The 69,505-nt window shown below is 59.5% G+C and overlaps 1 protein-coding gene and 1 long non-coding RNA gene across 3 annotated transcripts; one reads left to right on the top strand and one right to left on the bottom strand.

Moving 5' to 3' along the window:
- Positions 1–14,484: 14,484 nt before the first annotated feature.
- Positions 14,485–18,982, bottom strand: LOC112544361 (uncharacterized). Of its 2 annotated transcripts, none has more exons than XR_016349969.1 (3): positions 18,881–18,982; positions 17,843–18,400; positions 14,485–16,139 (listed from the first exon to the last, which is right to left on the bottom strand). It is a non-coding gene; the product is annotated as an uncharacterized LOC112544361 (long non-coding RNA). The 2 variants fall into 2 exon arrangements; XR_003087715.3 differs by lacking the exon at positions 18,881–18,982 and adding an exon at positions 18,684–18,822.
- Positions 18,983–44,478: 25,496 nt separating this feature from the next.
- On the top strand, positions 44,479–59,940 carry LOC142825945 (sialic acid-binding Ig-like lectin 15). The gene is made up of 4 exons (XM_089779546.1): positions 44,479–44,780; positions 58,416–58,835; positions 59,263–59,691; positions 59,915–59,940. Exons 1-4 carry the CDS (start codon positions 44,741–44,743, stop codon positions 59,938–59,940), a joined length of 915 nt encoding a protein of 304 aa, XP_089635672.1. The 5' UTR covers positions 44,479–44,740.
- Positions 59,941–69,505: the final 9,565 nt, after the last annotated feature.

Below are 69,505 nucleotides of genomic sequence, written 5' to 3'. Positions count from 1 at the left end.
GGGGGGCACAGGGAGCACTGGGGTGTATGAGGGGAGGCGGGGGATGGGTTATAACCTCTCCCCTGTGTGTGTGGGGGGGGGGGTTGGGGGGCACAGGGAGCACTGGGGTGTGTGAGGGGAGGTGGGGGATGGGTTATAACCTCTCCCCTGTGTAAGGGGGGTTGGGGGGCACAGGGAGCACTGGGGTGTGAGGGGAGGTGGGGGATGGGTTAGAACCTCTCCCCTGTGTAAGGGGGGCTGGGGGGGCACAGGGAGCACTGGGATGTCTGAGGGGAGGTGGGGGATGGGTTATAACCTCTCCCCTGTGTAAGGGGGGCTGGGGGGCACAGGGAGCACTGGGGTGTCTGAGGGGAGGTGGGGGATGGGTTATAACCTCTCCCCTGTGTAAGGGGGGCTGGGGAGGCACAGGGAGCACTGGGGTGTCTGAGGGGAGGTGGGGGATGGGTTATAACCTCTCCCCTGTGTGAGGGGGGCTGGGGGGCACAGGGAGCACTGGGGATGTCTGAGGGGAGGTGGGGGATGGGTTATAACCTCTCCCCTGTGTAAGGGGGGCTGGGGGGGGCACAGGGAGCACTGGGGTGTCTGAGAGGAGGTGGGGGATGGGTTATAACCTCTCCCCTGTGTGAGGGGGCTGGGGGGGCACAGGGAGCACTGGGGTGTCTGAGGGGAGGTGGGGGATGGGTTATAACCTCTCCCCTGTGTGAGGGGGCTGGGGGGCACAGGGAGCACTGAGGTGTCTGAGGGGAGGTGGGGGATGGGTTATAACCTCTCCCCTGTGTGAGGGGGCTGGGGGGCACAGGGAGCACTGGGGTGTCTGAGGGGAGGTGGGGGATGGGTTATAACCTCTCCCCTGTGTGAGGGGGCTGGGGGGCACAGGGGACACTGGGGTGTCCGAGGGGATTTGCTAGGAAGGCTCCTTGCCGGCCGGGGGGGGGGGGGGGCGCTGGGTGTGGCTGGTTCGGTGCCGTGCGGGGGGACCCAGGCTGGGGCTGTGAGCAGCCCTGGCTCTGAGCCCCTCGCCCTGGCCCGCTCCCCAGCGCTGCCCCAGATCGGCCTGGTTCACTGCAGCTCCCGCCACCCTTCTTCCTGATTCTCCTGCCCGCCGACGCGCGTCTGAACCGCCCGGGACGTGGGCCCAGCGAGGGCTCTTGCTCTCTCTGCAATCCCAGCCCGGCCCACGCTGCTGGGAGCCAGACCCAGGGGCTCCGTGGCCCCATTTGCCCCTTTCTGGCTTTCAGCTCTGCAGCAGGGCTCTGCGCCGCCCCTCCTGCCGTGGGACCCGGGCCGGGAGTGATGTGGATGGAAAAGTGATCCTGCCGGGGAGCAGCGCCAGGTGGCTCTGCAAGCATGGCCCGTGCCTCAGTGAATCGCCTGCCACGCACGTGGCCCTGCACACACACTCCCATCCCACTGGTGCACTCACACGCCCACGCACTCCCGTCCCACTGGTGCACTCACACGCCCACGCACTCCCGTCCCACTGGTGCACTCACACGCCCACGCACTCCCGTCCCACTCGTGCACTCACACGCCCATGCACTCCCGTCCCACTCGTGCACTCACACGCCCACGCACTCCCGTCCCACTGGTGCACTCACACGCCCACGCACTCCCGTCCCACTGGTGCACTCACACGCCCACACACTCCCATCCCACTGGTGCACTCACACGCCCACGCACTCCCGTCCCACTGGTGCACTCACACGCCCACGCACTCCCGTCCCACTCGTGGACTCACACGCCCACGCACTCCCGTCCCACTGGTGCACTCACACGCCCATGCACTCCAATCCCACTGGTGCACTCACACGCCCACGCACTCCCATCCCACTCGTGCACTTACATGCCCACGCACTCCCATCCCACTGGTGCACTCACACACCCACGCACTCCCATCCCACTCGTGCACTCACACGCCCCCGCACTCCCATCCCACTGGTGCACTCACACGCCCACGCACTCCCATCCCACTGGTGCACTCACACGCCCACGCACTCCCATCCCACTGGTGCACTCACATGCCCACGCACTCCCGTCCCACTGGTGCACTCACACGCCCACACACTCCCATCCCACTCGTGCACTCACACGCCCACGCACTCCATCCCACTGGTGCACTGACATGCCCACGCACTCCAATCCCACTGGTGCACTCACATGCCCACGCACTCCCATCCCACTGGTGCACTGACATGCCCACGCACTCCCATCCCACTGGTGCACTCACATGCCCACGCACTCCAATCCCACTGGTGCACTCACATGCCCACACACGCCCGTTCCACTCGTGCACTCACACCCATGCACACCCTTTCCACTCGTGCACAGGTGGCTATGGCCACGTGATCCCGCCAGGCATTGCTGGTGGCACTCATGCCACACACAGGCTGTGGGGCCACCCTGAGCAGGTGAGGGCTCTGACACCAGGTCCCAAACCGCTCACTGGGGTCTACCCCCCCCCCCCCGTCCCTGACCAGCTCCAGCCAAGCCCCAAGGGGAGCTGCTCCCCTGGGGCAAAGCGCCCCCCCCCCCCCCGCTTTAAATTCACCCCCTGGGTTCAACAGGTGTGACTGGCTGTGTCCTCGCCAGGAACAGGCTCCTTCCTGGGCGTGCGCCAGCTGCCCCTGGGCGTTAGCAGAGGAGCTGGGCCAGGCAAGCCAGGCAGCTCCCCTGTCCGGCCCGGGGCTGGTGAGAACGCCCCTGCCCAGTCCGGCTGCCCCAGAGCGACCCACGAGGTGGGCCCGCCGCAGGCCTGCGTCCTGCACTCTCGCTGCCGACGGCTCCGCCCGGGGACGCTGGGCTAGGCCGGGTGGCAGGGCGGAGCAGGGGGCCAGATCTGGCCCTCTCCGCCCAGGGTCTCCCTCCGTCCACCCCGGCGGGGCAGAGGGGCTGCCCCAGGCCGGCGGGCGCTGCCAGACGCGAGTCCCAGCCCTGCCCGGGGAGAAGAAGGGCCCTTTGATTGCTGAGTGCCGGGCGCCTGACGCAGGCTGTTATTCCAGGCGCTCTGCGGTGTGTGCAGAGGGGACGAGGCTGCGCGAGGGGCGCCAGCAAGGGGCCGGGGGCCTGCCCGAGCCCTCAGCCAGCCGGCACCCGGCCCGGGCCAGGGCAGCAGCCCCAGCCCAGGCTGGCCAGGGAGAGGGCTGGGGCCGGTCCCGGCGGGGGGGCGGGTGGTGCTGCCAGGCGGGGGGCTCCCGTGGACACGGCTCGTCTGCGTCCATCTGCCGAGCAGCTGCTGGGAAAAGAAACAAACAGCCCTGGAGTCTGGCTCCGCACACACCTCCCCCCGCACGGCTGCTGGCTCCGGCACCCCCCCCGCGCCCCCTCCCCCAACCGCTGCTGGCTCCGGCGTCGCACACAGCCCCCCCCCCGCGCTCCCTCCCCCAACCACTGCTGGCTCCGGCGTCACACACAGCCCCCCCCCCCGCGCTCCCTGCCCCAACCGCTGCTGGCTCCGGCATCGCACACAGCTCTCCCCCGTCCCCTGACAGCTGCTGGCGCCACTCACCCCCCTCCCAGATAGCGCTGGCTCCGGCTCTGCTCAGGGCTCCCTGTGAGAGCTCCAGTTCCACATGGAGCCCCCTTGTGACGGCTGTGGGGTCTGCACGAAGCCCCCCATGGGAGATGCCAGGTCTGACACTCCACACAGCACCCCCATGAGAGCTGCCGGCTCCAGTGCCCCACACAGCCCCCCTCTGGTGCCCCTCCAGTGCCCCACACGGCCCCCCTCTAGTGCCCCTCCAGTACCCCACACAGCCCCCCTCCAGTGCCCCACACAGCCCCCCTCCAGTGCCCCACACAGCCCCCCCTCTAGTGCCCCTCCAGTGCCCCACATGGTCCCCCTCTAGTGCCCCTCCAGTGCCCCACACGGTTCCCCTCCAGTGCCCCACACAGCCCCCCGCAGTGTCCCACAGCCCCCCATGGCACCCCCCATTACCCACCCGTGATGGTTCTGACGATGGCTTCACATGCCGCCTCCCCACCACGATGGCTGCTGGTTCCCGCTGGGCACGGTTACCCCTGCGGCCTGGCTCACGTTCCAATACAGCGCGTTGGTGCCCCCCCACATGGAAAGGAAGCCGAGGTGACTGGACCACGCTGTGAGGACATAGCATGGCCCATACTTGCTGTTTTCATAGAATCATAGAATCATAGGACTGGAAGGGACCTCGAGAGGTCATCGAGTCCAGCCCCCCGCCCTCAAGGCAGGACCAAGCTCCGTCTACACCATCCCTGACAGATGTCTATCTAACCTGTTCTTAAATATCTCCAGAGAGGGAGATTCCACCACCTCCCTTGGCAATTTATTCCAATATTTGACCACCCTGACAGTTAGGAATTTTTTCCTAATGTCCAATCTAAACCTCCCCTGCTGCACTTTAAGCCCATTACTCCTTGTCCTGTCCTCAGAAACCAAGAGGAACAAATTTTCGCCTTCCTCCTTGTGACACCCTTTTAGATATTTGAAAACCGCTATCATGTCCCCCCTTAATCTTCTTTTTTCCAAACTAAACAAGCCCAGTTCATGAAGCCTGGCTTCATAGGTCATGTTCTCTAGACCTTTAATCATTCTTGTCGCTCTTCTCTGTACCCTTTCCAATTTCTCCACATCTTTCCTGAAATGTGGCGCCCAGAACTGGACACAGTACTCCAGCTGAGGCCTAACTAGTGCAGAGTAGAGCGGCAGAATGACTTCACGAGTTTTGCTTACAACACACCTGTTGATACAACCTAGAATCATATTTGCTTTTTTTGCAACAGCATCACACTGTTGACTCATATTCAACTTGTGGTCCACTATGACCCCTAGATCCCTTTCCGCCATGCTCCTTCCTAGACAGTCGCTTCCCATCTTGTATGTATGGAACTGATTGTTCCTTCCTAAGTGGAGCACTTTGCATTTCTCTTTATTAAACCTCATCCTGTTTACCTCTGACCATTTCTCTAACTTGCTAAGGTCATTTTGAATTATGTCCCTATCCTCCAAAGAAGTCGCAACCCCACCCAGTTTGGTATCATCTGCAAACTTACTAAGCGTACTCTCTATCCCAATATCTACATCATTGATGAAGATATTGAACAGTACGGGCCCCAAAACAGACCCTTGAGGAACTCCACTTGTTATCCCTTTCCAGCAGGATGTAGAACCGTTAACAACAACTCTCTGACTACGGTTATCCAGCCAATTATGCACCCACCTTATCGTGGCCCTATCTAAGTTATATTTGCCTAGTTTATCAATAAGAATATCATGCGAGACCGTATCAAATGCCTTACTAAAGTCTAGGTATATGACATCCACCGCTTCTCCCTTATCCACAAGGCTCGTTATCCTATCAAAGAAAGCTATCAGATTAGTTTGGCATGACTTGTTCTTCACAAACCCATGCTGGCTATTCCCTATCACTTTATTACCTTCCAAGTGTTTGCATATGATTTCCTTAATTACCTGCTCCATTATCTTCCCTGGGACAGACGTTAAACTGACCGGTCTGTAGTTTCCTGGGTTGTTCTTATTCCCCTTTTTATAGATGGGCACAATATTTGCCCTTTTCCAGTCTCCTGGAATCTCCCCTGTCTGCCATGATTTTTCAAAGATCATAGCTAAAGGCTCAGATACCTCCTCTCTCAGCTCCTTGAGTATCCTGGGATGCATTACATCAGGACAGTAGCTCCTGCCTACGGGGTTGATGACCTCAGTCCTGTACCTACCCCACCAAGGACTGTCCCCGACGTCCCTGCACCTCGTCCCTCTGGGGAAGGCAATGCCCCGGGGAGCCACACTGCCCCACCCACGAGGCTCAGCCCTCCGGATTTGTGGCGTGGCGTGAAATCTGCATGGGCATTATGATTTCCTGTGGCGCGCTGGGCACGGCAGCACAGTTCTGGTGACGTCTTTCCTCATTGAGGTCGGCCCCTGTCTCCTCACCGTGGGAGCCGGCAGCACGAACGGGAACATGGCTCGTGGTTTTGGAAGGCCCAGAATCTGGAAGGCGTGATTGGTCCTTGCACATTTCCCAGGCCGTGACGTGCTGTGTTGGAGCGTAGAACTTCATCTCGTTCTGCACACCCGAGTGGAGAGCGGAGGGTGCATGCAGTGGGGCGCATCTTGCATTGCCGGGTCACTAAAACGGGCTCTTCTTTGGGTGCTGACACCAGTCCATGTACGAGACTGCCTGGCCGCCGTGGGAATAAACGTAGGCGAGGAAACTGACGGGCTCAGGTTGAACACTGTGGGCACCTTGGCCTGCTCTTGCTGTGTTTAGAAGCCCCCGATAAGCAGGGTCTTTGTGCTCTTGGAAAAGGGATTTGGGCCGATAACCCACACGCCCTTCTGTTATAGAGCCAGGCAGAGGGGGCTGGCACCCACCACGTGCACGGCAAGCGACACGACGGTTTTGCTTTCCTGTGGTTCCCTGAGGACAAGGTAACACCGTCCTGCACACAAGTCGGAGTGGAGCAGCACCAGGTCCATCTTCAGGTTGGGGGATGCTCTCCGCCTAGCTACCGCATCTTGCTGCATCGCTGTTTCCCTTTCCGACTGGAGCACGGTTCCTGCTCGAGGAATTCTCCGAACCTTGGGATCTTGGCCTTTGTCATCCCCGTGGTGGTGGGATCCATTGTCCATGGGTAACGGGGGGGCGTAACGGATCATTTAGCCTTTTCTCAGGGCTCATTTCTGGAGTGGAGACGACCTCTTCGTATTTGTCCTACTCCCCATTAAAGAATTCTTGTCGTTGGTCTTCCAAAGGTTTCAACCCTCTTCCGGCAGATTCTGAATAATCTTCTTCATAACTAAACTGGGGTAAATTCCAAACCAAAGTCTCATTCTTCTTAGCACAGAAAAAGTGTCTGTTTTCCCATCTCCACATTTCGGATTTCTTTTGGCCAACAGGCAACGCTCCTACTCGAGCTACAGCTACCCATGGTGCAACAGTCGGCATTCCTTCTCCTCGCTGGAAGAGACAAAGCAGACTCATTCGAATGCTTCTTGCTTACGTGGATTTGGCTGGGTCGCAGGGTCCCAGCCGGAGGACCCCGCTGCCACGTAGGATGTCGACCCGTTGGATCTGGTAGGAAGCGGCCAAGGGTGCAGACGCAGCCTCTCCTGCTCAGAGATCTTCGGTCAGATTCCCTGCCGGGAGAGTGGTGAGCCATCCTGCCACTCACAGGGCTCTGGGCCAACACCCAGTGGAGTAAGTGGGCCCCCGTCCCCCTACCGGGACACAGCCCCCGCCCCCTGTGACTTTGGTCATTAGTCCATCTAGGCCTGCCTTAAAGGGCCAGCCTTGGACTTCCACTCACTGGCCCTGGCTCTTGGGCCAGGTTTGACTTTAACTTACTGACCCGATGTGAAAGGGCCAGGCTCTGACTTTACCTTCGTAGGCCTTCCCTCCCTGCTTGAAAGGGCCACCCCTCGATTCTGGCCATGAGGCCGTCGGGCCCCGAGGAGAGGGGCCTGAACACAGGTGTTTTATCAGTCGTGCGGGGCAGGGACAGCCCAGGGACACGGGATCCTACCCCTGGGAGAGAGGAGGGGCCGCCCCATGCCTGGGAGCTGTGGAACCATTTCTGAACGTTTTTCTTGCTGTTTTTCAACTCAGTTTGCTCCACCGTGGGACTAGCTTCTTGAATGACTCGCATCGGCCCCACCCATTTTGGGCTTAAGACGTGATTCTTTTCCGAATGCTGTTTGAAAAGAACGCTGCCCCTCCATCCCACTCTTGAGAGCTCAGGTTTTCAGAGAGTCTCTGACCCATTTGACGTGTTTTGTTCTCCAGACGCTGGGGCAGAGCGATACTTTACAACATGGATTATGTTGAATTATCGATGGCAATTCTCCGGGAATATCCCTCAGGCAGCACCCCTCCGTGGATCCCCCAAGCCCCGGCGCGTTCATGGGCCGTCCAGACATGACCTCGGGTGTTGTATCACCGTGTGCTCCGGCGGTGGACCCGATAGCCATTAGAATCAAAGGCAGTTTATGAGCCCAGTCCTTCCCAGTCACAATGCAGTTTTAAAGTGCGATTTGTTGGTTCAGCGCTCTGGGGCGATTGGGGATGTCTGGCCACATGGGACTGTTGTTGAGACTTCAGTGCGATGCCTGGTTGACACGTAACTTCTGCCGTAAAGTAGCTTCCCTGGTATGAATCTATCGCCCTTGGCATCCCGAACCTGCTAACGTTTGCTCCAGAGGGAAACGTGCCGAAGTCAGGGCAGTGCAGTTCCGGGATGGGGAGGCCTCAACCCTCTTGGTAAATGGCGCCTGTCTGACCAAACGGTAAATCTTGCCATTCTTGCCCTATGTGATCTAGTTGTACTTGGTACCATGGTCCCTCTACTGGCTGATGCAATAGTGGCCCTTTCCGGGCCTTGGTATCGGGGTTGTTTCCTGTGCATTGTAGTTCTTGAGGTGGTGGTTCACATCCTTTTCCATGGTGGGCCACCATCCGACTGTCCGTATTCTCTGCAGTGTCTTCTCCGACCCATAATCCCTGGGTTGTGGGCTAGCTGCTCTCACTCACTTACTTCTGATGATTGTTGGAATTACTAACAGCGAAACAGACTCCTCTTTTGAGCCAGGATCTTCCTTTTCCGTCATGATTAAGCCAGATGGATGTTTATAAATCTTCCAAGGTAGGTATTGTTGTGATCCCACCAGCTGTTGAGTCTCAGGGTCATTATTCTGGAGAAACAAAATATCCTGAGTGTCCGGATCCTTTGATGCTACCTACACACTGATCTGTGAACTGACTATTCCAGACCGAAGTTGCTCTGCCAACCATCCACGCTGTTGTGGAGCACCGAGACCTCTGCCACGTCCTTTCTGTGCTCATGCACTTTTAACAGGCAAGTGGCTCCTTTTCTACCAAGCGTATGGAAGGTATCCCGCATGTGCAGCCGGCTTCCCATCAGCCGTGGTCATCCCTCGTTATAACCAAGGGACCATCCAGTCCCTTAGGGCTCTAGTGACCCAGTCAGAGTCTGTGCATGTTGATATATCGGCCTCTTGATCCGCATGCTCCAAAGCTACGATGGCCACCACCTCAGCAGCTTGAGCAGAGTGATGCGGGACAGGTCCCTGGTAGACCTTGCTCGTGGCTACAGGGAGCACAGCAGATCCACTTGCTGCTTTTCCACCCATAAAGAGACTGCTTCCGTCTACCACCCAGAAACTGCTTCCACAGAAGATCGTTCCGAATGAGAAGGGGAAACGTAGTCAGTCCTATCAGTGATTTCAGGAACTGGACACTCCTGGTCCTCAGCGGTGGCAGAATCAGGAACTGCAGGGCACAGCGCAAATGGCACCATGTTGAGTGGCTGGCTGTTCTTTACAGTGATCCTCTTCTTTGTTAGCGCAAGAGTCCAGCTGGCCAGCCTCGGATGGCTGACTCTCCCCGGGTTGGCTTTCCCCGCCAACGCATACTTCACAGGAGAATGCGATGTTTGCAGTGTACCGGGCCAGCCCTACGAACTCCCAAAGTGAGAGCGCCCACGCCCGTGCTAATGCTTCCTTTGTGCATTGGGTATGTTGCGCTTCCCCTGCTCTAGGAACCTTTGGCTCACGTGCAATGGGCTTGAGAGATGTTCCCGGCTGTTGCAGCGAAACCGCTCCCATTGCCGTCTCGGTGGGGGGAGTCGTAGACGGAATGGCTCGTTAGGTCTCGGGAAAGCCAGAGCTGGGGCAGTTCAGTAGCATTGCGTAACTGCACAAATGCCACGTGTTCCTCTGTGCCCCGCTGCCATTGCTGATCGTTGGGTAGCCGCTTGTATAAAGGCCTGGCTTTTTCACCCTACCCTGCTAGGACGTCGCGAGACACCAACCAGACCCAAACGTGACTGCAGGGTGCTCACGTCGGTGAGAGCCGGTAACCTGGATAGTAATTTGATTTGTTCAGCACCTGGCCTCCTGCCGTGTGGACCAAGCTGTGCTCCAGGTAAGTAAGCTCAGGCTGCACCCTCTGGGCTTTCGCAGGATTAATCAGGAATCCAGTGTGTGACGTAGTGGGGGTACCTTGCTGGCTGCTATGCTGGGCAGTGGGCTGTGAGTGACCTCCACTGGCTGCAGCACGGCCCAGCAGGGCAGGGGATGAGTCATTATGCGAGGGGGCTTCAAAACTCAGGTATCGCCCAGGGAGCGGAACAATGGGAAGAAGGGGAGTGGAGCCCTGGCTGGGGGCAGAGCTGGAAGTGAGTTGGTTAGTTTCTGTCAGGGAAGCAGGGGAGAAGGAGCTGGGGAGGGGGCTGGGATTGTAGGGCCCAGCCACCCCCCATCTCAAGGGGGGCACTGAGGCCTCCTAGCCCCAGTTCCTGTAACCAGATTCCATCTGTGCTGTGCTGTATCCTGGAGAGGCAATGAATTCCCTCTGTTCTACTGGCTGGTGGAGTCTGTTCGTGCCACTATGGGGGTGCAGGAGACGGGAAAACCCCAACTCCCGTGTCTTGCATTCTTTCTAATATTTCTGTTCTTGCTGACAAGTTTTCCTCCCGTGTCCGTGTTGCAGTTAAGATAGCACCCACGTTCCTTCCATGCTCCGTGTGATGACCAAGGCTGGTGCATTATGTAGTTCTCGGGTGCTCTGCTGGGCGTTAGCTGGCCCTCATCGAAGGTAAATGCCAGCGTGTGCTGACAAGCCAGGAGAATGGGAGGGGAAGAACACATCTGCCATGTCTAACTTGGTATCCTGCTGTGCTCCGGCGGTATCCCCTCCGGAAAGCTTGCGCCACTGGTGCCCAGCATGTGTCACGGTGTTTAGAGTCCTCTCGACGGAGGCTGGCTGCTGATTCCCGCCATAGGTAGCCACGGCGGTGACCCCAGGGGCTGACGGTGGACTCCCTTTTCCCACGCGCTGGGGGACTGCCGCCCATGCAGCTGGCTCTGCGTCCCCACCATCTTTTCCCTTACACATTGGCACCCATAGCTCAGCCTGGGACAGGAGAGATCCACCCTCATTCCCGTCTTCACAGGCGGCTCCGGGATCATTCCCCCCGCCTCCCCGCCCTTGAGCAGCTGTGACGGGTGATCAGCTGCTGACACACCCGCCGCCTTTCTGCCTTCGCCTCTGCATTTCGAGCCTCTTTGAGTGACTGCCCTACAGCCGCTTGCGATTCTCGGGCCCCCACGGCCTTCTCTCAGCTGCCTGCTCTGCTATTGCCACCCGCTGGGTGAGCTCTGGCAGCTGCACATCGAGCTGGGACACTTGCAGCCTCAGGGAGGTCACCGTTGCTTTTCTGCTCTCAGCTCAGCAGCTCGCTGTTCAATTGCCTTCCCCTTTTCCTTGTCGGACTCACACCCGGATCAGCCTGTCCCTGCAACAAGGACGCCCGGTGGTCCTGTTCTCGGCTGACAGGTGCCAAGGCGTAGAGCAAGGCGTCTTGCAGCTTTCCCAGGGATTGCTTTGCTGGAGTGGTACCTGTGACAGACCGGGCCGAGTCTGGGCACAGCTGAGGGCGTCCGCTCAGGGCGAATTGCTCAAATCCGGGGCTCCTTACAGCCCCAGACTGGTGACCTCTCCAAACAGGCCACAAACCAGTCCCACAGAGCGCTTCAGCTGCCTGCCTGAAGCCTCCCGAGCAAAACCCCTCCGACACCCCAGCAATATCCGTGCCCCAGATGGTCCCGGGCCTCATACACCGGTGGGGGGTCCTAGCACCCAATCCCACCTACCCCGAACAAGTTCTGTCCGGTTCCAAGAAACCAGCCACAGATCCCTGGTCAATTTACCCTCTGGACCTTACCCACAAATCACGCTGAGCCAATCCTTTAGAATCTAACATCTAAAGATTTATTATTACAATAAAAAAAAGCATGAGAGTGAGGTTGTTAAAAGATAGTACGTTACATGCACCGAATCTCCCAGTCCTCGATGCAGGCTCTAGCAGAGATGTTGCAGCTGCTGGTTTAAAAGTTCTTATTGCACATCCTACGATCAGGATGGGTTCACAGGTCTTCCGGGCTCTTCAATCCCTGCAGTGCTGCCTCTGGGATGAAGTGCTGAGCTGAGTCCTAAGATGGAGTCGACCACATGGCCTCTTTATCCCTCCTTCCTGGTCTCTTCTTGGCTGCAGCAGGTCACCTGGCCAGTGGCCTATCTCTGTGTTCCCTGCTGGCAGCCCTCTGGTGACAGCCCCCATTCTTTAGGTGTGTCCTTGGCCCATTGAGAGCCATTGTCCCAAAGGGGACCCAGCTGCTGACACCTACTCCTGGGCCCAGGCGCCCCCCGGCTGTCCGGTCTTGCCGGGGTGAGTGGTGGGGAGGACCCTCAGAGTCGGTTCAGTCCCTCCCTCGGGCTCGCGGGCCCACTGTCGCTAAACACAGCGGAACCCTAAGGACTCCGCCGCCGGGTTCGGGGCCTGACGCCGGAGGGGTCCTGCCGCGGTCGCCAGGAACTGTTACCCCAGGGGCCTGGGTGACGCTCAGACAGAGCCTGTGGGGGACGCCCCCCCGCAGGGTCTAGCACCTGTGAGTTGAGCGGGTAAAGACGAGACGCAAAATAAGGGTGAAAACAGAAGGCAACTGTCCTGGGGGTTTGCCCCGTGTCCGGGGGGCGACCCGACAGCAAATGGGGCTGTGAGAGTCAAACACCTGCGGGGCCCGGACCGCCCCAGCCGGACGTGCGAAAGCAAATGGCGAGTTGGACCCACTAGTGTGAGTGACCACGCGACTCCCGTGGGCCGGCGTGGCCAGAGGCGGTGCCCAGCACCTGCAGCCGTTGGGCTGGCTGAGCGCCCGCGGGTGTGTGGGGGGGGCCCTGGCGAGGACGCAGGCTCATGACACTGGTGCAGCGGGTGGGTGGTGGCGGGGGTGTCCCAGTGGTTCCCAAACGGTGGTCCATGGATCCCTGGTGGTCCACAGTGGTACTGCAGGGGCTCTGTGGAAAGTTTGAAGTTTTCTCTTTCTTTCCTCACTAGTCTTTTCCTGACTTTTTTCCTCCCCCGGGGCGGGGGGGGGGTGTCCCTGAAATGTTAGTAGATTGAAAAGGGGTCGATATGCTCGAAGAGGCTGGGAGCCACTGGGGTGTCCTCGTCTCTCCCTCGGACTGGCTTGTGGCTGTGGCGGATCGAGGGTTGCCAGGTGCCTGGTATTGACCCGGACAAGCCGCTATTTTTGCCTCCTGTCCAGTAAAAGAATTCAGAAAATACCGGACACCTGAAATGTCCTAAAATGTCTGGTGCTTTCTGATTTATTCCCGGCCAGGAGGCGACAATCCCGGGTGCTCACCGGGTCCCGCAGGGGAGCTGTCTGGCCGGAGCAGGAAGACGGGATGGTGGACGGCCGCTGGCAGAAAAAGCCTCTAACGCATTTCTTAAAGGGGCCAGGCTGGTTTTTTTAATGTTTTAATTTTTTTTGCTTAACAATTCTCGGGGTCCCTTTTTTTTTTGCTCAACAACTTTGGTCTCCCCCTTTTCTTTTCCTCAACAGAATTTTTTCCCAGGTGTTTCTTTTGGGGGTTGGGGGTGTTCGGTATTTTGGGTTAAACCATCTGGCAACCCCCGTCGGATCCCTCGGTGGGCTCAGGCGAGTGCTGACGACCGCGGGAACGCAGCCCCCGTATGGGCCGAGTCCCCACTTCTAAAGCCTCGGGGCGGGGAACCCCTCCCTGCCTGGGTCACTGGTACACGGCCTCCGTTTTGTTTTTCATGAGCAACCCAGAGATAGCGTTTACCGTTCTCAACTAGGCGCACAGTTCTTCTCGTTAACGCGTTTACGCGAGTGACGCCGATCACCGGGCCTTCCGCCCACGGTCGCTGGGCCCAGCGGCGCAGGGGTGGGGGTGCCAGTGCGTGTACACGCCGGCGTGTGGCGGGGTGCTGTGTGCACGGCACTGACCAGGGAGTGTGGGCGTCGGGCCCAGGGGCAGAGGCTGGGCTGGTGACGGGTGGGGGGAATGCCCGAGCGTGCAGGGCCCAGGGGCCGGGCCAGGGGCCGGGGGAGGGGAATGCCCAGGCTGGGGGCCGGGGGAAGGGCCGGGGGCTGGGGGAGGGGAATGCCCAGGCTGGGGGCCGAGGGAAGGGCCGGGGGCTGGGGGAGGGGAATGCCCAGGCTGGGGGCCGAGGGAAGGGCCAGGGGCCGGGGGAGGGGAATGCCCAGGCTGGGGGCCGGGGGAGGGGAATGCCCAGGCTGGGGGCCGAGGGAGGGGCCGGGGGCTGGGGGAGGGGAATGCCCAGGCTGGGGGCCGGGGGAGGGGCCGGGGGCAGGGGGAGGGGAATGCCCAGGCTGGGGGCCGAGGGAAGGGCCGGGGGCTGCGGGAGGGGAATGCCCAGGCTGGGGGCCGGGGGAGGGGAATGCCCAGGCTGGGGGCCGAGGGAGGGGCCGGGGGCTGGGGGAGGGGAATGCCCAGGCTGGGGGCCGGGGGAGGGGCCGGGGGCTGGGGGAGGGGAATGCCCAGGCTGGGGGCCGGGGGCCGAGGGAGGGGAATGCCCAGGCTGGGGGCCGGGGGAGGGGCCGGGGGCCGGGGGAGGGGAATGCCCAGGCTGGGGGCCGGGGAAGGGGCCGGGGGAGGGGGCGGGGGAGGGGCCGGCCCGGGCGTGCTGAGCAGGAACCGGCCTGATGCAAGCCCAGGCTGTGCCCTTGAGCCGGAGCCGGGGCAGGCCAAAAATAGCCCGTGGGCTGGGAGCCAAGCTGCTGCTGTGAGCCCTGGCGCCTCCCGCCCGCGCCAGGGAAGGGCGAGGGGGGCGGGACGGGGCAGCCCAGGGCCCCTCCTGCCTCCCTTGTGCCAGGGGCTTGGGGCAGCGCAGGGGCTGTGGCTGGTGCAGGGGGTGCAGTGGGGCGTGGGCCGGCGGGGCGCCTGGCCTGGTCCTGCTGTGGGGGGTGGGGGGCAGGAGAGGCTGTATCAGGAGCTGTGCCAGAGAGCCCCCCTCCCCCCCCAGCGCGAGGCCCACACAATGGGGCTCCGGGGCTCTGTGGCCGCTCTCGCCATGGGGTAGGGAGACCCAGTCGCCCCCAGACCCAGAGCAAGAGGATTCTGGCCCCACTGCTATGGGGCCTGCTGCTGCCGGCTGGGACAGAGCCCCAAGCTTCCCACCCCAAAACCCTGGGGAGCCCACGGGGGAGAAGGCACCATAAATAGAGGCCCAACTTAAACGTGTCCCCCAAATTAAAAAACACAGTAAGAGACCCAAGAAAGTGCCACTACGGCTTAACAACCAGGCAAAAAAAGCAGTGACAGATAAAAAGGTGTTTTAAAAGTGTCAGGGGAGCCGTGTTAGTCTGAATCTGCATAAACAAGGAGGAGTCCTGGGGCACCTTCCAGACGGCGGTGTGTCTGCACTACGGCGTTAGTTTGAAATAGCTTGTTTCGAAACGACGCCTCTACACACAGAATGCCTTTCGAAATAGCGTTTTTCTAGTTCAAGCTAGCGTGTCCACACGCGAGGACGCTGACTCGCATTTAAGGCCTGTGAAAGCGAGGGATCGTTGGCCAGGGTGGGTTGCAGGTCACTCTTGGAGCGGTCTTAGCTGGGGACTGTAGGTGATGGCCAGTGGGGTCCTGTTATTTTCTTTGCTGGGCCTGTCTTGTAGCAGGAGGCTGGTGGGTGCACGTCTGGCTCTGTCACTCTCTTCCCTCCCTTCCTCGGGCGGATAGTGTAGTTTTAAGAAGGCTCGGTGAAGATCTTGTAGGTGTTTGTCCCTGTCTTGTAGGTGTTTGTCCTCTGTCGGCAGGGGGATGCAGATTAGGCAGGTCGACATTGCAAATTAGGTAGGGATTTAAATATCCCATGCCTAATTTGCATAAAAATGGCCACCGCGTTTTGCCAACTCAGCACTTTGTCGGCAAAAAGCAGTGTAGAGGCGGATCTGCCAAGAAAGAAAGGCTTTTTCAACAGATCCTGTAACCCTCCTTGCAGATCCCCGTCCAGACTGCTGCTTTTTTGCCATAGTGCTTGGCTTTAGACAATGGAGCGTGTGGTGTGTCCGGGATGGAAGCTGGCGGCGTGTAGGTAAGCATAGCGCTCGGTAGGTTTTCGGTCTGGGGTGGTGTTAATGTGACCATCACTGATTCACACTGTAGTGTCCAGGAAGTGGATCTCTTGTGTAAACTGGTCCAGGCTGAGGTTGACGGTGGGGTGGAAACTGTAGAAATCACAGGGGAATTCTTCCACAGCCTCCTTCCCATGGGTCCAGATGCTGAAGATGTCATCTGAGTAAAGTAAAGTACGTTGTCATGGGATAAGAGGGAAGTAACTGGATTGGAAACTGGTTAAGAGACATGAACCAAAGGGGAGGAATCAATGGTCAGTTTCCCCAGTGGAGAGAGGTAACTAGCGGGGTCCCCCAAGGGTCTGTCCTGGGACCATCCTGTTCAACTGATTTATCAAGGGTCTGGAGAAAAGGGGAAACAGGGAGGTGGCAAAATGTGCAGATGATCCCAAACTGCTCGAGGGAGTTCAGACCAAAGCAGACACTCGGTGAGATCTTTTTGAAGCTCTTCACAAAGTGACTGGGCAACAAAATGGCGAATAAAATGTAATGTGGGTAAATGTAAAGCAATGCACATTGGGAAACAGAATCCCAACTCGACAGACAATATGATGGGGGCTAATTTAGCTCCAACTGCTCAAGAGAGATCTTGGAGTCACTGTGGAGCGTTCTCTGAAAACATCCACACCGTGAGCAGCGGCCGTCAAAAAAGCAAATAGAATGTTAAGAATTGTTTAAAAAGGGACAGAGAATAAGCCAGAGAATATCTCCCTGCCTCTACATAAAACCCTGGGACACCCACGTCTGGAATCCTGCGCACAGATGTGGTTGCCTCATCTCAAAAAAGATCTCTTGGCATTGGAAAGGGTTCAGAAAAGGGCAATAAAACTGATGAGGGGTTTGGAACGGGTCCCGTATGAAGAGAGATTAAAGAGACTTGGACTTTTCAGCTGAGAAGAGAGGCGACTAAGGGGGGATCTGGCCGAGGTCTATAAAATTGTGACTGGTGTGGAAAAAGTGAATAAGGAAACGTTATTTACTTGTTCCCACAATATAAGAACAAGGGGTCAGCAAATGAAATGAACAGGCAGCAGGTTTAAAACAAACCAAAGAAAGTTTTTCTTCACTCAGTGCAGTCAACCTGTGGAACTCCTTGCCGGAGGATGTGGTGAAGGCCAGGACTTGAACAGGGTTCAAAAAAGAGCTAGCTAGTTTCAAGGAGGGTAGGTCCATCGATGGCTGTGAGCCAGGCTGGGTAGGGATGGGGTCCCTGGCCTCTGTTTGTCTGGAGGTGGGTGACAGGGGAGGGATCACGTGAGGATTCCCTGGTGTGTTCCCTCCCTCTGGGACACCTGGCACTGGCCATTGTGGGCAGACGGGACCCTGGGCTGGATGGGCCGTTGGTCTGACCCCGCCTGGCCGCTCTGATGTCCTTAAGGCCCAGGAAGGGCCCATGGCGGGGGGAGCAGGCCCAGGAAGCACACACGGGGGAAGCGGGGGGGAGCAGTGTTAAACACTGGCCTGGTTAAAGGGCAAGAGAAGGCCCCGACTGGCCTCGCACCATACGCTCAGTGGAGGAGAGGAAGGGGACGGGCGCCGGGAGCTGTTGCACGTCACCAGGGTCCCTGACAGCGGTGACACCAGGGTCCCTGAACCGTAGCCCAGTGGGGCGGTGGGAGGGGCAATGGGCCGCGGCAGCCGAGGGCTCAGGTCCCTGAAAGGGGCCGTGTGCTTGCAGCTGAGTGTCCCTCCCCTCCCCACACCCGGCTCCCGGGCCATGGGGCAGCTCTCTGCGGGGGTGGGGCGGGGGTGTCCGGCAGTGCCCGGTGCCGGGGGGAGCAGGAGCGGCGAGAAGGCGCCTCCTTTGGCACCACCCCGGCCGCGAGCCCCCCATTGCTGGCTGGGTTCATTTCAGCACCTTACCTTGGCCAGAGCTGCCCCCCGCGGTGGGTGGGAAGACGTGTGGGGTTTGCCCGGCCACGCCCACGCGCTTAGCAGGTGGCGAAGGTGGGGCAGCTCGGCGTGGTGCCGTGTCTCTGTGGAACGGCTTCCCGGCTCGCACGCCTCACGCCTGTGTCTCACCAGGGTTGTGTCTCGTGTCCCGTGGCTTGCACGCCTCACTCCTGTGTCTCACCAGGGTTGTGTCTCGTGTCCCGTGGCTCGCACGCCTCACGCCTGTGTCTCACCAGGATTGTGTCTCGTGTCCCGTGGCTCGCACGCCTCATGCCTGTGTCTCATCAGGGTTGTGTCTCGTGTCCCGTGGCTCGCACGCCTCATGCCTGTGTCTCACCAGGGTTGTGTCTCGTGTCCCGTGGCTCGCACGCCTCATGCCTGTGTCTCATCAGGGTTGTGTCTCGTGTCCCATGGCTCGCACGCCTCACGCCTGTGTCTCACCAGGGTTGTGTCTCCGTGTCCTGTGGCTCGCACGCCTCACGCCTGTGTCTCACCAGGGTTGTGTCTCGTGTCCCATGGCTCGCACGCCTGGCGGAGAGACAGCGCTGCCTGAGGATGCCGCACAGGCGGCATTTCCCTCGGAAGCTGAACACCACCAAGGGAGCTGGGCTGCTTGGCGGAGGGTTTTCCTCTGCAACTGCCTTCAGCCTGCTCCAGTGTAGCCCATGTGCACAGCGAGGCCACCAGTCCGGAGGGCCGGGCCCCTGACAGGGCTCTGAGCACCCGCAGAGCCCCTCGCACGGGGCGATTGTCGGCTCGGTGGGTACCCAAGGAACAGGCCGGGGCTTGGGACCCTGTTTTCATTTCTTACCCATTTTTCCAAGAAAAGGCTCAGACAATGAGTAACGAAGTAGCAGGCTCATAGAAACCGTCACTACGATTTTCTCGCGGAGCCTGGGCCCATCGCACGGCGCCTCAGGGCTGCACAGAGCGCACTTGGGGAAACCCTGGTCAAGGGATCCTGTTAGCAGCACAACACAGAAGCAGCTCAGGTCCCCACCCGGTCACCTGGGAGAACTGGCCACCGTCCCCGGCGCCTGCACCCGCCAGCAGCGCGTCTGGGGACAGCGAAAACCTTCTGTTGGCAGGAAAGGGAACCCCGGGAAGACGCCGCCCCAGGCGTCCAAAGGCAGGTGACCCTAAGCAAACACTCCTCCCCCACGGCGCACCGGACAGTGCCCTTTGCCTTGCACTCCTACCTAGCGGCGTGAAACCGAGGAAGGAACCAGCCCCCGCCCCTCTGAGCTTAGTGGCAGCGTGGCCAGGGCTCTGGAAACTTCCACGCCGTGTGCAGCCGCCGGCAGAGGGCAAAGAGACTGTCAGAGACCCTCCGGAAAGGGAGAGATCAGGCAAAAATATCCAAATGCCTCTGTGTGAATCCCTGGGCCGCCCACAGCCCGGACCCCGCGGGCAGACGTGGTCGGCCCCTCCCCGAACAGATCTCTTGGCGCTGGAAAGGGTCAGAGAAGGGCAGCACAAAGAGTGGGGGTTTGGAACGGGGCTTACGGAGACGGGGCTTGGCAGCTCAGCGAAGGGGATCTGATCGGGTCCGTGCTGTCGCGAGGGTGCAGGAAGTGAATACGGAGCGTTATCGACTCTGTCATGACACGGGAACTAGGGGCCACGGAGCGAGCTGCGTCGCCGCGGGTTTCAAACAAAGGGAGTATTTCCTCCGCCGACAGGGCAGCTCCAGACGCCTGCACTGGGCAGCGCGGGGGGGGGGGAGCAGCCCTGAGCAGAGGAAGGGCAGGTTGCGAACGATTTAGTAAAGCCGGACAGGCACAGAGCCGGGGCCGGGTGGAATGCGCCCGAGGCTGCTGCGGGAGGAGGGGTGTTACCCTGCGACGAATCAGCTAAGTGAGTAGTTGATGGAATTTCCCTCCACTGCTCGGTTAGTCGATGAGGGGGAGGTGGGGCGCTCGCTATTCCCACGCCCCCTCTGCCTTTACATAAGAGCGGCCAGGCGGGGTCAGAGCAAAGGCCCGTCCAGCCCAGTGTCTGTCTGCCCACAGTGGCCAGAGGCCCGAGAGGGAGGGAACAGACCAGGGAACCCTCACGTGATCCCTCCCCCGTCGCCCATTTCCAGACAGAGGTTAGGGACCCCATCCCTACCCAGCCTGGCTAATAACTATTGATGCACCTAACCTCCATGAATCTATCTAGCTCTGCTTTGAACCCTCTTCCAGTCCTGGCCTTCACCACATCCTCTGGCGAGGAGTTCCACAGGTTGTGCACTGAGTGAAGAAAAACTGCCTTTAGTTTGTTTTAAAACTGCTGCCTGTTCATTGCACTTGGTGACCCCTAGTTCTTATGTTTTGGGAACAAGCAAATAACTTTTCCTTATTCACTTTCTCCACCCCACTCGTGATTTTACAGACCTCTGTCATATCCCCCCTCAGTCTCCTCTGTTCTAAGCTGAAAAGTCCGGGTCTTTTAAACTCCGCGGCTCTTACAACATTGCAAAGGCTGCAGAGCAGCGGGGAGCGCGGGCGAGGGACTGAAGCCGTTCCCTGCTCACCCCGTGTTCCAACTGCTGCGCTTCTGCCTTTGAAATGTAGCAAGAGCCCCGCTCCCCGCCCCGACTGACCCGAGCACCCCTGCCCCCCATCCTTACCCTTCCGCTCCCTGTGCCCTGGTGCCCCCTGGACCTGACTCCTATCCATTCCCTGCCCCCTGCCCCCAAACCTCCTCCCCGTATCCAGCTCCCCCTCCCCCCGGCCAGCCTTGGATCCCCAGCCCTGTGCGACTCCTCTGGGGTGATGGAGCTCCAGGGCCGGGCAGGCTGGGGTGTGGGGCCGAGATCCATGGCTACAATGGGGCTAGAAGGAGGGGTCAGCCAGGCTGCAGCTGGCTCGCTGTGACGGGGCGGCGGGGATCGCGAGCCCCAACCCCGCACTGGGCACCGCGGGAGACAGGCGCCGAAACGCCTGAGCGGCTCTGTCGTGCCTGTTCGGTGGTGGCCGCCGGCGTAGGCGGGGGCAGGGCGGCAGGGAGTTTAGGCCCCAACCCTACGCCCCGCGCCAGGGGCGCCGCGGGAAACTGCCGCTGGGATGCCCGAGCGGCCCCATCGCGCCGGCCCAGGGACGGCTGCCGGCGCAGGAGCTTCCCCCCGACGGGCCGCTCACGTACTCGCCAGCCCCTCCCACCGGGGGCAGGCGCCAGCGTCCCTGAGCAGGGGCGCCAGGTTTAAAAGCCGGACGGCCAGGGCGCAAGAGGAAGAACGAGGGAGCTCCGGCGGGACGGAGAACGGACAATCGCCCCGGACGGCGGCCCCAGGACGGGCAACCGAGGGTCCCGCGGCCCCAGTGGGTGAGTCACCCCCGGCACCCGCTGAACCAGACTGAGACGAACGGGCCCGAAAGGGACGGAGGAAGCAGCCCAGGACGGAGGGAACCCCCCCGTAGCCCCCCCGGTCTCAGACGCCCACCCTTAGGGTCCTGGGCTGGGACCTGGAGAGGGGGCGGGCCCAGGTCCCCCTCCGCCCCGCTCGGATACCGGGGGGTTATTCAAGAGGCAAGGCAGTGGAAGATAAGGACCCTTCTCCCCGGGGTGGGGGCCGGGACCGTGACACTCGCCCCTCCCCACAGCTCTTCTGCCACCAGCTGCTGTCTCCTCACAGACACTTCTGCAGGGCGCGTCCCGGGGCTCCCCCCCCCCCCCGATGTGAGCAGGAAGCGGCTCCGCTGTCTCTGTCCAGCCGCCCCTGCGGGCCCCGACCTGGCTTGTCACTCCAGGCCCCTCCGGCCAGGCCAGGGTCCGCGCAGACGACACTCAGCGCGGAGCCCGGCCCAGCGGCCCAGCCCCTCTGGTACCCGCGCCCACGGAAGGGTGGGCTGCAGGGCCGCTAGCGCTGGGATTGCACCTTCCCCGGGGCACGTCCCGGGCAGGCAGGGGCCAGACAAGCCCTTCCCCTTCCCCTGGCACCAGGCAGCAGGCGGGTCCCGCGGCAGCGGGGGCAGGGAATCCGCGTTGCTGGCCGCAGAGCCGCCCTGGCAGGGCCTGGATGAGGTTTGCAGCTGAGACAAGGAGCCCCCCCCCCCCCCGCTCCCAGACAGGCCCACGCCCGCCCTCCTGGCGCTTGCCAGAGCTGCACGGAGCCCCGGAGAGAAAACAGACCCCGGCGCTGCTCAGGGAGCATCACGTTCACAGCTCTGCAGCCACCACAGCAGGCACGTCCCCCAGCCACAGGCCGCCACGCCGCTCGCTCGGGAACACGCGCCAGGCAGGCCGGAGGCTTGGCCATGCAGCCCCACGCGAGAGCCCCAGGGCGGCCGTGGCCCGGCTGGGTCAGCAGGGGCAGGGCCTGAGTTCTGCCCCCCGGGCACTGGGGGACGAGGGGTGCTCTGGGGCTTTGTGCATGTCCTGCTCAGGCGCAGCGTAGCCCGGCCGGAGGGGTGCCTGCCGGGCAGGGACTGGCACCGAGACGAGCTGTCCCTGAGCCACGGCGCACTGGCGGGCAGGGAACTCGAATCCCCGCTGGGGGCGGAGGGGCAGGGCCTCATGCTGACACGGGCGAGCGGCTCGCCGGGCGGCCTGGAGCTGGGTGAAGACGCCTCGCCCGGTCCTGGCTCCTCTCCGCTTGGATGCTGGATGGGGAAGGTCCCGTCCCAGGCTGAGACCCCAGGATATCCCGGGGCCCCCGTGGACACGGCCAGGAGCACGCTGGACGGCGCAGCACGAGCCGCTGGTAGCAACAGAGCTCAGCGACTCTGCCAGGAAAGTGGCTCTCAGGGCGGGATTCAGGCGTTCTAGGACACCTGTCCTTCCACCGGTACTCAGCACCCCCGCTCCTTCCACCGGTACTCAGTACCCCCGCTCCTTTCACCGGTACCCAGTACCCCCGCTCCTTCCACCGGTACTCAGCACCTCTGCTCCTTCCACCGGTACTCAGTACCCCCGCTCCTTTCACCGGTACCCAGTACCCCCGCTCCTTTCCCCGGTACTCAGCACCTCTGCTCCTTCCACCGGTACCCAGTACCCCCGCTCCTTTCACCGGTACTCAGCACCTCTGCTCCTTCCACCGGTACTCAGTACCCCCGCTCCTTCCACCGGTACCCAGTACCCCCGCTCCTTCCACCGGTACTCAGCACCTCTGCTCCTTCCACCGGTACTCAGTACCCCCGCTCCTTCCACCGGTACTCAGTACCCCCGCTCCTTTCACCGGTACTCAGCACCCCCGCTCCTTCCACCGGTACTCAGTACCCCCGCTCCTTCCACCGGTACCCAGTACCCCCGCTCCTTCCACCGGTACTCAGTACCCCCGCTCCTTTCACCGGTACCGAGTACCCCCGCTCCTTCCACAGGTACTCAGCACCTGTACTCCTTCCACCGGTACTCAGTACCCCCGCTCCTTTCACCGGAACCCAGTACCCCCGCTCCTTTCACCGGTACTCAGCACCCCCGCTCCTTCCACCGGTACTCAGCACCCCCGCTCCTTCCACCGGTACTCAGCACCCCCACTCCTTTCACCGGTACTCAGTAGCCCCACTCCTTCCACCGGTACCCAGCATCCCCACTCCTTTTACCGGTACCCAGCACTCCCGCTCCTTCCACCTGTACCCAGCACCCCCACTCCTTCCACCTGTACCCAGTACCCCTGCTCCTTCCACTGGTACCCAGTACCCGTGCTCCTTCCACCAGTACTCAGCACCTGTACTCCTTCCATCGGTACTCAGTACCCATGCTACTTCCACCAGTACTCAGCACCCACGCTCCTTCCACCAGTACCCAGTACCCCCACTCCTTCCACCGGTACTCAGTACCCCCGCTCCTTCCACCGGTACCCAGTACCCCTGCTCCTTCCACCTGTACCCAATACCCCCGCTCCTTCCACCTGTACCCAGCATCCCCGCTCCTTCCACCGGTACTCACTTCCCATGCTCCTTCCACCGGTACTCAGCACCCCCGCTCCTTCCACCAGTACTCAGCACCCCTGCTCCTTCCACCGGTACCGAGAACCCCCTCTCCTTCCATCTGTACCCAGCACCCCTGCTCCTTCCATCGGTACTCAGTACCCCGACTCCTTCCACCGATACTCAGAACCCCCGCTCCTTCCACTGGTACTCAGCATTCCTGCTCCTTCCACCGGTACCCAGTACCTGCATTCCTTCCACCAGTACTCAGGACCTGCACTCCTTCCATCGGTACTCACCACCCACGCTCCTTCCACTGGTACTCACTTCCTGTGCTCCTTCCACCGGTACTCAGCACCCACGCTCCTTCCACCAGTACTCAGTACCTGCTGAGGCTCAGAGACTTGACACAGGGATGGAGCGTGAACGCCAACTCACCCCATGGGGGAAGCCCCAAGTTTCATGGTGGGCCAGATCCAAGTAATCTGGGGGACTGATCTGGCCACAGGCCATGGGATCCCCACCTTGAGTTATTCAGAATAGGCGATAGGTAAGATCTGAGACATGCATTGATTGGTGGCCGGGGGGTGGGTCTGATCCTTTGGGATGGGTAGAATTTTCTGGTGTGTTCAATAAGATCCTCAGTGGCATATTAGGTGCATTAGGAGGAGCATTGCCAGCAGATCCAGAGACGTGATTATTCCCCTTTATTCGGCTCTGGTGAGGCCACATCAGGAGTATTGTGTCCAGTTCTGGGCCCCCCACTACAGGAAGGACGTGGGTGCATTGGAGAGGGTCCAGCGGAGGTGACCAGAATGATTCGGGGCTGGAGCACATGGCCTAGAGGAGAGGCTGAGGGATTTGGGTTTGTTCAGTCTGCAGAAGAGCAGAGTGGGGTGGGGGGGTTGAGAGCAGCCTGCACCTCCCTGCAGGGAGTCCCAAAGAGGCTGGCGAGAGGCTGTTCTCAGTGGGGGCAGGTGGCAGAACAAGGAGCAATGGGCTCAAGTTACACTGGGGGGGGAGGTCTAGGTTGGAGATTAGGAAAACCTGTTTCCCTAGGAGAGTGGGGATGCGCTGGGAGGGTTCCCGAGGGGGGGGGGAATCTCCGTCCCTAGAGGGGTTTAACTCCCAGCTGGGCTCAGCCCTGGCTGGGCTGATGGAGTCGGGGCTGGTCCTGCTCTGGGCAGGGGGCCGGGCTCGGTGCCTCCTGAGGGCCCTGCAGCCCTGGGCTCTGTGACTTGGCTGTCCTGGTGAGTATCTGGGGGGGGGGCAGCCCCATTCTTTGCAGTCTGGCCCCACCAGTGACCGTGGCTGGCCCCTGGGCCTCAGTCACACCAGCTGCCCTCGCGAGGCAGCCCCACTCACCGGCAGCAGCACCCTGCTTGGGTAAGTGGGGTGCGGGGCAGGGCGGTGCTGTCGGTGGGGGGGGTGCGGGGCAGGGCGGTGCTGTCGGTGAGTGGGGTGCACAGCAGGGCGGTGCTATCAGTGAGTGGGACGCGGGACAGGGCGGTGCTGTCGGTGGGGGGGGTGCGGGGCAGGGCGGTGCTGTCGGTGAGTGGGGTACACAGCAGGGCGGTGCTATCAGTGAGTGGGACGCGGGACAGGGCGGTGCTGTCAGTGGGGGGGTGCGGGGCAGGGCGGTGCTGTCGGTGGGTGGGGTGTGGGGCAGGACGGTGCTGTCGGTGAGTGGGGTGCGTGGCAGGGCGGTGCTGTCGGTGGGGGGGTGCGTGGCAGGGCGGTGCTGTCAGTGAGTGGGGTGCGTGGCAGGGTGGTGCTGTCGGTGGGGGGGTGCGTGGCAGGGCGGTGCTGTCAGTGAGTGGGGTGCGTGGCAGGGCGGTGCTGTCGGTGGGGGGGGTGCATGGCAGGGCGGTGCTGTCGGTGGGGAGGGTGCGGGGCAGGGCGGTGCTGTCGGTGGGGGGGGTGCATGGCAGGACGGTGCTGTCGGTGGGGGGGTGCGTGGCAGGGCGGTGCTGTCGGTGGGGGGGGTGCGTGGCAGGGCGGTGCTGTCGGTGGGGAGGGTGCAGGGCAGGGCGGTGATGTCGGTGGGGGGGGTGCGTGGCAGGGCGGTGCTGTCGGTGGCGGGGGTGCGGGGCAGGGCGGTGCTGTCGGTGGGGAGGGTGCAGGGCAGGGCGGTGCTGTCGGTGGGGAGGGTGCGGGGCAGGGCGGTGCTGTCGGTGGGGGGGGTGCGGGGCAGGGCGGTGCTGTCGGTGAGTGGGGTGCGGGGCAGGGCGGTGCTGTCAGTGGGGAGGGTGCGGGGCAGGGCGGTGCTGTCGGTGGGGGGGGTGCGGGGCGGGGCGGTGCTGTCGGTGGGTGGGGCGTGTGGCAGGGCGGTGCTGTCAGTGGGTGGGGTGTGGGGCAGGGCGGTGCTGTCGGTGGGTGGGATGCGGGGTAGGGCGGTGCTGTCGGTGGGGGGGGTTTGTGGCAGGGCGGTGCTGTCGGTGAGTGGGGTGCGGGGCAGGGCGGTGCTGTCAGTGGGTGGGATGCGGGGCAGGGCGGTGCTGTCGGTGGGGGGGGTTTGTGGCAGGGCAGTGCTGTCGGTGGGGGGGGTTTGTGGCAGGGCGGTGCTGTCGGTGGGGGGGGTGCGTGGCAGGGCGGTGCTGTCGGTGGGGGGGGTTTGTGGCAGGGCGGTGCTGTCGGTGAGAGGGGTGCGGGGCAGGGCGGTGCTGTCAGTGGGTGGGATGCGGGGTAGGGCGGTGCTGTCGGTGGGGGGGGTTTGTGGCAGGGCGGTGCTGTCGGTGGGGGGGTGCGTGGCAGGGCGGTGCTGTCGGTGGGGGGGGTTTGTGGCAGGGCGGTGCTGTCGGTGAGTGGGGTGCGGGGCAGGGCGGTGCTGTCAGTGGGGGGGGTGCGTGGCAGGACGGTGCTGTCGGTGGGGGGGGTTTGTGGCAGGGCGGTGCTGTCGGTGGGGGGGGTTTGTGGCAGGGCGGTGCTGTCGGTGGGGGGGGTGCGGGGCAGGGCGGTGCTGTCCGTGGGGGGTGTGTGTGGCAGGACGGTGCTGTCGGTGGGGGGGGTTTGTGGCAGGACGGTGCTGTCGGTGGGGGGGGGTGCGTGGCAGGACGGTGCTGTCCGTGGGGGGTGTGTGTGGCAGGACGGTGCTGTCGGTGGGGGGGGTGCGTGGCAGGACGGTGCTGTCCGTGGGGGGTGTGTGTGGCACTGTGCTTCCACAGGCACTGGCCCTCCCGCCGTGGGGCGTATGGGGCCCTGTGCCCCTCCATGCGTCTCCTGTTCCGGCTCCGGCCATGTGCCCAGCCCTTGCGAGGAGCTGAGCTCCCGGCCCCAAGGGCGGCAGGTGAATGGCCCCACAAGGGGCCAGCAGAGCCCTGGCTGGGCTGGGCTAGTTGGGCAGGGGCGGGGCTCACGGCCCCATGAAGCGGCGGGGGAGGATTCGGTGACGCGCTGGTGCCATCTACTGGAGCCTGAGAGAAGCAGCAAAGAGACGGAAAGAGCCAGACGGGCGCCCCCTTGGCGCGTGTCCGGGGGTCAGTGCCCCCCAGCAGGGTGCACGAGCTGCGCCCCCAGAGCGCTGGCTGCAGGACGGCACGTGTGGCCCAGCACGGCCCAGCCCTGTGGTGCGGCCAACCCAGCCCGGCTTCCCCAGAGACGACGGGCGAGTCCGTCCCCGCTCCGCATGCCCCCTGCAGCGCTCGCCCCTCCTCCCCGGCTGTGGCTCAGCCGCCGGCTCCTTGCTCCCCAGCGAGGCTCCCGACTCCCCGGGAAGCTTTTAAGGGCGTCACAGGCCCAAGCCAAGACCCGAGCGCACCAAGAGAATCGTTTTCAGCAAATGCTTTTACCCTTCTAAGCCGATGTAGCGAAAGGGACGTGAGCCCCAGTTCCCACGCGTGGGCCAGGGGCTCGGTACCACGAACCCACGTGTGACGGCGCGTTGGGGGTCCCCCGTCTCCTGCACCCTGAAATAGCACAAACAGACTCCACCAACCAGTAGAATAGAGGGAGTTTATTGCTCCTCCAGGATACAGCACAGCACAGATGTAATCTGGTTACAGGAACTGGGGCTAAGAGGCCTCAGTGCGCCCCTTGAGATGGGGAGAGTCCCAGCCCCCTCCCCAGCTCCTTCTCCCCTGCTTTCCAGCCAGGACCTAACTCACTCTCCCCCAGCCCTGCCCCCCAGCCAGGGCAGCATCCACCTTCCTTTGTTCCTCTCCATGGGGGTCAGCTGGCCAAACCAGTTGGGATACCCTCTTTGCATAGTGACTCATCGCTTGTCTGCTCGGTGGTGCTACAGACAGCAGCCAGAGAGTTAGCAAGTTACCCCCCACTATGTCACAGTTCTCCCCCCTCCGAGAGCGAACTGAGCAGGGTCACTCCGCTCGTGACCTAGGGAAGTTCGGGTCCTCTGCGTGGGAACCCGCCCTGGGGACATGGGTGCTCCCCTTGACTCAGGCCGGCCGTGGCGAGGCCCCACATGAATTGGCTTCCCTCTGTCCACTCGCTGCACCGCGCCAGGGCGACTGGCACAGGCCTGTCCTCGGGGGTCACACCCACCCTTCCGCTGGCCTTGATCTCTGGCCAGGGTCTCTCGGGCCGGGGCCATGAGCCCAGCGAGCCTTCTCTGGACAGCCAGGGCGGCTTCCACATCCGACGCTCCATCCAGGGGGGTCTTCCCCTCCCATAACTCTCTCAGCAAGCCCAGAGGGTCCTCTATCTGGGGTAGAGACCCCCAAGCCGCTTTCCTCCTGTCTTGGGCCTTCCCGCCCCTCTGGCAGGAGTCACAGGACCGGCAGTACCGCTGCACGGCTGTAAAGATTCCCGGCCAATAGAAGTGCTGGAGCAGCCTCAGCCGGGTGCTCCGGATCCCCCGGTGGCCCGCAACGGGGACGTCGTGGGCCAAATACAGCAGCTTGAGGCGATACTTTCGGGGGACGACCAGCTGCCGCTGGACCCCCCATGCCCTCGCCTTCCTGGGGGGAAGCCATTCCCGGAACAGGAGTCCACGTTCCTGCAGGAATCTCTCCTGGCCACCTCTCCCCCGGGGCTGAGCTGCACGGAGGCCAGCCTGGACCCTCAGCCTCTGCAAGGAGGGGTCTGCCTGCACCTCAGCCTGGAATTCAGCTGCTGAGGCAGGGATCGGGACCTGTTCCCCACCTTTGCCTAGGTCCGGAGTCCCAGCCTGGCTGGACCCCGTGTCCACTGGGATGGGACCCTGAGGATGCTGCCAGGAGTCCTTCCCTGGACCCACGTTGTCAGCCCCCCGCTGGCTCTGGCTCCGGGTAGTGACTAGAGCCCGCTGGGATTCATGGGGCCACTCCTCTAGGTCATTCCCCATCAGCACCTCGGTGAGCAAGTGCGGGTGGACCCCCACTTCCTTGAGACCTTCCTTCGCCCCCCATTTCAGATGCACCCTGGCTACAGGCACCTTAAACGGGGACCCGTCTATGCCCTTCAGGGTCAGCTGCGCGTGGGGCAGTATCCGCTCTGGGGCCACTATGTCGGATCGGGCCAGAGTCACCTCCGCCCCCGTGTCCCAGAAACCCGTCACCTTCCTACCATCCACCTCCAGGGGTATGAGGCACTCGCTCCGCAGGGGCCGCCCTGCCCCCACCGAGTACACGGAGAAATCCGCCTCCTGAGAATCAGACCTCCCAGGGGAGGTGCACTGAGCATCCTTCCCCTCTCTCTGAGCTGAGGTTTGCCTGCCAGCCCCTGCCTCTGGGGCAGCCTGCCCTTCCTCCCGCCCCAGCCAGTTAACCCTGGAAAGTCCCCGGTCCTGGGACCTGGTGCACTGAGCCCTCTTGTGGCCTTTTTGCCCACAGCGCTGGCAAGTTAGGCTTTGGGCTGTCTCTGTCCAGGCCCTGGCTGGTTATCTGGGGCACAGACGACCTGTTCTTTGGGCTCGCCTCGTAGTTGACTCCCTCCGTCGCTCAGCCGAGATCCGGTCTCTGCGCAATTCCCTTTCTCTCCGGGACTCCCGTTCACACCCGGACCGGCTCTCCGTGAACTCATCTGCCAGCCTCCCGGCCTCCTGGGGGTTCTCTGGTCTTCGGTCCTTGAGCCACAGCCTCAGTTTGGGTGGGCACGCTTCATAGAACTGCTCCATCAGGTCCAGCTTGAGCAGCTCCTCTGCGGCCTGGGCTCCGACTCCAGACACCCACTTGCGGCAGCATTGCGACAGGCGGGAGGCCAGATCCACATAGGTCTCCTGTCGCCCTTTCTGTACCCCCCGGAACCTCTTCCTGTACATGTCAGGGGTCAGCCCGAACTTGTGCAGCAGGGCCTCCTTGACTCGGTTGTAATCCCCTGGCTGTAGGTCCTCCAGCTGACTGAGCACTCCGGCCGCCTCCTGGCTCAGTGCGGGGATGAGCTCCTGCAGCCAGTCAGCTGGGGGGACCCGTTGCAGTCCACAGGCCCTCTCAAAGGAGCTGAGGAACCCGTCTATGTCACCTATGTCCTTCAATTGGGCCACCACGAGCCTCTCCAAGCGTCTGGCAGTCCTGGGACCCTGGGGCCCATCCGCACTTGGCACAGCCGGTGCCCCGCCGGTTCTCCGCGCTGCCATGGCCAGCTCATGCTGCCGCTGCCTCTCTCGATCTTGGCGCTCCCTCTCTCGGTCCTGGTGGTCCCTCTCTCGATCTTGGCGCTCCTTCTCTCGATCTTGGCGCTCCCTCTCTCGGTCCTGGTGGTCCCTCTCTCGGTCCTCTACTTCCAATTCCTTTATCCGCAGCTGGATCTCCAGCCGCTGCAGCTCCGCTGGGCTGGCCCCTGCCCTAGATGGGCTACGGCTTGCAGGCCTCCCGGGAGACGCTGTCTCATCTCTCCGGTGGGTTCCAGCGCTCCTCCCCCTCTCTGAGCCTGACACACTCTCAGGGGGGTCTGGCTGCTTCCCCTGGGGACAAGATCCTGGCTCTGTGGCTGGACATTCTCTTCTAGCTGGGCAATCAGCTGGGCCTTGGTTGCTTTCCGCACAGGCAAGCCCCTCTCTCTGCACAGCCCCACCAGCTCTGCCTTCAAGAGTCGGGCGTAGGCCATCTGCCCGCTGGTCCCCTCGGTGCAGACTCACCAGTCTAGTGCTGCAGCGCCCCACGATTCCAGGGAACCGCTTCGCTCTGTCTCCAGCACGCCTGGCTCCAGGGCTCTTGCTTCTACTGCACCTTGTCGCTTGCCGCTGGGAGCTTCATCCACGGGGTGCAGTGCATCCCACTCCTGCCACCAGTGTGACGGCGCGTTGGGGGTTCCCCGTCTCCTGCACCCCGAAATGGCACAAACAGACTCCACCAGCCAGTAGAATAGAGAGGGTTTATTGCTCCTCCAGGATACAGCACAGCACAGATGTCATCAGGTTACAGGAACTGGGGCTAAGAGGCCTCAGTGCCCCCCTGGAGATAGGGGAATCCCAGCCCCCTCCCCAGTTCCTTCTCCCCTGCTTTCCAGCCAGGAACTCCCTAACTCTCCTCCAGCCCTGCCCTCCAGCCAGGGCAGCATCCACCTTCCTTTGTTCCTCTCCATGGGGGTCAGCTGGCCAAACCAGTTGGGATACCCTCTTTGCATAGTGACTCATCGCTTGTCTGCTCGGTGGTGGTACAGACAGCAGCCAGAGAGTTACCAGGTTACCCCCCACTACGTCACACCGCGGCGCCAGCGAGCGCAGGGAGACGTCTTGGGGGTTCTGTTCCTCGCCGGCTCTGCCATGGTCTCTGCCCATCGCCTGCGGCTCTCCTGCGCCCGGGGCTCACTGGCCTGTCACCGTGGGCGCCTGCCTAGCAGCGCGGGCGGGATGGGTCAGACTCCAGGCAGTTCTGGCGTGGGAACGCCGGCTCCCGTTAAACCTGCCCTGGAAAGAGCCAAGCGGGAGAGGGGAGCTCATGGCTTCCAACCAGTTGGCATCAATTCACGTGGGCAGGGCCCGGCGCCACACCAAGGCACGTGAGGAATTAGCTGAAGAAATCCCGGTCACGTTACTGGATTTTAAGGGGAGCAGACAGGTCGCTGCTGCACCCATGGGGGGGTCCCAAAGTCTGTACAAAGGGGGCCCTGTGAGGTGTCAAACAAAAGCTTCTGTTCTCCTGATCCTGTGTCTGCTCTTCATATATCGGAATAACGGCTGTGTGTGGAGTTAGGAACACACACTCTGTGTGATGCTGGAAAATCCTCTGTCTGAGGCTGAGCATTGGGCAAGGAAAACTCAGCCAATGGCCATGCTAATTAGCAGGGCTCCAGGGACAATAGATCTCTAAGGGTCTGTCTGCACTGCCGCCTAGTTCGAACTAAGGTGGCTAATGTAGGCATTCCAAGTTGCAAATGAAGCCTGGGATATTTAAATCCTGGGCTTCATTTGCAACTTGGAATGCCTACATTAGCCTCCCTAGTTCGAACTAGTGTGGCATTGCAGACAGACCCTTAGTGCCAGAGACACACCTGAAGGAACGCCTGGATATCTGCAAGCCGGCCAGGAGCATGGTTGCTGACTTGGGACGCAAAGGACCATGTGACCGTCTATGGCCAGGAGGATGCCAGGATGGATATAAAATGCCACGTGGCAGACTCCATTTTCTGTCTTCAGTTTTGCTCTGAATCCCAGAGACAACCTTGCAGGGAACAGCAAGCTGGAAAGTACCGCAGGCCCGTCCTGACATAGGATGTAACCAGAGACTTTTAAGCCAGCAGTTTATAACATCTCTGCTAGAGCCTGCATCGAGGACTGGGAGATTCGGTGCATGTAACGTACTGTACTTTAACAACCTCACTCTCAGGCTTTTCTTTATTGTGATAATAAACCTTTAGGCTCTGTCTACACTTGCGGCTTCTTGCGCAAGAACATCTTGTGCAAGGGTTCTTGTGCAAGGAGTCTTGCACAAGAAAACCTCCACACTGCCATGTGTGAGCTGTGCTTTTGCACAAGAGCGCCCATGGCAGTGTGGACGCTCTCTTGCGCAAGAAATCCCTGCTGAGCATCCAGGCTGTCCTCGTGCGCAAGAGCTCCTGCACAAGAGGGCTTACACCTGATAAAAAAGAGCATCGCTCTTGGGCGAGACGCCCTCTCTTCCCACGCCGGAGTGTAAATTCCCTTGTGCAAGAGCGGGCGGGCAGTGTAGACGCTCTGCGGATTGTTGTGCAAGAACGGCTGTACTTGTGCAAGAAGCCGTGAGTGTAGACAGCCTCTGATTGTAGATTCTAATGGATTGGCTCAGCGTGATCTTGTGGGTAGATCCAGAGTGTACATTGACCCGGGACCTGGGGCTGGTCTCTTGGGACTGGAATGACCTGTTCAGGGTGAGTGAGATTGGGTTCTGTAACCCCTCACCTGTGTGCAGGCCTGGGGCTGTTTGGGGCACTGGAAGAGCTGGGGTGTCTGAGGGGTTTTGCTCGTGAGGCTTCTGGCTGGCCGGATTGGCAGCTGAAGCGCTCGGTGCGACTGGTTTGTGGCCTGGTTGGAGAGGTCACCAGTTGGGGGCTGTAAGGAGCCCCGGATTTGAGCAATTGGCCCTGAGCGGACGCCCTCAGCTGTGCCCAGACCGGCCTGATCTGTCACAATCCCACAGTCCCTGGAAACAAAGGCTGCAAACTCCAGGGCTGTGTCTACACTGGACCCCTTTTCCGGAAAAGGGATGCTAATGAGACCAGTCGGAATTGCAAATGCCCCGGGGATTTAAATAACCCCCGCGGCATTTGCATGAACATGGCTGCCGCTTTTTTCCAGCTCGGGGCTTTGCCGGAGAAAGTAGGAAGAAGGGATCTTCCGGAAAAGGGTTTATTTTCCGCACGATACCCGTCTAGACTGGCGCTTTTCTCTGGCAAAGCCCCGAGCCGGAAAAAAGCGGCAGCCATGTTCATGCAAATGCCACGGGGGTTATTTAAATCCCCGGGGCATTTGCAATTCCGACTGGTCTCATTAGCATCCCCTTTCCGGAAAAGGGGTCCAGTGTAGACACAGCCATGGGGAGAGGAGCTGGGAAGGGCTAGCTAAGAGCCTGGGGAAGGAGGAGCCAGGGGCTGTAGCCCAGCTGGGCCGCCCAGAGCCAGGTATAAACCACTGCACGGCAGGTGCAAGGGGGACACCCTGCAGGCAATTTATTCCAGTGTTTGACCACCCTGATAGGCAGGAACTTTTTCCTAATGTCCAACCTAAACCTCCATTGCTGCAGTTTAAGCCCATTGCTTCTAGTTCTATCCTCAGAGGCCAAGATGAACAAGTTTTCTCCCTCCTCCTTGTGACACCCTTTTAGATATCTGAAAACCGCTCTCATGCCCCCTCTGTCTTCTCTTTTCTAAACCAAACAAACCCAATTCCTGCAGTCTTCCCTCACAGGTCATGTTCTCTGGACCTTTAATCATTCTCGTTGCTCTTCTCTGGACCCTCTCCAATTTCCCCACACCTTTCCTAAAATGTGTTGTACTTAAAAGAAGTACTCGGGATCTTTTTCAGGGGGATAAGGCAACACGCCACATTTATTGATCACACATAGAATAATTAACAGTTATCATATGCATCTGATATATATATATATAAGTCACTCATGCACTCACACACACACACACACACACACACACACACACACACACACTCCGTCTTGCTGTTGATACCAACGAGTTGCTCCCCTTAACTTCACTGGCCAGGTGAGTTAGATGGGGGAGGGGCGGAGCTGGGCTTCTGCCGATCCGGATCGATGCTCCGATGGTGACAAGACGAGACCCGGGATCCTCTGCAAGACACCTCACTTTTATAGCAGCCCTCTCATATGCAAATATATCCCAGATTCAAACTCTGGGTCTGTGTCCGTTCGTCCCTTTGTGCTGCAGAGAGGGGGTTTTCCAGAGAAGGTGCCTGCTTCTAATCCCCAAGGCCCTCAGTATGTCTGCTCTCCTTTCTTCAGCCCATTGACACCTTGGGTCTGGCTTCCACCCCCTCTTCAACTGGTGTAGCTGTCTGGAGGTGCTTGGCTCCCAAGTCTTACTCATTCACACCTCGTTCATTCCACAGGGCAATTGATTACAGAGTGGGGGGAAGAGAGTGGGGGAAAATCTTATTCTGCTACAAGTTTTCTATCTAGGGTTCTAATACAAAGTTATTTCAAGCAGCCCCTTGCACAAGCCTGAGCATGCCCTGGGACACGGGGGGGGGGCTGTTTCTGGCTACATAGGATTATATTCTTAACAGTTCTAAGTTCCATGACCTAATACATTATATTCTAAAGGGGCAATAATAATAATAAATCTAAACATTTAACAATCTTAACAAATAATAATAATAAGAAGAAGAAGAAGAAGAAGAATTAATAATAAATCTAAACACTTTAAGTTGTGGGGAACAAATTATGGGGAGTCACTTCCATGTGGGGGAATCACATTTTTAATACATTGATATGTTATCCCTACATACTCCCCCTTTTGACACTACGATACCTGGTATACTCGTAGTGTCACTTTCTATTTAATCTGTTTAAGAGAAGGTATTGTGAGGCAACATGTGTTTGTGATTGAAATGTAACAAATATTTTTTTTATCCAGGTTAGGTGACTTTGCCCAGAGCGAGAGAAAATAGTGATTTTATCCAGGGCAGCTTGGGCAACAGTTTGAAACCCAATTAACAGTGCATGAATGTATGTGCTCTTATCCCACATAGTGTAGGCATTTTTGCATTTAGCCCTGAAAACAAAATTTGTGGTGTGCCTCAGTTTCCCTTTTTACATCACAAACCAATTTTGGAATTCCCCTTTCTCAGGTGAGAAGCTTCAACACTAATTACAAGTACTAACAGTAAAATACCAGTATTACAAGGCTTTTGAACATACAATGTGCTCTTGCATACATTTTTTTTAACCATTTCCAGGGTTTTGGTACAAAATCCTGCACATTGAACATTGTTACATTCTTAGTAACTGCAGTTGACCAGGCCTTGTTTTCCTGGTCCCAACACAGTGGTTATGAAAGTTAGCATAAGTAGCAGGAACAAATCCATCCCAAGTGTACGCTGACAATTTGGGATTTTTAGGTTGAAAAATCTGCAGCCTTCCTTGGCCACATAGGTCTTGCCCCATTGCCCTGTTGTTTTAAATGCAAAGCTCCCTCTTTCAAAGAAAAAAGGCCTGGCTGGGTGTGCCTCCCCTGGGAACACTCCTGTCCCAAACACACTGACTTCCCAGCAAGCTGATCATACCCAGTCACTTGGTTGCCAGACTGCTCCAATTCCCTGGCTGATTCTGCCTCTTCTGAAACAACCCTCAGTCCCTCTGAGATTTCTCCACAGCCATCCACACTGGGTTTCTCTAAATGCAGTCAAAATGTTTAATGCTTATTGAACCTTTCCTGCCTAGTGCAGATTATCTTTAACACAGTTAGTCAGACAGACAGACAGACAGACATGAGACAAACACAAAACATTCTTTGTTGCAACAATAGGAGGGATTCGGCTTCCTTGATCACGGGGTGCTCTTCCAGGAAGGACTGCTTGGCGGAGATGGAGTTCACCTTTCCAGGAGCGGGAAGGCCTTGTTTGGACACAGACTGGCTAACCTTGTGAGGAGGGCTTTAAACTAGGTTTGTCGGGGGCAGGTGAGCAAAGCCCACAGGTAAGTGCTGAATGTGCGGGACTGGGAGATGGGTTGGAAATGGGGGGGACTACGGCCTATAATGGCAAGGAGAAAGGAGGGTCAGGGCACAACAGGGAGGCAAGATCAAATCAGTATCTTAGATGCCTATATACAAATGCGAGAAGTATGGGTAATAAGCAGGAAGAACTGGAATTGCTAACCAATAAATACAACTATGATATCATTGGTATTACAGAAACCTGGTGGGATGGGACGCATGATTGGAATATTGGTATGGAAGGGTACGGCTTGCTCAGGAAGGACAGACAGGGAAAAAAGGGAGGAGGGGTTGCCTTGTATATTAAAAATGTACACACTTGGATTGAAGTGGAGATGAACGTAGGAGATAGCTGTGTAGAGAGTCCCTGGGTTAAGCTAAAAGGGGTAAAAAACGAGGGTGATGTCATGCTAGGAGTCTACTACAGGCCACCTAGCCAGGTGGAAGAGGTGGATGAGGCCTTTTTTAAACAATTAACAAAACTATCCAAAGCCCAAGATTTGGTGGTGATGGGGGACTTCAACTATCCAGACATATGTTGGGAAACTAACACAGCGAGGCACAGGCTATCCAATAAGTTTCTGGACTGCATTGGAGACAACTTTCTGTTTCAGAAGGTTGAAAAAGCTATCAGAGGAGAAGCTGTTCTGGATTTGGTTTTAACAAATAGGGAGGAACTAGTTGAGAACTTGAAAGTGGAAGACAGTATAGGGGACAGTGATCACGAAATAATAGAGTTCATGATCTTAAGGAAAGGCAGAAGGGAGACCAGCACAATTGAGGTTATGGATTTCAGGAAGGCAGATTTTGATAAGCTCAGAGAACTTGTAGGTAAGGTCCCATGGGAAGCAAGACTGAAGGGAAAAACAACTGAGGAGAGTTGGAAGTATTTCAAAGGGACGTTGTTAAGGGCCCAAAAGCAAACAATTCCGCTGTGTAGGAAAGATAGAAAATATGGCAAAAGACCAGCTTGGCTTAACAAGGAGATCTTGCATGATCTCAAAATAAAAAAGGAGTCTCATAAAAAATGGAAACTAGGACAAATAACAAAGGATGAATATAGGCAAGCAACACGGGAATGCAGGGGCAAGATTAGAAAGGCAAAGGCACAAAATGAGATCAAACTAGCTACAGGCATAAAGGGAAACAAGAAGACCTTTTATAAATACATTAAAAGCAAGAGGAAGACCAAGGACAGGGTAGGCCCACTGCTTAGCGAGGAGGGAGAAGCAGTAACAGGGAACTTGGAAATGGCGGAGATGCTCAATGACTTCTTTGTTTCGGTCTTCACCGAGAAGTCTGGAGGTGTGCCTAACGCAGTGAATACAAGCAGAGAGAGGGTAAGTTTAGAAGATAGGATACACAAAGAACAAGTTAAAAATCACTTAGGAAAGTTAGATGTCAGCAAGTCACCAGGTCCTGATGAAATGCATCCCAGGATACTCAAGGAGCTGATAGAGGAGGTATCTGAGCCTTTAGCTATGATCTTTGAAAAATCATGGCAGACAGGGGAGATTCCAGAAGACTGGAAAAGGGCAAATATTGTGCCCATCTATAAAAAGGGGAATAAGAACAACCCAGGAAATTATAGACCGGTCAGTTTAACGTCTGTCCCAGGGAAGATAATGGAGCAGGTAATTAAGGAAATCGTATGCAAACACTTGGAAGGTAATAAAGTGATAGGGAATAGCCAGCATGGGTTTGTGAAGAACAAGTCATGCCAAACTAATCTGATAGCTTTCTTTGATAAGATAACGAGCCTTGTGGATAAGGGAGAAGCGGTGGATGTCATATACCTAGACTTTAGTAAGGCATTTGATACGGTCTCGCATGATATTCTTATTGATAAACTAGGCAAATATAACTTAGATAGGGCCACGATAAGGTGGGTGCATAATTGGCTGGATAACCGTAGTCAGAGAGTTGTTAATGGTTCTAAATCCTGCTGGAAAGGGATAGCAAGTGGAGTTCCTCAAGGGTCTGTTTTGGGACCCATACTATTCAATATCTTCATCAATGATGTAGATATTGGGATAGAGAGTACGCTTATTAAGTTTGCAGATGATACCAAACTGGGTGGGGTTGCGACTTCTTTGGAGGATAGGGACATAATTCAAAATGACCTTAGCAAGTTAGAGAAATGGTCAGAGGTAAACAGGATGAGGTTTAATAAAGAGAAATGCAAAGTGCTCCACTTAGGAAGGAACAATCAGTTCCATACATACAAGATGGGAAGCGACTGTCTAGGAAGGAGCATGGCGGAAAGGGATCTAGGGGTCATAGTGGACCACAAGTTGAATATGAGTCAATAGTGTGATGCTGTTGCAAAAAAAGCAAATATGATTCTAGGTTGTATCAACAGGTGTGTTGTAAGCAAAACTCGTGAAGTCATTCTGCCGCTCTATTCTGCACTAGTTAGGCCTCAGCTGGAGTACTGTGTCCAGTTCTGGGCGCCACATTTCAAGAAAGATGTGGAGAAATTGGAAAGGGTGCAGAGAAGAGCGACAAGAATGATTAAAGGTCTAGAGAACATGACCTATGAAGCCAGGCTTCATGAACTGGGCTTGTTTAGTTTGGAAAAAAGAAGATTAAGGGGGGACATGATAGCGGTTTTCAAATATCTAAAAGGGTGTCACAAGGAGGAAGGCGAAAATTTGTTCCTCTTGGTTTCTGAGGACAGGACAAGGAGTAACGGGCTTAAAGTGCAGCAGGGGAGGTTTAGATTGGACATTAGGAAAAAATTCCTAACTGTCAGGGTGGTCAAATATTGGAATAAATTGCCAAGGGAGGTGGTGGAATCTCCCTCTCTGGAGATATTTAAGAACAGGTTAGATAGACATCTGTCAGGGATGGTGTAGACGGAGGTTGGTCCTGCCTTGAGGGCGGGGGGCTGGACTCGATGACCTCTCGAGGTCCCTTCCAGTCCTATTATTCTATGATTCTATGATTCTAATACATCCATGGTGTTGTAGGGTATTTAGCTGGTACCAGCTTGTCCTGATTTTCTGAAAGACAAAAAAAACATACTTCTACCCCTTTGGGGGTGGCATTATTATTTACATACTTTCTCTTTTATTTTACAAATATGCTTTCATGTCTCTTTGCTTACAATTACTCCTATAGGTAAATATTTTTGTTTGTAGGCAAAACAGGTTTCAATGATTTTTACCCCTTCTTGTGGGTGAATTACCCCACTGTGTAATTATTAAATTTAGGAGGTGTACTTTAGTTTTCCTCTTATACAGCAGACTAAGTTAGTAAGTTTCTGCTGTGTTAGGTTTATGAATAGAGAGTAGCCAAGAAGCATTATTACTATAATGCTGGGAGGGTTTTAAGTGTGAGATGTGTTTCCAATGATTATTTTAACATTTTAAAGGTTTTTCTTTTTTTTTCTTTTTTTAAAGAAAATCATGTACATATTACAGGGTTACTTATGAACATTAGCATTAAACAACAAGTAGCCCTGTGGATCTTACCAATAGGTGTTTAAGTATTCTGTGATAGCATGCCTTTTATTTAGACAACTTAGCTTTGAGGCCAGTGTGTTCAAAACTATTTTGAAATCTTTCCATATGCAGACCCCTTTTTGTTCTGATTTCAGGTAGTTTGCTAATCAAACTATCTATTTACCTGCAGACTTTTTTTTTTGTGTGCTGCCAGCTAGGGCATTTACACCACAGACACTTTCTGGCTTGCTTTTAGATTAAAAGCTGTTTGTAGCTTGGTCTTAAAAAGGGACAGAATAACTTTTGCCAGAGATTTACAGTTTTGAGTTTTTACTTTAAGTCCTGCTCTCTCACACAGCAACCTGAAAAGGAAATTACATCCTGTTGTGGCTCCTGGAGCCCTCCCAGGATTTTAATTTGTTTTAAGCATACAAAACAGTTTACTAACCTACAAAACAGGAGTTCTGGATCTTAAAAACCTCACCTACTATTTACACTATATTTACACACAGATACATGCATATATTCTCTGAATATTTCTAACACTATTTTTACATACCTGTACAAAGATTACATTCACTTTTATTCATTTGGGGGTAGTTAAGTTCCCAATAGTAGTACCCTCTTGAAGTTCTTTAGTCAAATTTGCCTGGATTATTTACAGACACTCTTTTGGAAAAGGGCCCCTTTTTCCTTCAGAATGGCTGCAAAGAAACCAAGAATTCTTTTCCTATAACATTTTAGCATTTTCACAACTGCTCAATTTCCTCCAGACTCTGTAGAGTTAACTTTTTTGTGTTTTTTGTTAAACACTTTCTTATTTCTTAAAATGAAAACTGGCCTTGCTTCAGATATTACTTCTTGTAAGTATTGTTTTAAGAATTTAGATTTCCAGTACCTGTACTTACTGCTTTTTCTTAGTTCTACCACAAGGCCTTCAATCTATCTTTTGCCTGCCTGCTTGTCTGGGCCTGATCCTGTTTTTTGTTGTTGTTGGTTTTTTTGCTGAATGGCCCTTTTCCATGGACACAGGCTTTGTCCCATTACCAGTTTAGCAAGGAGGGTGGCCTTGTTCACTAAACCCCACTCCTCCTGGTCCTTTTTCTTAAGCATATCCCTGAAAACTTTGAGAGTGCTACTTTAACTCTCAGTACCCATCCTTAAGGGAATCTAGCGGTGTCTAGGTACTGAGGGACAGACATTTCCAACTTTTTGCTTCTGCAGCAGAGGCTTTTACATTTTGCAGTTTCATATTTGAATTCTTATATTCAGTCAATTTGAGGAACACCTCATTACAGGTTTCATAAGAGCCAAACTGAATCTGTGTTTTCTTTTCCCTTTTTCTTTTGGATTTAGCTTTTCCTGCAGAGAGAGATTTTTTTTTTCTTCTTTGCAGGTAGCTAAGTGGAGGTAACTGTCATTACATGCCTCCCATAATAGCCAAATTGCTATTTGGCATCTCCTTTGGCAGCATTAGAAGGTTTGTACATGAGGATATACTGTGCCAATCTATCCTCCTAGGTCTGAAATTGTATGGACATCAACTAACACTTGATCAGACTAAGGGCTATGTCCGAATTTTGGCAAGATTTGTTGAAAAGGTTCAAAAGATTTGTTTATCTTTTACAAATGCCAAGTTCTCTGTCTCCTCTCTGGGAGCCTTCTTAAAAGACTGCTTACGTTTAAAAAATTTTTAGTACACCCAACCTCCTATTGGGACTAAAATAGCAATACCAATACCTCTTTTTTCTGGAGTGAGAAATTAAATTCTCCTCCCTTCTTTCTAATGCCAGCACTCTACGACTGGGGAGGAACGAGAAAGCTACTTCTCCTCCTCTCTTTACCCGGCCTTCTACCACCGGGGGTGTGCACACCTTACTGATCGATCACTTTTTAATACTTTTCAAGGTTTATGATCACTTTTCCACACTTCTCAACATCTTTACATTACTCAATAAATGCTCGTGGTACCTTCCCCCTTTGGCAATTCTCCACCAAAATGTTGTACTTAAAAGAAGTACTCGGGATCTTTTTCAGGGGGATAAGGCAACACGCCACATTTATTGATCACACATAGAATAATTAACAGTTATCATATGCATCTGATATATATATATAAGTCACTCATGCACTCACACACACACACACACACACACACACACACACACACAAGCACACTCCGTCTTGCTGTTGTTACCAACAAGTTGCTCCCCTTAACTTCACTGGCCAGGTGAGTTAGATGGGGGAGGGGCGGAGCCGGGCTTCTGCCGATCCGGATCGATGCTCCGATGGTGACAAGACGAGACCCGGGATCCTCTGCAAGACAACTCACTTTTATAGCAGCCCTCTCATATGCAAATATATCCCAGATTCAAACTCTGGGTCGGTGTCCGTTGGTCCCTTTGTGCTGCAGAGAGGGGGTTTTCCAGAGAAGGTGCCTGCTTCTAATCCCCAAGGCAGTCAGTATGTCTGCTCTCCTTTCTTCAGCCCATTGACACCTTGGGTCTGGCTTCCACCCCCTCTTCAACTCCTGTAGCTCTCTGGAGGGGCTTGGCTCCCAAGTCTTACTCATTCACACCTCGTTCATTCCACAGGGCAATTGATTACAGAGTGGGGGGGGGGGAAGAGAGTGGGGGGAAATCTTATTCTGCTACAAGTTTTCTATCTAGGGTTCTAATACAAAGTTATTTCAAGCAGCCCCTTGCACAAGCCTGAGCATGCCCTGGGACACGGGGGGGGGGGGGGGGGGGGGCTGTTTCTGGCTACATAGGATTATATTCTTAACAGTTCTAAGTTACATGACCTAATACATTATATTCTAAAGGGGCAATAATAATAATAAATCTAAACATTTAACAATCTTAACAAATAAGAAGAAGAAGAAGAAGAAGAATTAATAATAAATCTAAACACTTTAAGTTGTGGGGAACAAATTATGGGGAGTCACTTCCATGTGGGGGAATCACATTTTTAATACATTGATATGTTATCCCTACAAATGCGGTGCCCAGAACTGGACACAATCCTCCAGCTGAGACCTAATCAGCACAGAGTAGAGCGGAAGAATGACTCCTCATGTCTTGCTCACAACATGCCTGTTAATGCATCTCAGAATCACATTTGCTTTTTTTGCAACAGCATCACACTGCTAACTCATTTAGCTTGTGGTCCACGATAACCCCTAGATCCCTTTCTGCCGTTCCCCTTCCCAGACCATCACTTCCCATTCTGTGTGTGTGAAACGGATTTTGCATTTGTCCTTATTAAACTTCATCCTATTTATCTCAGGATTAGAGAAGAGCAGCAAAAATGATGAGGGGTTTGGAACGGGTCCCATATTATTTTCAGGCAGAAGGGTTCTTGTGCAAGGGGGGTTTTACGCAAGACGGAGCAGTGTAGACTTCTCGGTCTTGTGCAAAAGCCTCTTGCACAAAATGGCGGTTCATTAAGTATGCAGATGAGGCACAGCAATATACATCGCTGCGCTTCCTTGCATGTGTTCTTGCGCAAGACTGGGCAGAGTAGACGTAGCCTAAAGGTTTATTAAGAAAAGAAGGAAAAGGTGGAGAGTGGGGTTGTTCTCGACGCAGGCTCTGAGCAGAGATGTTCCAAGCTGCCAGCTCAGCAGTCTCTGGTGCACGTCCCGTGTCAGGACGGGTCGGCCTCCTTCCCGGCTCTGTCCTCGCAAGGCTGCATCTGGGATCAGGAGCAGAATTGAAGACAAGATGAAGACGCCTCGTGGGGTCTCCCAACTGGAGCTGGTCACACGATGGCGGGAGTCACAAGCCAGCAGCCATGAGGTGCTGACTGGTCTGCAGGTTCCAGACACGTCTCTCAGGCGACCATGAGGCCACTGTCCCCGGAGCTGCGCTCGTCAGCACAGTCACTGACCGGACAACCCGTAACTGCAGCGCGCAGGCCCATGGCTCTGTCTCCGGCAGAGAACGTCCCACGCCAGCCCGGAGCCCGTATCCATAACCCCGCACACGGACCCGCACACGGACCCGAGTATCACACACAGAGTCAGCAGGACAGAAGCTTTCATTCGACTCCTCACATGGCCCCTTTGTACAGACTTCGGGGCACCCCCTCCCCCGTGGGCGCAGCAGTGACCTGCCTGCTCCCTTTAAAATCCAATAACTTGACCCGTTATTCCCTGTTCCTCCTCATATTACCTCATGTCCCACGGCCCCTGGTTCTCTCCTGAGTCCCCCCCAGCTCACATTATGGCCCATGGCCCCGGCCCTGTGCCTCTGCCCCTCCTCACGTTTCCCCCCCCACACATCCCTAGTTCCTGCCTGTGTCACCCCCATTGTCCCCACGTTACCCCCCTGCCTGCAGCCCCCATTGCTCCTTGTTCTGCCACCTGCCCCCACTGAGAACAGCCTCTCGCCAGCCTCTTTGGATCCCCCTGCAGGGAGTTGCAGGCTGCTCTCAAATCCCCCCTCACTCTGCTCTTCTGCAGACTAAACAGACCCAAATCGTAGGCCATGTGCTCCAGCCCCCTAATCATTATGGTTGCCCTCCGCTGGACCCTCTCCAATACGTCCACATCCCTTCTGTAGTGGGGGGCCCAGAACTGGACACAATACTCCAGATGTGGCCTCCCCAAAGCCGAATAAAGGGGAATGATGACATCTCTGGATCTGCTGGCAATGCTCCTCCTAATGCAACCTAATATGCCATTTTCCCAGGGCTTCAGAGTGTAACCTCCTCTCCCCCTCCCCCCCCGCCCACTCCCACAAAACTGTGCCAGGGGGCTGGGGACCAGCCTGGGGCCAGGGCCTGCATGTGGGGCAGGCACTGGCTGGGGCTGCCCGCGTTATGCAGTCGGGGGGGGCTGTGCCCCTCCATCTGTGGGCCTCTGTTGTTCTCCCCACTTCCCCGGCCCAGCCTCTTTCCCACGAGGCGAGTTTGTGGTTTTGCTGTTTCATGCGGCAGGACCCAGTGAAACAGCGAGTCGGAGACTTCCCTTTCCTGCCAAGCCAGACGCCCTGTGCCCGGGAGAGGCAGCTCTCAGCTCTGCTGCAGTGATGGACCCGCGCTGTGCCTGGCTCTGGGCCGTGCTCACAGGTACGTCCCCCCCGCGCTGCGCCTGGCTCTGGGCCGTGCTCACAGGTACGTCCCCCCCGCGCTGCGCCTGGCTCTGGGCCGTGCTCACAGGTACATCCCCCCCGCGCTGCGCCTGGCTCTGGGCCGTGCTCACAGGTATGTCCCCCCTGCGCTGCGCCTGGCTCTGGGCCGTGCTCACAGGTATGTCCCCCCCCCCGCGCTGCGCCTGGCTCTGGGCTGTGCTCACAGGTACGTCGCCCCCGCGCTGCGCCTGGCTCTGGGCTGTGCTCATAGGTATGTGTGACGGCGCGTTGGGGGTTCCCCGTCTCCTGCACCCCGAAATGGCACAAACAGACTGCACCAGCCGGTGGAATAGAGGAAGTTTATTGCCTCTCCAGGATACAGCATAGCACAGATGTAGTCTGGTCACAGAGCTGGGCTAGGATGCCTCAGGCCCCCTTGAGTTGGGGGGAGACTGGGCCCCTAAACTCCAGCTCCTCTCCTTAGGCTGTCTCCTCCATCTTCACAGACAGCCAGCAACCAACCCCCTCCCTTCCAGCCCTGCCCCCCAGCCAGGGCAGCATTTACCTTCCTTTGTTCCTCTCCATGGGGGGTGTCTGGCCACTGGTTCAACAAGTTTGGCCTTACCTCTGCCTAGTGAGGTTTTCCCTGCTGGGTCTTGCTCCAGACAGCAGGGGTCACCACAGCCCAGCAAGTACCCCCACTACGTCACAGTTCTCCCCCCTCCGAGAGCGAACTGAGCAGGGTCACTCCGCTCGTGACCTGGGGAAGTTCGGGCCCCTCGCTACGGGACAGCGCGTCGGCGATGATGTTGGCGCTCCCCTTGGCGTGGATCACTTCCATGTCGTAGTCCTGCAGGAGCAGGCTCCACCGCAGCAGCTTGGCGTTCGTCCCTTTCATCTGGTGTAGCCAGGTCAGGGGGCAGTGGTCGGTGAACACCGTGAAACACCGGCCAAACAGGTACGGCTGCAGCTTTTGCAGGGCCCACACCATGGCCAGGCACTCCCTCTCTACGGTCGCGTAGCTCCGCTCCCGGGGCAGCAGCTTCCTGCTCAGGTACACGATGGGGTGACGTTCCCCTTTCTCGTCCGCCTGCATCAGCACCGCCCCCAGCCCAGTGTCCGAGGCGTCAGTAAACACGATAAAGGGCTTGTCGAAGTCTGGGTTTACCAACACTGGGGCCTTGGCCAGGGCTCCCTTCAGTGCACAGAGAGCCCTCTGGCACTGCTCCGTCCAGACCACCCTGTCGGGCCTCCCCTTCCTGCACAGCTCTGTGATCGGGGCAGCGATGGAGCTGAAGTTGGGCACAAACCTCCGGTAGTACCCCGCCATCCCAATGAAAGCCTGGACCTGCTTCTTGGTCTGGGGCACAGGCCAGTCCCGGATGGCCTCCACTTTGGCCGGCTCTGGCTTCAAGCAGCCGCTCCCCACCTTATGGCCCAGGTAGGACACTTCGGCCATTCCAACCTTGCACTTCCCAGCCTTTACGGTCAGCCCGGCCTCCCTCAGCCGATCCAGTACCTGGCTGACCTGGGCCACGTGGTCCTCCCAGGACTGGCTGAAGACGCAGATGTCATCGATGTACGCTAGGGCACAGTTCTCCATTCCCCTCAGCAGCTGGTCCACCAGGCGCTGGAAGGTGGCCGGCGCCCCTCTGAGGCCGAAGGGCAGGACCAGGAACTCATAGAGCCCCAGTGGCGTGATGAAAGCCGATTTCAGTCTGGCCTCCTGGTCTAGCGGCACCTGCCAGTAGCCCTTGGTGAGGTCCAGGGTGGTGAGGTAGCGAGCTCCCCCCAGCTTGTCCAGGAGCTCGTCGGGCCTTGGCATTGGGTAGGCGTCGGACACCGTGATGGCGTTGAGCTTCCGGTAGTCCACGCAGAACCGGATCGACCCGTCCTTCTTGGGAACCAGCACCACGGGAGAGGCCCAGGGGCTGGAGGACGGCTGGATCACCCCCAGGGCCAACATGTCCTGGACCTCTCTCTCCAGGTCCTGGGCTGTTTTCCCTGTGACCCTGAATGGGGAGCAGCGCACCGGGGGGTGAGTGCCCGTCTGCACCCGGTGGACAGCCAGGTTGGTGAGACCCGGCTTGTTGGAGAACAGCTGCTGGTGGGAGCGCAGCACCTCCCAGATCTCGGCCTGCTGGGCCGGGGTGAGCTGGTCCGAGAGGGAAATTGACTCCAGCGAAGAGTCCTCTCCGGTCCCAGGGAACAGGCCCACCAGGGGATCCTCCCCCTGCTCCTCCCAGGGCTTACACACGGCCAGCACCAAGTTCTCCCTGTCCCAGTACGGCTTCATCATGTTAACATGATATACCCGCTGGCCGCGCGTCCGGCCCGTCAGCTCCACCACGTAGTTCACCTCGTTCAGCTGCTTAACCACCTTGAAGGGGCCGTCCCAGGCGGCTTGCAGCTTGTTCTTCCGCACGGGGATCAGGACCATCACCTGGTCCCCGGTAGCGTAGGCGTGGGCCCGTGCATTGCGGTCGTACCAGACCTTCTGCTTCCTCTGGGCCCTGCTCAGGTTCTCTCTGGCCAGGCCCATGAGCTCGGCAAGTCTTTCCCGGAATGTCAGGACGTATTCCACGACCGGCTCACCCTCCGGGGAGACCTTCCCCTCCCACTCGTCTTTCAATAAGTCCAGGGGGCCCCTCACTCGCCTCCCATATAACAGCTCGAACGGTGAGAACCCCGTGGACTCCTGGGGCACTTCCCTGTACGCAAACAGCAGGTGGGGTAGGTACTTGTCCCAGTCCTGCGGGTGTTTGTGCATAAAGGTCCGTAGCATCTGCTTCAGAGTCCCATTGAACCTCTCCACCAACCCGTTGGTCTGGGGGTGATACGCCGAGGCCCAGGTGTGTTGCACCCCACTCTTCTCCCACAAGCACCGGAGCATGGCCGACATGAAGTTGGATCCCTGGTCCGTGAGAACCTCCTGGGGAAACCCCACCCTGCTGAAAATGGTCAGCAGTGCGTCTGCCACCGTGTCTGCTTCGATGGAGGGCAGGGCCACGGCCTCGGGGTAGCGGGTGGCAAAGTCCACCACCACCAGGATGTATTTCTTCCCTGTCCGGGTCGCTCTGTTGAAGGGCCCCACAATATCCATCGCCACCTTCTGGAAAGGCTCCTCTATGATGGGCAGGGGTCTCAATGCAGCTTTCTTCCTGTCTTGGGCCTTCCCCACTCGTTGGCAGGAGTCACAGGACCGGCAGTACCGCTGGACAGCTGCAAACATCCCCGGCCAATAGAAGTTTTGGAGCAGCCTCAGCCGCGTGCGCCGGATTCCCTGGTGTCCCGAGAACGGGATGTCATGGGCCAGGTGTAGCAGCTTGCGGCGATACCTTTGGGGAACCACCAGCTGCCGCTGGAGCCCCCACTTGCCTACCGTCCCGGGGGAAAGCCATTCCCGGTACAGAAATCCCCTCTCCCACCGGAACTTCTCCTGGCAATCTCCTCCTAGGGGTTGAGCGGCACCCAGGTCAGCCCGGTCCCTCAGGGCCTGCAAGGAGGGATCCGCTCGCACCTCCGCCTGGAATTCAGCGGCTGGGGCTGGGACAGGGCCGTGGTTCCCCCCACTGCCTAGGTCCAACTCTAGGTCTGCTGGGACGGGGCCCTGGGCCCCCTGTTGGGGAACCTCCTCGAGTTCCGGGCCGCAAGCCCCTCGCTTGCTCTGGCTACGGGTGGTGACCAGCGTCCTGTGGGGTCCGTCTGGCCACTCCTCTAGGTCACTCCCCATTAGCACGTCGGTGGGCAAGTGCGGGTGCACCCCCACTTCCTTGGGGCCCTCCTTGGCCTCCCATTTCAGATGCACCCTGGCTACGGGTACCTCAAAGGGGGTGCCGCCTATGCCCCTCAGTGTCAGCTGAGTGTCGGGAAGCATACGGTCTGGGGCCACTATGTCGGGCCGGGCCAGCGTCACTTCCGCCCCCGTGTCCCAGAAACCCGTCACCTTCCTGCCATCCACCTCCAGGGGTACGAGGCAGTCCCTCCGTAGGGGCCGCCCCGCCCCCACCCGGTGCACGGACAAATCTGTCTCCCGAGGGTCAGACCTCCCAGGGGAGGTGCACTGAGCATCCTTCCCCCCTCCCCGAGCGGAGGTTTGCCTGCCAGCCCCTGCCACTGGGCCAGCCTGCCCTTCCTCCCGCCCCAGCCAGTTAACTCTGGAACGTCCCAGGTCATGGGACCTGTTCTTGCGCCTGGTGCATTGAGCCCTCTTGTGGCCTCGTTGCCCACAGCGATGGCAAGTTAGGTTCTGTGGGCCCATTCGGGTCGGCTCTGCCCGGGCTCTGGCTGGTTTTCTGGGGTATCGATGACTGGTCCTGGTCCCTGGGGCTCGCCTCGGAGGTGTCTCTCTCCGTTGCTCCGCCGAGAACCGGTCTCTGCGCAATTCTCTTTCTCTCCGGGACTCCCGTTCACCCCCGGACCGGCTCTCCGTGAACTCATCCGCCAGTCTCCCGGCCTCCTGGGGGTTCTCTGGTCTCCGGTCCTTGAGCCACAGCCTCAGTTTGGGTGGGCACGCTTCATAGAACTGCTCCATCATGACCAGCTTGAGCAGCTCCTCTGCGGTCTGGGCTCCGACTCCCGAGACCCACTTGCGGCAGTATTGCGCCAGGCGGGAGGCCAGATCCACATAGGTCTCCCGTGGCCCTTTCTGTACCCCCCGGAACTTCTTCCTGTACATCTCGGGGGTCAGCCCGAACTTGTGCAGCAGGGCCTCCTTGACTCGGTTGTAATCCCCTGGCTGTAGGTCCTCCAGCTGACTGAGCACTCCGGCCGCCTCCTGGTTCAGTGCGGGGATGAGCTCCTGCAGCCAGTCAGCTGGGGGGACCTGTTGCAGCCCACAGGCCCTCTCAAAGGAGCTGAGGAACCCGTCTATGTCGCCCACGTCCTTCAATTGGGCCACCGTGAGCCTCTCCAAGCGCCTGGCAGCCCCGGGACCCTGGGGCCCATCCACTCTTGGCGCAGCCGGGGCCCTGCAGGTTCTCCGCTCTGCCATGGCCAGCTCATGCTGTCGCTGCCTCTCTCGATCTTGGCGCTCCTTCTCTCGATCCTGGCGGTCCCTCTCTCGATCTTGGCGCTCCTTCTCTCGGTCCTGTACTTCCAATTCCTTCATCCGCAGCTGGATCTCCAGCCGCCGCAGCTCCGCTGGGCTGGCCCCTGCCCTAGATGGGCTACGGCTTGCAGGCCTCCCAGGAGACGCTGTCTCATCTCTCCGGTGGGTTCCAGCGCTCCTCCCCCTCTCTGAGCCTGACACACTCTCAGGGGGGGTCTGGCTGCTTCCCCTGGGGACAAGATCCTGGCCCCGTGGCTGGTCATTCTCTTCCAGCTGGGTAATCAGCTGGGCCTTGGTTGCTTTCCGCACAGGCAAGCCCCTCTCTTTGCACAGCCCCACCAGCTCTGCCTTCAAGAGTCGGGCGTAGGCCATCTGCCCGCTGGTCCCCTTGGTGCAGACTCACCAGTCTAGTGCTGCAGCGCCCCCTGATTCCCAGGAACCGCTTCGCTCTGTCTCCAGCACGCCTGGCTCCAGGGCTCTTGCTTCTACTGCGCCTTGTCGCTTGCCGCTGGGAGCTTCATCCACGGGGTGCAGTGCATCCCACCCCTGACACCAGTGTGACGGCGCGTTGGGGGTTCCCCGTCTCCTGCACCCCGAAATGGCACAAACAGACTGCACCAGCCGGTGGAATAGAGGAAGTTTATTGCCTCTCCAGGATACAGCATAGCACAGATGTAGTCTGGTCACAGCGCTGGGCTAGGATGCCTCAGGCCCCCTTGAGTTGGGGGGAGACTGGGCCCCTAAACTCCAGCTCCTCTCCCTAGGCTGTCTCCTCCATCCTCACAGACAGCCAGCAACCAACCCCCTCCCTTCCAGCCCTGCCCCCCAGCCAGGGCAGCATTCACCTTCCTTTGTTCCTCTCCATGGGGGGTGTCTGGCCACTGGTTCAACAAGTTTGGCATTACCTCTGCCTAGTGAGGTTTTCCCTGCTGGGTCTTGCTCCAGACAGCAGGGGTCACCACAGCCCAGCAGGTACCCCCACTACATCACAGTACGTCCCCCCTGCGCTGCGCCTGGCTCTGGGCTGTGCTCACAGGTACGTTCCTATTCATGCTGCTCCTAAGTAAAGAAAGTTAACATGGGAGAAGAGGGCAGCTCCTTTCGCAAATTGGTAACTGGTTAAAGAAAGGAAAGAAAGGGTAGGAATAAATGGTCAGTTTTCAGAGTGGAGAGGGGTAACTAGTTGGGTCCCCCAAGAGTCCGTCCTGAGACCCATCCTATTTGTTCTATTTATAAATGATCTGGAGAAAGGGGGAAACAGGGAGGTGGCAAAATGTGCAGATGATCCCAAACTGCTCGAGGGAGTCCAGATCAAAGCAGATGTGGGTAAATGTAAAGTGATGCACATTGGAAAAAATAACGCCAGCTATTCGTACAACATGATGGGGGCTAATTTAGCTACAACTACTCAAGGGGGCTCTTGGGGTCACTGTGGAGCGTTCTCTGCAAACATCCCCGCAGTGAGCAGCAGCCGTCCAAAAGCAAACAGAATGCTGGGAATCATTAAAAAGGGACAGAGAACAAGACAGAGAATATCTCCCTGCCTCTGTATGACACCCTGGGACGCCCATGTCTGGAATCCTGCGCACAGCTGTGGTCACCTCATCTCAACAAAGTTCTCTTGGCATTGGCAAAGTTTCAGAGAAGGCCAGAAAACTGATGAGGGGTTTTGAAGTGGTGCTATGAAGAGAGGTTAACGCGACGGGGACTTTTCAGCTTAGAAAAGAGGGGACTGAGGGGGCATGATAGGGGTCTATAAAATGAGGAAAAAGTGAATTTGGAAAAGTTACTGACTCGGAGGCGTGTCTCTGTGGGTGCTCCACATTAGGGTTTTGCGCCCTGCTGCGCTCCTAGTCGGAGATTCACGGTAGCAGGGCCCTCCGGTGGGCTGCACCCGCCAGGCAGACAGTGCACACGGTGCCGCTACCATCCATGCACAGCCAACCGGCCCCTCTGCTGCGGGGGCGTCGGTCGGAACCGCAGTTCCTCTCCACGGTCTCTTTCAAGCCCTTGGCAGTGTAGAACATTTCCTGGTCACTCACCTAGTTGGCCAGTGTTACGGCTCTTTCTAGTTCATAGAGGGTTTGTTCTTCACATTTAAAAACAAACCTCCTCTTTTTCTCCTGTTATGCGGCTTCTGCTTCTTCAGCCTCGCAGGTTTTTCCTACCTGGGATGCCTGGTTCCCGGGGCTCAGACACTGCCTCTCCTCTCTCCAGTGTGTGCTGTTCAGGGCAGGCGCACGCTACCACAGAGCCGGCATTGCTGGCAGTTAACGGCTCTCTCTCGAGAAAACGGTGAGACCAGCCTCAGACCCAGAGCGCTCCTCTCCCCCTTGGCCGTGTCTGCCAGCTCTGCCTCGAGAGGCTCTTCCTCTGCGCCGGCCAGGGAGAGAGCTCGTTCCTCGGGAAGGTGACTCTCCCTCAGAAAAAAGGGAGCAAGCGCCGAAAGTATCCCTGCTCCGACCCCTGCAACGGCTCCGCACAGGGAGGTTCCAGGACCGACGGTTCCCGAGGCTCCAAGGACCTCACAAAGCCGGGCAGCAAGGCACCAGCCAGGCAAAGCCAAGTCTAAATTGGTACCCCCAGCACCATGGGCACACACAGCGAAGCCTCGCCCGCCCTCTCTCATGGGCCCCAGCCAGGGCCCTAAGGACAGGCCTTAGTAGCATCCTGTCCGGCTGGTGGGGTTAATACCTGAAACTCACCAGCCCACTGGCAAGTCCTCAAATGCCCTGCCCTGGGCTGCTTCCTACCCCGCTACCCCCGCGGCGCTCCCCTTCCCTTGCCCTCCTCCCCAGCCTCTCCCTTTCCATCTCCTCCTGGAGTCACTCTCCCTGACGTCACCCGCTGACCCCGGGGTCGGGGACTGGAGCATGGGATTCCCCCGGGGTCGGGGACTGGAGCATGGGATTCCCCCGGGGTCGGGGACTGGAGCATGGGATTCCCCCGGGGTCGGGGACTGGAGCATGGGATGCCCCCAGGGTCGGGGACTGGAGCATGGGATTCCCCCGGGGTCGGGGACTGGAGCATGGGATTCCCCCGGGGTCGGGGACTGGAGCATGGGATTCCCCCGGGGTGGGGGACTGGAGCATGGGATTCCCCTGGCATCAGGCCCCCGCATCCGCCAAGCAGCACGCGCAAGGGGCCCATGTTTCCCGGCTCGCCCCGAGGAGCGCATGCGCCACCGCGGGAGTAGTGCGGGGCAGATCGGTCCCGGTCGAGCGGGGCAGCTCCGACCCGTCACCAGGTGGTATCGCTGGCTCCCCATTCAGCACCGTCGGCACCGCAGGTAGCGGCAATAGTCCCGTCTCAGCGGCTATCAGCACCGCAGATGCCGGTACTGGTCCCATTCACCGCCACGGAGGCGCTCAGGGTTTCCTTGGCACCCACAGCTCCTCTTTCAGCACTGACGGCACCGTGGGATGGGGGTGCCTGCGTCTGACAGCTTCCTACACTCAGCTACACCAGATTCAGCACCGCCGTGGTCCAGCGACAAGGAAGAGGAGCCCGAGACATTCCTCCCCAAAGCAACCCCAGTCACAACAACAACATATAGCGGCGCAACTGCAACCCCGCAACGGTTGTCTCTTCCCTTCCAGCTGGCCCTATTGGGACCCATGGGCAGCGTATCGAGCCCAACAGCTGCAGCAGGTGCAACCCCAGACAACAACGGCACCGTCCTCTAGAGCAGTATCCCTGCCACCACCGACAGGTCCGTGTAGCAGGAGGAGGAGGAACCAGCATCGAGTGATGAGGAGTCTGGTTTGCTCCTGTCCCCCAACGCATCTTTCCTCCTCTTCTGCTGATGACACCCGATGCCTCCGCCCCCCGCTGGGAGATGATTTCTGTTCTTGCCAGGAACGCTACACGTGGGCTGCAGAGGTCCCTGAGGTCTCCCTGGTTGGCCTCCCTGAAACTCAGCACAACTGACCAGCATACTGCACGCCTCCCCTGTCTCCAGACCGGCCTTACCCATAGACCCCGCGCTTATGGGCCCTGCCAGGGTCATGTGGCAGACGCCAGACACGATTCCACCGGTCTGCACAAGGACTTTGGGACTTAAAAACCATAAAGAGCCCCACTGCCACCACCCAAGTATTCCAAAGGAACCAGCGAAGAGCTCACTTGGGAAACCTCAGCCCTAAAGTATAGAATCATAGAATCATAGAATAGTAGGACTGGAAGGGACCTCGAGAGGTCATCGAGTCCAGCCCCCCGCCCTCAAGGCAGGACCAAGCTCCGTCTACACCATCCCTGCCAGATGTCTATCTAACCTGTTCTTAAATATCTCCAGAGAGGGAGATTCCACCACCTCCCTTGGCAATTTATTCCAATATTTGACCACCCTTCTGCCTTCCACTTTCAAATTCTCAGCCAGTTCCTCCCTGTTTGTTAGGATCAAATCTAGAACAGCTTCCCCCCGGTAGCTTTTTCAACCTTCTGAAATAAAAAGTTGTCTCCAGTGCAGTCCAGAAACTTATTGGATAGTCTGTGCCTCGCTGTGTTAGTTTCCCAACCTATGTCTGGATAGTTGAAGTCCCCCATCACCACCAAATCTTGGGCTTTGGATAGTTTTGTTAATTGTTTAAAAAAAGCCTCATCCACCTCTTCCACCTGGCTAGGTGGCCTGTAGTAGACTCCTCGCATGATATCACCTTTGTTTTTAATCCCTTTTAGCCTAACCCAGAGACTCTCAACACTTCCGTCTCCTGTGTCCATCTCCACCTCACTCAAGTGTGTTCATTGTTAATGTACAAGGCAACCCCTCCTCCCTTTTTTCCCTGTCTGTCCTTCCTGAGCAAGCCGTACCCTTCCATACCAACATTCCAATCGTGTATTATCCCACCAAGTTTCTGTGATGCCAACAGTGTCATAATTGTATTTATTTATTAGCACTTCCAGTTCTTCCTGCATATTTCCCATACTTCTCGCATTGGTATCTAGGCATCTACGATCCTGATTTGACCTTGCCTCCCAGTTTTGCCCTAACCCTCCTTTCTCTCTGCCATTGTAGCCCACGCTCCCTCCCATTTCCGACCCGTCTCCCAGGTCCCGTGTGCTCCTCTTACCTGTGGGCTTTGCTCACCTGTCCCCGTCGAGCCTAGTTTAAAGCCTCCTCACTAGGTCAGCCAGTCTGTGTCCAAATAAAGCCGTGGTGGAGAACCTCCCCCTTCCAAGGGTCCAAGCTGTTTGCAGACACCACGGGTGCGTCCCTCCTTTCACGTAACGATTCCTGGGGGACGCTGAGGACTCTTGGCATACGTGTACCTACAGCCAATGGCAGCCAGGGCCTCAGCTTCTCTATGGAAGGATCCCCTTGCAGCTCCATCTGGAACACTGCTGCTGGGCTGGTGGTTATGTCCCGGGGCCGGGGGGGGGGGTGTACCTCAGTTTCCCTACCCTGGTCTGGAGGCTCTGGGATGCCGCTGTCTAGACCTCCCCTCGGTGCTCCCCTTCCCCCCCGGGGCGTCCTGTGCCCCTCACTGGCTCTGCTCCGGGTGAGGACCAGGGCATACTGAGCGCTCTCTGGCCAGTCCTCCAGATCGTTTCTCATTAGCACCTCCGTGGGCAGCTGATCCTGCACCCCCACCTCTTTGGGCCCCTCCCTGGCCCCCTTTCAGGGGTATCCTCGCGACAGGCACTTTGACCGGGGGTCTGAACATTCCCCCCAGGGTCAGGCCGGCATCAGGCACCAGCTGGTCTGGGCCCATCACCTCGGGCTGCGCCGGCGTCATCTCCGCCCCCGTGTCCCAGAGCCCCGGACGCTCCTTCCCCCACCTCAATGGGGTGACGTGACGATGGCTCCCCAGGGCTTGTCCCCCACTCACCCGGCGGATCGAGTACGGCTGCTCGGGGGCTGGTGCTTCGCCCTCCCAGCTGGCCTGCCCCGCCGGTCCCCTCCCCCTGGCACAGCCCAGTTACCTACATCCCCCTGGGCCGGCTGGCGTCCTCCGGGTGCGCTCCCAGCCCGTTGATGCACCTGGAGCCCTGCCTGGCTCCATCGCCTTCACTCTCCGGCTTTGCAACACCTCGAGCCATTTTTGGCCACAGAAGTTGCATTTTGGGTCCCTTGAGTCCCATGGGGGGGGGTTGTCCTGGCCTGGCACTCTGCCCCCCCCGGGCTAGGCTTCCTGGTGTCCCACTTTGGAGGGGTCTCCGGGTGACTCCCCTTCAGGGCCCTGCTGTGGGTCTCCCGCCTGTCCCCGATCTGCTGGCCGCCAGCGTCCCCACCCTGCGCAGTCTGTGGGCTCCTGGCCGGCCAACCGCCCCTTGAGGTCCAGGGGACAAATGTCATGGAGCTGCTCCAGCGTCCCCAGGTTGCACACGTCCTCGGCGGGGGTGGCCCCGGTCCCTCCCCCCACTTGTGGGGTATTCCCCCAGCACTTGGCCCCCTCCTTGTAGGTGGCACCAGGGGACTTGCGCAGCCCCCGGAACCGTGTCCGGTCGGCCTGGGGGTCACCTCAACCTTGAGCAGCCAGGCCGGTTTGAACAGCCCCTCGTCCCCGACTATCCCGCCCCCGGCGAACCTCAGTCTGGCCTTGGGCCCCAGCAGGGGTCGGATGGCGGAGCCGTCTGCAGGGTCGATCCGGAGCCGATAGCAAGCCCCTCGGAGGCTGCGATGTCGTCCCCTCCTCACACGGGGGAAGCAGCCGGGAACCCAGCTTCCCCCCAGAGCTGCCATCTCGGGCCCTTCCCCACTGACCCCCGGACAGGCCCCCTTGGCCCGTCTCTCCTCCGGCTCCACTCTGCACTCGGTCCTCTCACTCTCTGCCCGTCCACCGGCCTCTGCTCCTCCAGCTCCAGCTGCTTCCCCCCGGGGAGAAACCGGATTGGGGCCCTGGGGAGTCGGCTCCGACAGACTCCAGGATGCTGCGCTGACTGTGCCTCCCTCCCGCCCCCCACGGCTGCTCCCTGGCTCTCCGGGCATCCCGGGAGCCCCGTGGGACCCGGAGCCTGGCGCTCCGCCTGGTCCTTCTCCGCCAGCTGAGCTATTAGCTGCTCCTCGGTGAGCCCCCGCGCTCAGCCCCTGCCCCTGCGCAGACGGGCCAGGGCACCCCTCAGAGCTGGGCACCGGCCGCTTCCCCGCTGGGTCCTTCAGCGCCCCCCTGTGTTTCTGGCAGCCCCGCGGTCTACGGGGTCACCCCCAAACCACCCTCTGCTACCGTGTGCCAGGGACCACAGGTCCTGCCCACGCTCGGCCCGTCCATCCCTGGGCAGGATTCCCTCCACCAGGGGGCAGCCCCTTCTTGGGGAGCCCACCTCTCTTCGGGGGCCCACTCTCCCCTGGGGGGTCCGCTCCTCTGCCTCCGGGACGGCACCTCTCAGGGCCTTCAGCCGCCTGCCTCTGCCATGAGCCCCTCGGGGGTCCCCTCCCTCTGGCCCCCGGGACCTCCCCTCCCAGAGGGAACGGTGCCCCCCTGCTCCCCAGCCCAGAGCGACCCAGCCAGCACCAAGCAGAAGGGGCTATTGGGCGTTGAACCCAGCGAAGGATCCCTGCACGTCAGTCTCCCCTGCAGCCGGCTGAGTCCTGCCCCGCCCCCCGCCCTGCCCCCTGAGCAGATCCCGTTTTCCAGCAGAGCCTCCAGCATCCCCCCAAAACAGCCCCTCCCCCGCCAGTGTCTCTCCCCAGGTCAGAGGGCCCGGGCCCCTCTTCTCCCCCCTCCCCCATCCAATGCTCCCCCCTCGCTGGGGCCAGCTGGGCCGGTCGCCGGGGTCCCCTCTGCAGCCCCTTGTCTCTCTGTCCGGAACCGGCCGTGTCCTCTGAGCAGGGCCAGCTGGGCACCAAAACACCAAAACACCCGTCTCCGGGGCTCCGGTTCTGTGCTATTCACTGACACAAAAACTCCCTCTCCCCTCGTCATATTAAACCAGTAACACCCTAGGGCACTGAGTGCCCCCCCCCCCGCATGCAGCCCCCTCCCAACTCCCCGCCTCCTCCCAGCAGGACAGGGTGGTGGGGTGCTCCAGAGCGCAGACAGGCAGGCTCCGTGGTGTGATCAGCCCATCAGGTGACAGTCCCAAGGGGATCTCTGTGACACAACCCAACACGGCCATCGACATCCCCCACCCCAGAGCTCTCTGGGGACACACGCTCCTTCCCAGCGCGTTTCTCCTCTGCAGAGCAAAGTGCGACCCGGCAGAGCCCGAGCCTCCCTCACCCGTGTGACTTCAGTAACGTCCCAGGCTTAGGGCCTGCTCTGCCGGCTACCCGTGGTACCGTCCAGCTGGCCCCTGGGCGTGGCCAGTGTCCCTGGGCAGTTGGTTTGCAGGTCGACACCGTGTCCAACACGGCCTCCCGTCTGTGCAGCGGGCAGCTTCCCCGCAGCTGCAGCTCTTGGGGCACCGGAGAGAGGCAGGTGGAACAGACCCTGCGGCTCCCCTCGGTGACAGACGCCGTGTTCTCACGTCCCAGACGGGGGCTGGCTGCAGAGCTTCCCCCCAGGGACCCAGGGGTGTTGCCGTGGGCGCTGTAACGCTGGGGGGGGGGGTTGGCGCAGGCAGCGTGGGGGTGACACTCAGCGCCCCGAGGGATTCACTGGTGCAAAAAGCTCACGTCCCCCCCCCCCTCCCGTCTGTCTGTAGGGGCCTCGCTGCAGGGCGGCTCGGCACAGGGCAGCTGGGTAAATGGCTGCTGGACAGGGGCCGGCTGGTCCATGTGTGTCCCCCCACAGATAACGGGGCTGAGAGGAGAGTCCGTCGTGCTGCCCTGCAACTTCACACACCCGAACGCCGACTACTCCGGGCCCATCCGGGTGATCTGGAAGCCTGGTGTGTTCCAGTGCCAGGTGCACAACAGAAGCACCGGGACCGGCAGCTCCGACAACTGCACGGCGGGGGCTGGGCGCTATCGCCTGGCTGGGGACCCCCGGCAGCGCGACCTCTCCCTGAACATCACGGGGCTGCGCTTCGACGACAGCAGAATGTACCAGTGCCGCGTGGAGCTCACAGACAAACCGGGACAGAACTGGGAGATCCCAGACAGGCCAGTGCTCACCGTGGCAGGTACCTCGCCCAGGGCCAGGGCGCGCTGCCCTCAGACCCCCCCCAATCCCGGGTCACACTCCCTGGAGCCAGGGCCCTGCTGCTGGCCGTGGCCTGGTGCCGGCAGGGAGGCTGCAGGTGCTGGGGGAGCCTGGGCCCTTCTGCTCCCAGCGCTGGGCTGCTCCCCCCGAGAGCCCCAGGCAGAGCCCCGGCCCCTGGAGCCGCCTGTGGGCAGAGCACAGCTGGCAGGGAGCCCGCGCCAGGTGCCCACGCTCCTGTGCCCGGCTGCTGTGGCCTCTGGACACCTGCCCCCGGGCCCCTGGGCCGCCTGCCTGGGCAGTGCCTGTCGGGCCGGCTCTCTGCCGCGGGGCAGCATCCAGCCACGTCCCTGCCTCACTGGGGGGGTCTCAGCAGTGCCCTGGCAGCGCCTCCTCTCCTCTCCTCACAGCCCGACCCAGCATCCAGAACCTCTCGCTGCTCCCCGAGTCCCTCCCCACGCGGCTGAGCTGCACGGCCGAGGGGAGGCCGGCGCCCAACGTCACGGTGCTGGGGCCGGCGGGGGACACGGTGGCAGTGCAGGCGCCGAACGCCACGGAGCCCACGGACCAGACGACGCTGGAGGTGGCCCTGAGCCAGAACGGGCCCTACAGCTGCCGGGCGGAGAACGCGCACGGCTGGGCTAAGAGCTCCGTGTCCCTGGGCCCCCAGGGGCCGTCCCTGCTGCTCATCCTCCTCCGCCCACTAGTCCTGCTGCTCCCGCTCGGCCTCCTGCTGCTCGGCCTTTACTGCAGATTGCGAGGTGGGGGCCAGGGGCACCCGGGGCATCCCCAGCCGCCGGCTCCGCAGCCTCCCCCCCCCCCCCCGCCAACGGGCCCAGGCCAGGGCCGGTCTCAGCGCCAGCCCCAGGGCCCCAGCAAACCCGGGAGGGGCTGGGAGAGGAGGGATCCCAACGGGCCCTGCAGGGATCAGGGGCGCTGGGAGGGGAAGGAGTCCAGGGCACCCGGTCCCTGCCGGCTCCAGAATGGGGGGCTGGGCCGGGGGTGCAGGGAGGGGCCCGGCTGGCCCAGCCCCACTCTGACGTCTCCCTTGTTCTCTGACAGGCTGGTGCCGGGTCCCGGGGAGGTGAGTGTCCGTGCGGGGCCGGCGCGTGCGCGAGGGGGCAGGCGAGGCCCCGACTGTGGGGCGCTCCGGGGGACCCAGCACCGCAGCCCAGAGCTCCCCAGGACACAGGCCCCTCCCCCGCACCCACCCCACCTTCACACCCCTCCCCCGCACCCACCCCACTCTCCCTCCGGCCCAGCCCGGGGCCTGTGGCCGCTCTGCTGGCCTGGCACTGCCCACGCCCTGCCCAGCCCCCCAGGGCTGTACCTGCTGCCCTCCAAGCTCAGCCCCACGCCCACACCCGGGCAGATCCTCCGGCAGACGCAGCCTGGAGCTGAGTGTCAGCGCCTGGGCGCCGGGCTGAGGGAGCTGCTGGTGCAGAGGGATCCCCCTGCGCGGGGCGGGGCCCTGTGAGCACGGGGGGGGGGGGCAGTGGCTGGCAGGCAGCGTTTGCCGCTCCCACCGCCACAGGGGGCATTGCCATGGGGGGCAGCAGCCCAAGGGGGCAGGTGTGGGGGGCCCCTCCCCTGCTAACCATGGCTGCCGCGCCTGCAGGTCCCCAGCCCGGAGCCAGGAGCCCCCCGGCACAGGGGAAGGTGAGTGGAGCGTCTGCCCACGGGGGTCTGGTGGGGGGGAGACAAGAACCCCCGGGGCAGGGCCCAGCCTGTGTCCTGGGTGATGCTGAGCCCCCGGGGCCCCACTGCGGGAGAGGGGCCGGGCTCCTCCCCTGCCGGCGGCCGCGCCCTGGGCCCCCTTACCCCGGGGGGGGGGGTTGGCCCACCAGCCTCACGACCCCTCCCATGGATGGGGGAGGAGACACCCTCCCTCCAGGGCCCTGCAGAGTCTCCTCCCCCACCCCGGAGCCGTGGGGCAGCCCCAGGGATGCCCCTCGAGGGGAGGGACTGGGCGGGGAAGCTGCTCAGCAGGGCTGGGAGGTTCAGACCCGGGAGGCAACGGTGCGGAGGGTCCCTGTACAAACAGCCTCTGCGCTCCACCCCAGAGGGGCCGCATCCCCATGCCGGGGGGGGGCTCCCTGTGCAACCCCCAGTGCCCCCCAGAGGGGCTGTCGGGCGAGGGGTCCCTGCGTGAGCAGCCCTGGGCCCCTCCCCAGAGACAGGCGCATTGCAGGGCTGGGCGAGGGCCCGGGACACACCAGTGAGCAAGGGGCTCTGGGAATGGTTATGGGGAGCTGAGGGGCCTGGTCTGGGGCTTCCCGGGGCCCACGCTGGACCAGCCCGTGGGGTCCTCGCCTGCCCGGCCAGGCACCGCCCCGGGCCAATTACCCCCAACGCCCCTTTCCCCCGGCCTGCTGCACCCCCCAGGGCCTGAGCCCCCCAGCCCCACGTGAACCCCGCCCCACCGGGCCCCCCCAATCCCTGTGCGAGCCCCCGCCAGCCGCTGCCCTTAACCGGCGGGTCCCTCCGCAGAGGTCACCTACTCTGAGCTGGCGCCGCAAAGGAAACCCAGGTGAGCTGGGCCCCGCGGCCCCCAGCGCACACGGCACCGGACTCCGCCGCGCACGACGCCCGCAGCATCCCCGGCTGGGAGCGCAGCCCCCCCCCTCGCCGCCGCCCCTGCTCCTGGACCGGCAGCCGCAGCATCGCCCCAGGGGGCGCCACGCCGCCTGTGACAGCGCCCCCTGCTGGGGGGCAGCGCCTGCAGTTCGGCTCCTCTGCCCGTCTCGCTCTGTCCTTCCTGCTGTCGCACAGTGTGTGTGATCTAGGCCAGTGTTTCTCAGACTGTTTTATAAAGTACCCCCCCCCCCCGTCCCTACAGTTTTCAGACAAACAAACATTTTTTCTATGTTGCAACACGTTTGTTTAAACAAGGTAATCGATCGTAGCCGGGCGGGCGAGGCCATTTCTGTAAAAATACAAAAATAATAAAACGCTGAAAACTTAAAACCAAAACTCAGTTTTCTCCAAGTGTCACTTGCGTTGCGTAGCCCCAGACCCCTCTCGAGAGCCCCTCAGGGAACTGGCACCACGGCTGAGACACTGGTCTGTGCCATCCAGGCCCAGCAGCGCCCCTCTGCCAGGGCACCGGCCACACCAGCCACCGCGCCGGGGCTCTGACACCTGCACACCCTCCATGGGGTCTGTGCCATCCAGGGCCAGCAGCGCCCCTCTGCCAGGGCACCGGCCACACCAGCCACCGCGCCGGGGCTCTGACACCTGCACACCCTCCATGGGGTCTGTGCCATTCAGGGCCAGCAGCGCCCCTCTGCCAGGGCACCGGCCACACCAGCCACCGCGCCGGGGCTCTGACACCTGCACACCCTCCATGGGGTCTGTGCCATCCAGGCCAGCAGCGCCCCTCTGCCAGGGCACCGGCCACACCAGAGGCTCTGGGACACGGGATACAGGGCACGAGTCAGACCCAGACGTGGCCTCACACATACGCCTGCAGGGGAACATTTTAACCTGCCGGGCCCCCAGCCCTGGGTTTACAAGCAGCCGTTCCCTGCACAGGAATTTCACCCGCCAATTGCAGAGTCTGCAGAACTGGAATTCACCCGCCAGTCCCTCGCCGGTACCCTGGGCTGGAACAGGCAGGGACTGGCTGGTGCATTACAAAGTTACTTTCCCCGGCCGTTCACACCCCACTTTCACACCCATTAACACAGCTGCTGTGAGTCTCTCTTGGTTTCTGTTATTTGCCTCCAACTCACCTGAGAAGTGGGTTTTGCCCGCGAGAGCTCGTGAGCTGTCGATTTGTGTTAGTGGCGAAGGCGCCCCAGGACGACGCGTCGGTTTTAACAGGCCCCGAGACTTTCGTACGCTGCAGCTGCAGCCTGGTCTGCGAAGGTGCTTTGTGCGGGATCTCCTCTGACGACTCCCTGTCAGCCAGTCCTCCCTCGGGCCCCCCGTCCTTCCTGCCAGGCCCGGCACGGCTAGAGAGGCTCCGTGCTGGTCCCTGGCCCACTCGCACGGCGTCAGTCGCTACGTCGAACTGGAGCGTCCAGCCACCGCCGGGGCTGGTCAGGGCTGGGCCTGGGCGGGCGGCTCTGGGCGGGCTGCAGGCGATTGTGAGTCCCTTGTGCGAGAACCGTGACATCAGCTCAAGCGTCAGCTCCCGCGCTGTGTGGCTCTGGCGGGGCACGCGGCCCCCGCTCCTTGTGCGCTGGAAATGCCCCTCTGGGCCAGGGAGGTCTCCCTCCTCGCCCAGGGGCTGAGCCGCCACTTGTCACACGCAGCGCCTGTCACCGCTGCTCCCTGGCGTCGCCAGGCTGCTCCGCCTGTTGTGCGGCTGCTGCGCATCTCGGGGGCTTTGCTCCGCACGGCTGGGCCTGGGCTCGGCTGTGGCTGCGCCGAACGGCTTTACCTGGGAGCTCAGTGCCCAGCCTGCCCCGAGCAGGCTCCAGCCAGCGTGTGCAGCGCTCAGAAACCAGCCGCCAGCCCGCCCCACCCCCGAGCGCTGCGGGGACAATACGCTCTGTCCCGTTCTCCGGGTGCCAGGTGTGACCGCCCCACGGCCAGAACCCCCCGCCAGCCCGCCCCAGCCCCGAGCGCTGCGGGGACAATACGCTCTGTCCCGTTCTCCGGGTGCCAGGTGTGACCACCCCACAGCCAGAACCCCCCGCCAGCCCGCCCCAGCCCCGAGCTCTGCGGGGACAATACGCTCTGTCCCGTTCTCCGGGTGCCAGGTGTGACCGCCCCACGGCCAGAACCCCCCGCCAGCCCGCCCCAGCCCCGAGCGCTGCGGGGACAATACGCTCTGTCCCGTTCTCCAGGTGCCAGGTGTGACCGCCCCATGGCCAGAACCCCCCGCCAGCCCGCCCCAGCCCCGAGCGCTGCGGGGACAATACGCTCTGTCCCGTTCTCCAGGTGCCAGGTGTGACCGCCCCATGGCCAGAACCCCCCGCCAGCCCGCCCCAGCCCCGAGCGCTGCGGGGACAATACGCTCTGTCCCGTTCTCCGGGTGCCAGGTGTGACCGCCCCACGGCCAGAACCCCCCGCCAGCCCGCCCCAGCCCCGAGCGCTGCGGGGACAATACGCTCTGTCCCGTTCTCCGGGTGCCAGGTGTGACCGCCCCACGGCCAGAACCCCCCGCCAGCCCGCCCCAGCCCCGAGCGCTGCGGGGACAATACGCTCTGTCCCGTTCTCCGGGTGCCAGGTGTGACCGCCCCGTGGCCAGAACCCCCCGCCAGCCCGCCCCAGCCCCGAGCGCTGCGGGGACAATACGCTCTGTCCCGTTCTCCAGGTGCCAGGTGTGACCGCCCCACGGCCAGAACCCCCCGCCAGCCCGCCCCAGCCCCGAGCGCTGCGGGGACAATACGCTCTGTCCCGTTCTCCGGGTGCCAGGTGTGACCGCCCCACGGCCAGAACCCCCCGCCAGCTCGGAAAGGCAAAGGGTGTCGACGCCCGGCCTGCTCCCCGCAGCACACGGGCTGTGTCCCCAGGGCTTGTGGCGCTCGGGTGCCGGTCACTCTTGCAGCGCCCTGCCTCCGCCCTGCCCGCTGGGAAGGTTTGTCACAGCTGGGTTCTCTGGAGCCCGGGAAAGGCGCACGGGGTGAGATCCTGCAGCCCTCGTGTCTCTCCCTGTCTCCGTCCTCAGCTGGCTCCCGACACCTCGCCCCGCTGCTCTGCCCAAGGCAGGGCCGGGCACAGAGCTCACAGACCGGCTGGGGCGGCAGTGTTGGGCCCCGTGAGGGGGCTGGGACGGGGGTAGGGATTCAGCCACAGTCGGCATTGCCCGGGACACGCTCTTCCCTTGGGTTTGCAGCCTAGGGAAACAGATAAGAGTCCGGCTGCTCCGCTGTGCGGGGTCTTCTGCTTCTCCTCGTTGGCGCTGTATCAGTCTGTCCGGTTAACGTGCTTGTCATCTTGCAACCTGCCGATCTGGAAGGTTTGTAGAGTAGGAAGTGTTGATCCCATTAACATCTTGTTAGTCTTTAAAGTGCTACATTGTCCTGCATTTTGCTTCAGCTACCCCAGACTAACACGGCTACATTTCTATCACTATTCTTGATCCCATTAGAAATTCTGTAAATAGTAATCAGAGCGGGTGTAATTGTATCATTATTTGCTGATTAATATTCATAGTACGGGCGTTAACGTTACTAAATGAGGTGTATGGGAAAGCGGTGCTAGACGTGGGAATTAACAGACAGAAATAGATACAAGGGGGTAATTGGAGCCAAGCTGCTCTCACTCGGCCGCTGTGTTGAATGTCCGAGGTACCCGTGTGGGCAACAAGGAAGTTCCGCTAACCCCTCCGCTCCTGGGTCGCCTGCTTCTTCTCTACCAAGCGCGAGCCCGCCCATCCCAGCAGGTCTGGCGGAGGATCATGTCAATAAGTATAAACACGGCACCACCTGGCGCTGGACAGTGTCATGCAGAAAAAACACCAAATGGGCTGGTAGCACATCATAGAGTAACACACGTAGATGGGAGCGTGAGCTTTCGGGGGCACAGCCCACTAACAACACACGCAGATGGGAGCGTGAGCTTTCGGGGGCACAGCCCACTAACAACACACGTAGATGGGAGCGTGAGCTTTCGGGGGCACAGCCCACTAACAACACACGTAGATGGGAGCGTGAGCTTTCGGGGGCACAGCCCACTAACAACACACGTAGATGGGAGCGTGAGCTTTCGGGGGCGCAGCCCACTAACAACACAAGTAGATGGGAGCGTGAGCTTTCGGGGGCACAGCCCACTAACAACACACGTAGATGGGAGCGTGAGCTTTCGGGGGCACAGCCCACTAACAACACACGTAGATGGGAGCGTGAGCTTTCGGGGGCACAGCCCACTAACAACACACGCAGATGGGAGCGTGAGCTTTCGTGGGCACAGCCCACTAACAACACACGTAGATGGGAGCGTGAGCTTTCGGGGGCACAGCCCACTAACAACACACGTAGATGGGAGCGTGAGCTTTCGGGGGCACAGCCCACTAACAACACACGTAGATGGGAGCGTGAGCTTTCGGGGGCGCAGCCCACTAACAACACACGTACATGGGAGCGTGAGCTTTCGGGGGCGCAGCCCACTAACAACACACGTAGATGGGAGCGTGAGCTTTCGGGGGCACAGCCCACTAACAACACACGTAGATGGGAGCGTGAGCTTTCGGGGGCACAGCCCACTAACAACACACGTAGATGGGAGCGTGAGCTTTCGGAGGCACAGCCCACTAACAACACACGTAGATGGGAGCGTGAGCTTTCGCGGGCACAGCCCACTAACAACACACGCAGATGGGAGCGTGAGCTTTCGGGGGCACAGCCCACTAACAACACACGTAGATGGGAGCGTGAGCTTTCACGGGCGCAGCCCACGAACAACACACGTAGATGGGAGCGTGAGCTTTCGGGGGCACAGCCCACTAACAACACACGCAGATGGGAGCGTGAGCTTTCGGGGGTACAGCCCACTAACAACACACGTAGATGGGAGCGTGAGCTTTCGGGGGCGCAGCCCACTAACAACACACGTAGATGGGAGCGTGAGCTTTCGGGGGCACAGCCCACTAACAACACACGTACATGGGAGCGTGAGCTTTCGCGGGCGCAGCCCACTAACAACACACGTAGATGGGAGCGTGAGCTTTCGGGGGCACAGCCCACTAACAACACACGTAGATGGGAGCGTGAGCTTTCGGGGGCACAACCCACTAACAACACACGCAGATGGGAGCGTGAGCTTTCGGGGGCACAGCCCACTAACAACACACGCAGATGGGAGCGTGAGCTTTCGCGGGCGCAGCCCACTAACAACACACGTAGATGGGAGCGTGAGCTTTCGGGGGCACAGCCCACTAACAACACACGCAGATGGGAGCGTGAGCTTTCGCGGGCGCAGCCCACTAACAACACACGTAGATGGGAGCGTGAGCTTTCGGGGGCACAGCCCACTAACAACACACGTAGATGGGAGCGTGAGCTTTCGGGGGCACAGCCCACTAACAACACACGTAGATGGGAGCGTGAGCTTTCGGGGGCACAGCCCACTAACAACACACGTAGATGGGAGCGTGAGCTTTCGCGGGCACAGCCCACTAACAACACACGCAGATGGGAGCGTGAGCTTTCGGGGGCACAGCCCACTAACAACACACGTAGATGGGAGCGTGAGCTTTCGCGGGCACAGCCCACTAACAACACACGTAGATGGGAGCGTGAGCTTTCGGGGGCACAGCCCACTAACAACACACGTACATGGGAGCGTGAGCTTTCGCGGGCACAGCCCACTAACAACACACGTAGATGGGAGCGTGAGCTTTCGGGGGCACAGCCCACTAACAACACACGTAGATGGGAGCGTGAGCTTTCGCGGGCACAGCCCACTAACAACACACGTAGATGGGAGCGTGAGCTTTCGCGGGCACAACCCACTAACAACACACGTAGATGGGAGCGTGAGCTTTCGGGGGCACAGCCCACTAACAACACACGTAGATGGGAGCGTGAGCTTTCGCGGGCACAGCCCACTAACAACACACGCAGATGGGAGCGTGAGCTTTCGCGGGCACAGCCCACTAACAACACACGTAGATGGGAGCGTGAGCTTTCGGGGGCACAGCCCACTAACAACACACGTAGATGGGAGCGTGAGCTTTCGGGGGCGCAGCCCACTAACAACACACGTAGATGGGAGCGTGAGCTTTCGGGGGCACAGCCCACTAACAACACACGTAGATGGGAGCGTGAGCTTTCGCGGGCGCAGCCCACTAACAACACACGTAGATGGGAGCGTGAGCTTTCGGGGGCACAGCCCACTAACAACACACGTAGATGGGAGCGTGAGCTTTCGCGGGCGCAGCCCACTAACAACACACGCAGATGGGAGCGTGAGCTTTCGGGGGCACAGCCCACTAACAGCACACGTAGATGGGAGCGTGAGCTTTCGGGGGCACAGCCCACTAACAACACACGCAGATGGGAGCGTGAGCTTTCGGGGGCACAGCCCACTAACAACACACGTAGATGGGAGCGTGAGCGTCCGCGGGCACAGCCCACTAACAACACACGTAGATGGGAGCGTGAGCTTTCGGGGGCACAGCCCACTAACAACACACGCAGATGGGAGCGTGAGCTTTCGGGGGCACAGCCCACTAACAACACACGCAGATGGGAGCGTGAGCTTTCGGGGGCACAGCCCACTAACAACACACGTAGATGGGAGCGTGAGCTTTCGGGGGCACAGCCCACTAACAACACACGTACATGGGAGCGTGAGCTTTCGGGGGCACAGCCCACTAACAACACACGTAGATGGGAGCGTGAGCTTTCGGGGGCACAGCCCACTAACAACACACGCAGATGGGAGCGTGAGCTTTCGGGGGCACAGCCCACTAACAACACACGCAGATGGGAGCGTGAGCTTTCGCGGGCACAGCCCACTAACAACACACGTAGATGGGAGCGTGAGCTTTCGGGGGCACAGCCCACTAACAACACACGCAGATGGGAGCGTGAGCTTTCGCGGGCACAACCCACTAACAACACACGTAGATGGGAGCGTGAGCTTTCGGGGGCACAGCCCACTAACAACACACGCAGATGGGAGCGTGAGCTTTCGGGGGCACAACCCACTAACAACACACGCAGATGGGAGCGTGAGCTTTCGCGGGCACAACCCACTAACAACACACGCAGATGGGAGAGTGAGCTTTCGGGGGCACAGCCCACTAACAACACACGCAGATGGGAGCGTGAGCTTTCGCGGGCACAACCCACTAACAACACACGTAGATGGGAGCGTGAGCTTTCGGGGGCACAACCCACTAACAACACACGTAGATGGGAGCGTGAGCTTTCGGGGGCACAGCCCACTAACAACACACGTAGATGGGAGCGTGAGCTTTCGCGGGCACAGCCCACTAACAACACACGTAGATGGGAGCGTGAGCTTTCGGGGGCACAGCCCACTAACAACACACGTAGATGGGAGCGTGAGCTTTCGGGGGCACAGCCCACTAACAACACACGCAGATGGGAGCGTGAGCTTTCGCGGGCACAGCCCACTAACAACACACGCAGATGGGAGCGTGAGCTTTCGGGGGCACAGCCCACTAACAACACACGCAGATGGGAGCGTGAGCTTTCGCGGGCACAGCCCACTAACAACACACGTAGATGGGAGCGTGAGCTTTCGCGGGCACAGCCCACTAACAACACACGCAGATGGGAGCGTGAGCTTTCGCGGGCACAGCCCACTAACAACACACGTAGATGGGAGCGTGAGCTTTCGGGGGCACAGCCCACTAACAACACACGTAGATGGGAGCGTGAGCTTTCGGGGGCACAGCCCACTAACAACACACGTAGATGGGAGCGTGAGCTTTCGCGGGCGCAGCCCACTAACAACACACGTAGATGGGAGCGTGAGCTTTCGCGGGCACAGCCCACTAACAACACACGTAGATGGGAGCGTGAGCTTTCGGGGGCACAGCCCACTAACAACACACGCAGATGGGAGCGTGAGCTTTCGCGGGCACAGCCCACTAACAACACACGTAGATGGGAGCGTGAGCTTTCGGGGGCACAGCCCACTAACAACACACGTAGATGGGAGCGTGAGCTTTCGCGGGCGCAGCCCACTAACAACACACGCAGATGGGAGCGTGAGCTTTCGGGGGCA

The sequence above is a fragment of the Pelodiscus sinensis genome, chromosome 6, assembly GCF_052426305.1.
Source record: "Pelodiscus sinensis isolate ZL-2025 chromosome 6, ASM5242630v1, whole genome shotgun sequence".
Lineage (NCBI taxonomy): Eukaryota > Metazoa > Chordata > Testudines > Trionychidae > Pelodiscus > Pelodiscus sinensis.
The sequence above is the reverse complement of the archived record's forward strand: the minus strand, read 5'-3'. Positions and strand labels throughout refer to the sequence as shown.

Bases quoted from the DNA above. Each gene is read 5' to 3' on its own strand.
- LOC142825945 (XM_089779546.1), top strand. From the start codon at position 44,741: ATGGACCCGCGCTGTGCCTGGCTCTGGGCCGTGCTCACAG. The intron at 58,836-59,262 runs GTACCTCGCCCA...CTCTCCTCACAG, and splicing joins GCCAGTGCTCACCGTGGCAG to CCCGACCCAGCATCCAGAAC. The intron at 59,692-59,914 runs GCCAGGGCCGGT...GTTCTCTGACAG, and splicing joins CCCCCCGCCAACGGGCCCAG to GCTGGTGCCGGGTCCCGGGG.